Raw genomic sequence first — 72,089 nt, forward strand, 5'->3', positions numbered from 1 at the left:
TAATAATTGAGTCCCCCACTACCAGCACCTGTCTGGCCTGCCCTGCGCTCCTCCTTCCCTCCTTACTGGAGCAGACACCCCTCTGGTGGTCAGAGGCAGTGACTTGCTGCAGTACTGCTAACTCTGAACTAACATCCCCCTCATCTGCCAACCGGGCAAACTTGTTGGGGTGTGCTAGATCAGGACTAGCCTCCCTGGCGCTTTTCCCCCTACCCCGCCTTCTAACTGTAACCCAGCTAGCTGCCTGACTGTCCTGTACCTCCATCCCACTATCCTCCCCCACCTCTACCTGCGAGAGAGCTTGCTCAGTGAGCAGCAGACTCCTCTCCAAGTTGTCAATAGATCTCAGTGTTGCCAGTTGCTCCTCTAGACTCAGGATTTGTGCTTCCAAATGAGCAACCCGCACACATCTCGCACAGCAATATGCACCCTCGAAGCGCTGCTCAAGGATTGCATACATTGAGCAAGATGTACACCTGACCGCATTGCCAAACATGGAGGACATCTTGGCAATGGGGATAGCTCAAATAACTGGCAAAAACAGACAGTAAGGCGCAAAATATATATAAATATATTATATGCAATCACAAGGATTTATACTTTACCCTCCTTCTTGCTTTTTAACTCCTTTTTGCTTTTTAACTCCTTCTTTGCTTGTAACTCCTCACTTAGAGATGTCACTTAGGAGATTCGCCCCAACTCAGGATTCGCTTGTGTGTCCAAGCTAAATGCAACTGCAAAAGCCAAGCAGAACTCACAGAGAAGGATGTAACGGTAATTTCTCTTGTTGTGCCCACTGCATTGCAAATGGACGCGTGGGCCGGGGACATAGCATATCTTTAATGATTGTACCCCAATCGATCTCAGCAGTGCCTCCATCTGTAACGGGATTTTGGGTAGGCCCACCAATATCTCTGTGGTCCTTTACCCCAGTTACCTCTTTGTGCTCTGCAGGCCAATCCCGAGCCTCCGCTACCTGGGTGTTGGGATACATAACTGTGGCAGCGCCTCCACCCAACGGAGCATCCAGGGTATGGATGTGAGCTCCCGTTGGGAACATAGCCGAGTGATTAATAATAAGACACAGGGCTAACTTAAAATTAACTTTGTATTGCACAGCAAAACACAATGCATAAACGTAACAGAAAGCATGAAATATAGCAGAATGAAATATACAGAATATGCAGTATACAATATGAGGTTCACCCACCCACAACAATCACTGCTGCCCACCCTAATCTTCGCCCTAGTGGCCGCTGGGTGCCTTTAGTTGGTGCACATAACACAATTGGGGCCCATGAGTAACTTACTCCACAGTATGGGTTGAATTATATTGGAAACTTCCATATGTCAGTGGGACTGGAGATCAAAATCTTTTATTGGTGTGTGGCTCAGGGTGCCCTGTTGTGGAGCCAGGGGGGGGGAGGTTTTAGGCTTACCACTCCACCACCTGCAATCAGGGCAGGTCAGCCTTTAACCTCTTCATTGCCAACTCTGCTGCAAACAGCTCTGTATCTTGGACTGTCTGCTAGAAGATTCTGTCAGGATGCTGCAAAACTCCTTTGAGCATGGATTTCAAGCAGGCCTCTGTTCCTAAGCCTCTCTCACTCTCCTCCTCTCTCAGCAAAGCGTCCTTCACCTCTGGCATCCAACCCTGAACTACTCCCTCCAAACTCCAATGGCCGCTTTTTCACCTAATCCATGTGCTTTTCAGTTCGCCATCTGCTGGTCACTCCATAAGAACTGCAGGTGAGTAAGTGGCACAGCAGCAATAACTAAAATCCCTTGAGGGGTTACAACTTTTATTTTGTTCTGCACATTTTAGGCCTGAATGCAACTTGAGTGCTAGGAACATATTTTATCTATTATGTGACGTAGCTTAGAGGGTCTTCTGTGGAATACCGGTGTATCATATGACTGCTCCAATAGGATTCCTTAACGTATACCCTAACCAAATGTAAAGGGGTATAAATAGGCATGATTACAAGGACAAATTCTCTTTCTACACTCTTTCTATGCTCTTTCACCTTCATCTCACCAAGAATATTGAGCCTACAGTACCTTTTATTACCATTTGTTCCAGCATCCAGTACTGTATGTATTGATAATTTGTTATCAAATAAACCTGCTTAATAAGACATAGAAGCTGTGGTCTTGGTTACTGTTTGGTCACTGGAGAAGTTTAGATATTCAAGACAAAGAATATTCTAACAAGCCCCATCGCAGGCACCCGGGCGCCAGCATTGGAGCGTACAGCATTCACCATGCCACCAGAGGAACTGCTCCCACAACCATGCTGCTGCACAGAAGAAGATGATCCAGGCTCAGGATCAGCAGCCACCACTTCCACCGAAACGCTGGGACCCTCCTCGTCAGACACAGAGCTCCTGGACTGTTCCAATCGATCCCCGCCAACCGACGTCCGTCTCAGGCAGGCCCCCTCCTGGAACGCGCGGCCAGAGGATTCCGCTTCTTTGCAGACTCCGGTATGAAACCAGGCCCGTCCACAGGCCCCGACACGGAACTGGGCCTGCTTGCAGCCGAACGCCCACTCCGGACATCAAAAAGGTCCTGACTAAGCCTAGCCTGACTCGTCCTAGTCCCGCTGTCATTCACCGCAGCAGGTCTCACCGCATTGGATACAGAAGCCTCCACCAGGAGCCAGTGAGGAGCAGCACATAAACACTGAGAACAGACATGGTGAGTACCCATTGTTGTCCACACCAAAATATATATATATATATTTTTGGTTAGTCAATGCTGTCCACACCAAATTTTTCTTCTGTTTGTCCCTCACAAAGGGAGGCATGGTCACCTTTATATGACCCTACTCCACTCCCAAAGGTTGACCAGGGCATTCCCCACCAATCCAGAAAGGGGGTCCTGATTGACTGTAATCAGGGAGGGCTGCCTGAGGTCCCCAGTCATGGTGTTGTTCTTTAGCTTTTGTAGATGAGTAAAATATTAAATAGTAAAAATTAGAAAAAAGCTGTTTTCATTTTCAGTTTTGACCAATGTTGTTTTTATTGTTATTATTATTTTCTTTATAGTAAATTAGATATGATCAGAATAATGGTACCTAAAGAAAGCCCATCTTGTCCTGACAAAAACTAAATATAATTTATCTGAGAATACTAAATGAGAAGGAAGATTATTATAGCTAAACACAAACACTGCAGAAATGTTAAAAATGAAGAACAGCCTGGCCCGTAAGGGGTTAAATCAAAAGTGATGCTATGTAGAATGATTGAGTGCAGCCAAATATAGTTGAACATGTCCTTGAAGCTGGGATGATGGAAGTTTGAAAATCCTAACTGATAGGACAAAGAGTACAGCAGGAGAGAATCCTGTTTTTAACTAACAACAACATTTCTAAACAATAGTTGATGAGCATGGTCACATAGACAGTTAATTACATATACTTTAACCTATTAAGAAAACAATTGAAAGCCTTCTGTGACAGGAACGACCTGTACCCGGACTGGGTACACCTGCCAGACATTGCTTCCTTCTGCCCATAGTCAAAAGCAATACAAGACTTGGATCATCAAGTGGAAATAGCGTTGACGACAGCAGGAAATACAGCGTCTTAGGAATCTCAGTGGCACTGTAACATTTACTGTCAAGGACAGCACCGAAGCTTACCCCAATAACAAGACAGAACTCAATTGAGGTAAAACTGCTTTATTTGAACCAAATATATATACATATACATATATATATATGTGTGTGTGTGTGTGTGTGTGTGTGTGTGTAAGAAAAGGGGCAAGACAAGTATCACAGAATCTAATTACTAGGTCTATGAGCAAGTATGTGTGATTAAGGGAATGAATGAGTATATGAATGTTTGTAAATGAGTGTGTGATAGCATGGATGTGTAGGTGTGTGTAGGCATGGCATAGGGAGCCTGTAATCACACTGCTATCATGCCTAGGTTCTAGCATGTACTGGCTGCATGGGCATGATAGGAGTGTGATTGCTGTTAGCAATCATATATATGATTTTTTTTGGTCCAATTTTGGTGTGTTAACCACACTTGTATTAAAAGTAAGTAACACACCAAAACTGGACAGTAACAATATTAAAATATATATGATTAACAGCAATCACACTCCTATCATGCCAAGTCAGCCAGTACATGCTGGAATCTGGGTATGCCTGGCCACAGGGGCGTAACTAGACGCCTCAGGGCCCGGGTGCGAGAATCTGTTAAGGGCCCCCCCACCCCCTCACCCCCCCAAAAAAAACATGATTTTTACCCAACAATTTTTTTTCAACTAATTCAACAAATTCAATTTACATATTGAATCATAATCAAAGAAAAAGGGGCGCATGTACAAAGGGCATAATCCAGGGGTGTCCAAGTTTTTCTGCAGTGGGCCACTTCATCAGAATTGTATACGTGCGCGGGCCGCACTCATTTTTCACTGTGACAAAAAATATGGCCTTTAATAAAATATGCAGATTAAAATAAAGTAAATTAACAAAACCTTTACTCTTCCTCTCACTGATTTCTGGGCCTTGAAAGTTTTGCGACTACAAATTCAGGATTCCCTAGATTTATTCTAGGGATGAACTAAAATGAAAATTCTGGACCAAAACATTAAGGGTTCACTTAGCCAAAACCGAAAATGCCCCCCACCTTTAAAAATAATAAAAAAACCTCACATGTTTAATAAAAGTAGGTAACACACAATAGGACAAAATTAGCAATATGACTTGGCATGATAGGAGTGTGATTGCTGTTAGCCTAGGCAACCAGTAAATGCTGGTACCTAGGCATGATGGGACTGTGCTCGCTGTGATTGCTGTTAGCAATCACACTCCTATCATGCCAAGTCAGCCAGTACATGCTGGTACAGGGTGGCTGTAAGTGATGTGCAGACCCCATACTGCTGGCAGCATCACTACACAAGGGGGGCAGCTAGCTAGGTTTCAGCATGTACTGGCTGACTTGGCATGATAGGAGTGTGATTGCTAACAGTAGTCACAGTCCCATCATGCCTAGGTTCCAGCACTTACACATCCATCCAGTAAATGCTGGAACCTAGGCATGATGGGACTCTGATTGCTGTTAGCAATCACACTCCTATCATGCCAAGTCAGCCAATACACGCTGGTACAGGATGGCTGTAAGTGATGTGCAGACCCCATACTGCTGGCATTATCACTACACAAGGGGGGCAGCTGGCCAGGTTTCAGCATGTACTGGCTGACTTGGCATGATAGGAGTGTGATTGCTAACAGCAATCACAGTCCCATCATGCCTAGGTTCCAGCACTTACACATCCATGCTATCACACACACACACACACACACACACATTTATTCATATAATCATTAATTCACAGATTCATTCCCTCAATCACACATACTCATTCAAACACCCTCCCCACCCCCTTACCTGCACTGCAGCTCCCTCGATGCCGCTCACAGACTTCAGCAGGGGGCGCGGCCTCCCTCTGCCTTCTCTGCTAAAGCACAGAGGAAGTAGGAAGTTACGTGAACTCCGCTTCCTCCGTGCTGTCCAGAAGACCCTCCCACAAGTAAGTAGCAGGGCTTGAGGTGCGGCTCGTGTAAGATCGGTTGCCCTGGCTGCCGATCTTACGCGGGCCGCACCTCAAGGTCTCGCGGGCCGCATGTTGGACGCCCCTGCCTTATTTAAAAAAAAAAAAAAACGTAAAAAAAAAAGATTTCGGGCGGCCCCTTGGCTTGGGCCCCCCTGCCGCCGGGACCCGGTCGCAGTCGCGACCCCTGCGACCCCGGTAGATCCGCCACTGCCTGGCCATGATAAGAGTGTGATTGCTGTTAATTATATATGTACTTACTTTTAATAAAAGTGTGGCTATTTTTTTTTTTTTAAAGGTTGGGGGGTCGTTTCCAGTTTCAGCCAAGTGAATCCTGAAATTTTAGTTTCGTTCCCGAATTAATTACATTAATTGGTAGACATAGAATGATGACAGACATATAATTGAATTGAAATAGACAATGGCTAGTGACACAGAGGTAACAGGGGCTAACAAGATTAACAGCTACTGGCTGTGTATTTGGTAATTATATACACAGCAGTAGGGGGTACAAGTTAATCTTCTTACACCAGGATGCCCAGCTGGCATTAACAGAGTCTCTGAGTGGGAAATGTGGGAAAACATGTAACAGGGGAAAATTGGTAGAAAGGGGGCCCCTGTACCCACTTCCCCAAGAACAGAATCCCTTCTAATCTCAAGGCTCATTGTCAGCAGGCGAGAGGCTAGCCATCAGTCCCCTCTAAAAGCCCCAGTGATGGAAGGTTCTGTCACACCTTCTCTGGACATCATTAATGAGGCATCTGCATGGTGTTAGTGGCTGCTCAGCCCTTTGGCAGGCTAAGCAAAATCTGGCCATATACTGCGAGGGAAACTCGAGTATTTAAACCTTAGATATGTGTTTTGTGAATGGCATGTGCTGGAAAAGCATTGAATTCTTCCTTGCTTTGTGCACTTATTGGTCATTCTTATTCTAGCAGCAACTTGGGACTCTCAATTTTTATGCCTTGTATGCTTTTTAGGTTGCGCGCCTCTCTATTTTGCATATTTTTCTGCCGCTAATCAGTTTATGGTTCGTGGCACTGAGCCTTGCAGCCTGTCTTGTACTGCAAAGCAGCACATAGCTTTGAGGGTCTCCTAATGTAAGAAGGGAAGTAAGCATAATCTGTTTTATTTTATTTTTTTTGCTGATTATTGTGCATGTTATTTGGTTTGGTTAATAAACTATATGCATAATTTAATCCATTGAGTAAAAGTCTCTTCTTAGTTTCCTCAGTCTGTTAACCCATGCCTGTCCATGCAGGTGTGTGCAGTCCTGGTTGGTATAATTGGCACAGTTGTCTGGGTACTCTTTGAGAGTGTAATGGGGCAGATAATGGGGCTGATATCTGCCTCTCCAGTTGGCCATTGCTTCGGGACTTCCACAGTTCATTGACTGCTCGTGTTGCTTGGCTGGAGTTAGAAGTAGTAATTACTACTGTCAACAGCCCATTGACAATTAAACTCCCTGCAGGTGTTTTAACTCTTTACAAATTTGCAAGTCAGAAGTCAGGGGTTAATCATTTGAAATGGGACAGTACGGAAACTATTAGTGAGGAGTGTTTGTTTTCGTGCGTGCCTAGTAAAAACCACTTAAGGCAACATGTAAAACCTGTAAATGTTTCTTCCTCAATCTTGCTGGATTGCCATGTGCAGAACTGACAGCCTGAAGGACAGAAAAGAGGTAGATATTTGACCAGCTGACAGCTCTATTAACACGTTTGTCTTGCCTGTTTCAAGAGTCAGATGACTCTGGGTTGACTGCTGACGATCTGGATGTGGATGCAGAAGCACCATCAGCGAGTGCTGTGGTTCAGAGTAAGTCAATGGAGATGAATGTTGTCACAGGAGCATCTGTGGCAAGGTTGTAGGGGTCTGCTAGGTAGGCACCTTCCCTTTTGGTCGCTACAGCCACACCCCCGGATATCCAAATATGGTAGGGAGGGTAGCTCCCCTTTTGATTGGTCCCTAAGTTAAAGGGACGTGGGCCGCCCCTGTCCACATCCCCTGCACTGTGATTGGTTGATTCTAGCCCTCTCCTGATTGGTGCCAGTTAAAGTGTAAGCTTATGTATTTATGTATTGTTCACCCTGTTCTTATCAAGATGGTCTCATGGTTAAAATTAGTGTTTGGTGTACAATAAATCAGATTCTTACTTGTTCAAGCCTAAGACCGTGTCTGTGATTTGGGGACAAGGGACACTTCATCGAGGAGTGTAATTACTTGGTTACTGGAAGTCTGGAATATATTGAGGGTACCATAGGAGATCGCTGGAACTATTGACGGCAGACACCATCCATCTCTACAGGGTCCATCACAAATGTATATGTAAACAGACAGACGCGTGGCAAGCTGGGATTGAATAAGCGAATGGTCTCATTGCACCAGTGGTGAACAAACAAGTTGGCTCTGTCTGGAAGAAGAAATTGTTGGTGCTATATAAATAAAAGATAGTAGTAGTAGTAATTACTCCAGAGACTTGAGTAAAACTTTACACAAGCTCTGGTTTAAGAGTAGAAAGGGAGAACAGAAGGCAGTGGTAGAGTTTGTATGGCTTTTCCTCACTGTGCCCGGAAAAATGGATAATGCTTTGTTTGATTGGGCTAGTAAAAAGGCTATACTAGCCCAATGGATACAGCCTGACCCACCACTTCTTGACATGGCTGTGGGCCGATTACGTTGCATTTTTCGTCTGGATTGGCTGGAAGCTGCCCTGCATAGGGAGGTAAAGGCTATGCTGAGCGCCGGAAGCCTCGTTCCCCGGCCACAGGACTTAAAGGTGAGTGAACTATAAAGGGGAAAGGGTAGATACTGAGTAGGGGAAGATGGAGGGGTTAGAAAGTGATAAGGGAGGCAGAAGGGGTAGAAATTTATACTTTATCCAGAGATAAAATGCCCTCCTGCAGTTGTAGTGACTTCAGGGGACAAAATGTTCAAGGCCCTGAAATCATTAAGGTATTGTGTTATTTACTCTATAATATTATTTTGAAGGATTAGTCGTACTAAATTGTGGCTTCAGGCTTCCCATGTTGAATGATCAAGTATTATGTTTGTCCAGTAACAAAAGTATCATTCCATAGCACATTACTTTTGGCAATATATATATTCGTGTGTGCCCCCGCTATATATCGTTTCTAGAGTCACCACTGCCCTTACGAAAAATTACTGCAGTTTTTCTGAAGTAATACTGCTGTTTTTTGGACATGAAAAAACTGCAATACTGCACTTTTAGTGCAGTATTACTGCACATTTACTGCAGTTGTACTGCATTTGTACTTCACTGTACTGCAGTTTTACTGCACATTTACTGCACTTTTTTTTATATTGCAAACCTACAGTTGTACTTCAATGTACTGCAGCTTTATTGCATTTGTACTTCCGTACAAAAATAACTGCAGTACAACTGCAGTACAGTGAAGTACAAATGCAGTACAACTGCAGTAAATGTGCAGTAATACTGCAGTAAAAGTGCAGTATTGCAGTTTTTTCATGTCCAAAAAAAAAGTAATTTTTTCGTAAGGGTGGACTAGGTTGAGAAGGTTGAAGTGAGAGCGTTAGATATTGAGAATGATGCTGAGTCAGCAATGTGTATCCGTCCCCTTGTCACAAATAAAGCAAAAGGCCCTAAAGGGGCAGAAGTATCTAATGTGTTAAAGGACAACACATGATACTCACAGTGAGTTGATAACGGATTGCACAAATGTTCAGACAGAAGCATGGTGAACCTTTGTATGTTTGGATGCTGAAATCATGGGATACAGGCAAGGATGACACCTTACAACTGCTGAATTGTTAAAAATGTAATCTACTAGACATGCTATGTTAGAGCAGGAGTTAAGGGGGCTCTGTGCAGGCACTGTGATCTATTGAATGCAGTGACTCCAAAGATAACAGATAGCCTACCCATTAGCTGAAAGTTACAAAATAAAAACAAGGGTACAGAAACCTACTGCTCCACTGCAGGTGAAGCCCTCCCAAGCCCTTGTTCTGAGAGGATGTACTTCCTCCGGGGTATTGCTATGAAAAGGAACCAAACCAATGTACTGTTGTAGGATAAGCTCTATATCACCGCAAAGGCACACATTCTCCGCTGGATACTGGGTCTGAAGTGACTCTAATAAATGGTAATCCAGCTAGAATCCTACATTAATCAGAAATGAGTATATCAGTTGCCTTTAATCAGGGCCGGTCCAAGACATTGTGCTGCCTGGGGCGAAGTGTGAAGTGCTGCCCCCCCCCATATGTGTGGTGTATAGTCCCCTTTATAGTCCCCCCCCCGTTTGTGTGGTGTACAGCCCCCTCTATAATGAAATCAGCAATTGTGTTTCACAAACTGCGAAGAACCAATTTAAGTTTCCTTTTTCATAATATATTCAGATTGAAATAGAGTAAATAACACGATACCTTCACTTTTCCTCACACTGATTTCTGGAGTTTTGTCCTTTGAAGTGACTAGAAATTCAGGAAGGCGTTTTATCTCTGGATAAATAAAAATTACAAAGTTCTATTTATCCCTACAGTAAGTAAAGTGCCAGGAAACAGATAACCAAACACACACCAGGACAGGCTCTGCCACACCGACACCCAAACACACAAACCAGGACATGCTCTGCCACCGACAACCAAACACACACACCAGGACAGGCTCTGCCACACTGACACCCAGACAAACACACCAGGACAGACTCTGCCATACTGACACACACACACACACACCAGGACAGGCTCTGCCACACTGACCCCCAAACACACACACCAGGACAGGCTCAGCTACATCAGGATGGGATAAGCTACTAAGAGCATAAAAAAAATGCTTTCAACATTGCTGCTGGTTGTGTGTTTGCCACCTTTGTGTATCTGTGCCCCCAGCCAGGCCCCTTTGCGCATTTTGCCCCAACACACCCCTGTCTATTGATTTATTTGATGCCCCCAGCCAGCCCCCCACCCTTGTGTTTTGACCCCCCCCCTTTTGTACTGGTTAATTGTAATGCCCCCATACCCATGTGTATTACCCTCCCCTCCCCTTTGTGTATAGATTGTCCTAATCACCCTGTTTTTTCTGCAGTGGGCCACTTCATCAGAATTGTATACGTGCGCGGGCCGCACTCATTTTTCATTGTGAGAAAATATGGCCTTTAATAAAATATGCAGATTAAAATAAAGTAAATAACACAAAACCTTTACTTTTCCTCTCACTGATTTCTGGGCCTAGAAAGTTTTGTGACTACAAATTCAGGATTCAGGATAATTAAAAACGAAATGGTTCTATTTATTCTAGGGATCCACCAAAATGAAAATTCTGGACCAAAACATTCATGGTTCACTTAGCCAAAACTGAAAATGACCCCCATTTTTAATAAAAGTAGGTAACACACCATAATTGGACAAAATAAATTAGCAATATGACTTGGCATGATAGGACTGTGCTTGCTGTTAGCAACCACACTCCTATCATGCCAAGTCAGCCAGTACATGCTGGTACAGGGTGGCTGTAAGTGTTGTGCAGACCCCATACTGCTGGCAGCATCAATACACAAGGGGGACAGCTAGCTAGGTTTCAGAATGTACTGGCTGACTTGGCATGATAGGAGTGTGATTGCTAACAGCAATCACAGTCCCATCATGCCAAGGTTCCAGCACTTACACATCCATGCTATCACACACACGCACACTCATTCATTCAGATTAATTCCCTCAATCACGCATACTCATTCAAACACCCTCCCCACCCCCTTACCTGCACTGCAGCTCCCTCGATGCCGCTCACAGACTTCAGCAGGGGGCGCGGCCTACCTCTGCGTTCTCTGGTACTGTACAGAGGAAGCAGGACTGGAGCAGAGTCATGTGATGTCACGTGAACTCTGCTGGGTTCCGCTTCCTCTGTGCACTACAAAAGACCCTCCCACAGGTAAGTAGCAGGGCTCTTGTTGTAGCAGGGCTCGAGGTGTGGCCCGCGTAAGATCGGTTGCCCTGGCTGCCGATCTTACACGGGCAGCACCTCCCGCGGACCGCATGTTGGACGCCCCTGCTCTAGGGGCATGAATATCTCTCTCCATGACTCCATCCCTCCGTCTATCACCTCAATTATTTATTTTTTTTAAAATACTTACTTTTTCTGCTGGCTTTCTTCCATTGACGTGCTCTTCTCCCTCGAGATCTTCTCCTTGTCACGCGGTGACAAGCAACTGTTCTGCGTGAGCCCGCCCCCTTGAGCGTCACGGTGCATCTTCAAGGGGGCGGGACGAAGAGCCGAACTGATCGGCATGCAGGCAAGCCGACCGCTTTCAAATAATTAAACGGAGGCGGTTTTACAGGTGTTTTAAAACCGATAGCCGCATCGGTTGCGAAAAAAAAACGGCGCTTGGGGCGGCAAAGTGCCGCCTCTTCAAAAGTGCCGCCTGGGGCAATTGCCCCAGTCTGCTCCATGGTAGGGCCGGCCCTGCCTTTAATCATGATTTACATAGTTATATAGGCAAAAAAAAAAAAGGGCTATAAATAGAATAACATTAATATTTTAGAGCTTCTTGATCCAAGGAGAAATCCGATTGCCTCTTTGAGTCAAGAAGGAATTTTTTCCCTGATGGTAGAATTCGAAGTAGCTTAATTAGGGGTTTTTTGCCTTCTTTTGGATCAAGAATAGGAAGGTTAGGTAGAAGGGTTGAACTTGATGGACTTTGGTCTTTTTTCAACCTTATGAACTATGTAACTCTCTAACTATCAATCAAGTTCAGCCTTTCCCATATCTGTTATTTGCTGTTGATCCAAAAGAAGGCAAAAAACCCCAGTTTGTGGCTTTTTCCACTTTTGCAACAAACTATGGGGAAAAAAATCCTTCTTGACCCCAGAATGGCAGTCAGATCTCTTCTTGGATCAAGAAGCTTTTTCCCCATAATTTAAAATTATATCCCTGAATATTATATTATGTTTTTGCAAGTATTCGTCCAGTTGCTGTTTAAATATCTGTACAGACTCTGATAAAACTGCAGGCAGAGAATTTCACATCCTTATTGTCCTTACTGTAAAAAAAAACCCTTTCCTTTGTCTTAGACTAAATCTCCTTTCTTCCAGTCTAAATGTGTGACCATGTGTCCTATGCATAGTCCTGTTTATGAATAGGTTTCCACACAATGGTTTGTATTGGCCCCGAATATATTTATATAATGTTATATAATGCTATAATATGATAATATGCCCTCTGAGGTGCTGTTTTCTAAACTAAACAGATTTTAATTAATTAACCTTTCTTCATAACTAAAGTGTTCCATTCCTTATATTAATTTTGTAGCCCTCCTCTGCATCTTTTCCAGCGCTATAATATCCTTCTTTAGAATAGGGGCCCAAAATTTCACAGCATATTCAAAGTGTGGTCTTAAATTTATAAAGGGTCAAAATTATATTTGTATCCTGTAAACTGATGCCCCTTTTTATACATGACAATACCTTACAGGCCTTACCAACTGCTGACTGACATTGCACATTGTTTCCTGGTTTGTTGTCTATAACAATTCTCAAATCCTTCTCATTTGTTGTTAGCCCCTAATTCACAACAATTTAGTGTGTAAGTTGCTTGTGCATTCCTTACCTTACAAAAAAGTTTCTATTAACTCATGCATTTACAATATACTAAAGCTGTTGACTATGTAGTAGGGCTGCAACAACTAATCGATAAAATCGATAATAATCGATAATGAAAATCGTTGCCAACGAATTTCATTATCGATTTGTTGAATCAATTTTTATCGATTATAAAATGAGGGTTTTTTCAGAGCAAATGCTTAATGGGGTGTTTAGGGGCAGTTATGGTTAATAGGGTGTTTAGGGTTAATTTGAGGCAGTTGTGGTTAATGGGGTGTTTATGGTTAATTTAGGGGCTGTTGTGGTTGATGGGGTCTTTAGGGTTAATTTAGGGGTAGTTATGGTTAATGGGGTGTTTAGGGTTAATTTAATGATGAGGACTCAGAGTTAATTTAATAAAGTTAACTTAAGGTGCCGTTAGAGGTAAAGGGGGAGCAGACTAAGGGGAATCTAAATCCTGGGGGCAGTGAAGATTAACCCAGTACTTATTTATAAAAGTATGGTGTCAGTGTGCTGTGAACAGGTCTGTGACTCTGAGGGGACTATGAGATATCTGGGGGGTATAAGGCATATCTGGGGAGGATGGAGCGACATATCTGGGGGTATAAGGCATATACGGTATATAAGGCATATGTGGGGAGGGCAGCGTGGCATGTCTGGGAGGCAGTGTGGCATGTCTGGGGAGGAGGGAGTGGTGTATCAGGGGGTATAAGGCGTATCAGGCACAGTGGCATATGTGGGGGTAGAGTGGAGTGACATATGTAGGAGGCAGCGTGGCATATGTGGGAGGCAGCGTGGCATATGTGGGAGGCAGCGTGGTAAGCCTGGGCTCAAATGTGCATAAATTGGGGGGGCTGCTTGGGAAATAAAGACAAGAAATGCATTTTATCAAAGTTTTTTTTATTCTGCTGTTTGTATTTAATATCATTTGTTTATTAAATTATTTTAAATAAATGAAAAATTTACATTCATTTTTAATAATCGGCCAACTAATTGATTATGAAAATAATCGTTAGTTGCAGCCCTACTATGTAGTTTATCAAATAAATACCACAACACAAAAACTTCACATAACAGAAACTGGAATGATCCATATTTTAAAATTTTGCAGTTTTCAGATTAATCATGCGCCATTTAATTGACAAGAAAATAAAAACATTGGTATAAAATATTTACATAAATTACCTTACAAAATACCATTATGACAACTTAATAGTGATATTTTTGTCATGTTTCCTTCATCAGAAAAAAAAAGACCAGGCACTGTATTTATGGCAGAGAACACAATCTGAGGTAGAAAAGCAACCTGGTTTTACCTCTCATTAGACTCAGAACTCCAAGACTCCATTCATCTGAACGTATGCCGCCTTACAAGAAAGTGTAAGCAACCACAGGAACCTCACTTACAAATACTCCCAGTGCATAACTCCCTTCATCTAGACCCACATGCTGTCAGCAAGGATGCCTGTCAATGTGCCAATGTCAGGAAAGAGGAGTGTTTTTGAAGCATGCATAAGGTAATGGGAATGTCTACTATTTAACACATTGATTTTAAATTAAAAATGGCATAACCATGCTTTTAAGTCTAGCATATGTCATGTAATTTTCATTAATATATATTAGTGGATCATCTATAACCAATTCTGGATCAGAAATTTTAGTTGGCTCAGACTGTTGCTATAGGTACAGCACCGGTAAGAAGCCTTCAATGCATAGATTTTATTTAGTAATTAAATTATGATTTAATTATGCATCTAAAATTACAGAGAATCATATTGTCTAAGTTATTAATGTTACAAGTCTGTAATTATGGATATCCTTTAACATTATAAAGTTAGTCTTATTACGAAATGGTGTTCGTATGTAAACAATGCTTATGTTGAGGTCTGAAGACAAGCCTGCAGCATGCAATATGAGGTGAGATTATGGAACTCTCTGCCAGAGGAAGTGGTAATGGTAAACTCAATAAAAGAGTTCAAAAGGAGCCTGGATGTGTTTCTTGAAAGCAATAATATTACAAGTTATGGATATTAGATTAATAGGGACAGAACGTTGATTCAGGGATTTATTCTGATTGCCATATTTGGAGTCGGGAAGGAATTTTCCCCCTGGTATGGGGCAATTGGCATCTGCTTCATAAGGGTTTTTTTGCCTTCCTCTGGATCAACACAGTAGGGACACAATATGTATATAGGTTGAACTTGATGGACTTTGGTCTTTTTTCAACCTTATGAACTATGTTACTAATATGGTTTATGACTGCAAAATATATATTCTTGGCTTTTAAAACTTAACATTGATTATAAGGTTAAACATGTTAACTTCAATGTATAAAATATGTATACATATTTTAAGAAAGTAAGTATTAGTTATGATATGTTTGGGATTGGGTCAAAAAACTGATTATGGTACAATGTTTGAAAATGTATCTCATGACCATAGCAACCAAGGGAATGTCCATCTCATTCTGCTAGCTGCTATGCTGGTAAGACCTTTTTTCAAACTTCAGAAAAGAAATTACTTTTCATACTTTAACCCAATTATGTCCCACTAAAGTTAATTGTTTTTACAGTTGGGTGAGGCCAGTAGACAGGTAAAGCCAGCAAAGTAGGTGAATTATGGTTACTTGTAACCAGTAGACTCAATGCCTAACACAATATGCCAGGTGAATCTTCCCAAGTCATGTATCTGGATAACTGGTTTATGGACAGGAACAGCAAGTTAATACATACACAATATGAGGTAAGTGGAAATCGGCTTTTATAGTATCTTGCTATAAAGTTAACCGGTAAGTCAATTAAGTCTTTTTCTTTGTTCATACAACAAATATCTGTATGCACATGAACCATCTGATGAACACATATTTTATCCTCTACATTACATTACATTAATTCTAGTGAAAGGCCATAGATGAATTGATGAGGTATTTTGTTGGATGTCTCTATGTCATGTTTGATGTACTCGCAGTTGTATGCAATGTTTAGGGATCAGGTGTCTTAAGGATTTTCTACAACAAATTATTTTCTTAAAAGATTAAACATTGTTATAATGGGGTCTTCATTTCTTGCCAAATGACTTTCAATTAAGCTTCATGTGATATTGGCATAGCTTTCCATCAATACAAACATGTAAAACATTGACTTTACGGGATGTTTTACATCAAAAACAGCCGATTAAGGCCATTTAAGGTTAATCACTCTTCTTTTGTGTTTGTTCTTTTAAATATGACTTACAGAAGAAACTACAAAAGAGTACCAAGTAACTTGTGTACATCAAGGTTGACCAGAATATATTCTGCAGTGTACTTGCACATGCCCTGTCCTGCATCCATTGATAAACCAGAGCATTGACCAAAGTACCCATAAGCATCTGTAAGATTTGGGTGATTGTGATAAACATAGCACAGGGCCGTGGCACCTGAATCCCAGCTGCCCGCAATGTATAGTATGTATACATAAAGGCGTGGACAGTGTAATTCATGGTCATGAACCAGCCCCCACCTGCCACCATGTCTTTGTACGTGTACCAAGTGTAAAGCAGCACTGTAATATGGTGATACCAATGAAGAAAGATCAGCCTTTGCTTTCGCAGCACAATAAACAGAGTGTCACCTTTGAAAGAAAGAAAGGTTGAGTTAGACTTGAAAATTTGATGCTCTTATCAAATTGGTACATTTTTAATCATTCAGCAAACATTTTCATCAAGTAAAAATAAAAGCAAGTCACTTTCAATTTGAAGTCTGGGACAAAATGGGGAGATAACAGGATAATAAGATAATGAGAGAGACATCCAGGGAATATTTGGGACATCAGAATGGTAATAAAGAAATATGACGGTGCCTTCTGGTGGGGTGCAAAAATTAGCAGAAGTGGGAAACGTCCTCCCCTGTAGATGCATATGGCCATAACATCAGCAGGGTCTTTGTCACATTATGGAAAATGCCCCAAGAAAGGATTCCTGTGGCACATAACACTCTGTAGAGAACAAATATTGCAGAGAAACACCAGATACTTGGGGGGAAATTAAAGGATTTTCTTTAAGCTTGGAAAGTAACTATAGAATAAAATTGTCATTATTAAAAAAAAAAAAATAAAAAAAGTAAAAATAAATATTCTTAGTGAAACAAGGGTAAAGAAGTACAACAATGAAGAAGAAAAAAAAACAAACCAGACTTACCAAGCTCAGGCACTTTACTCAAGACAAAAGCATAGGCCCAGAATTTGCTAACAGGCCCATTATAAAATCCACGGTCACAGACCGATTGCTTGAAGCCACTGGTGATAAGTAAACTTCCCAAATACCAGCCAGTCCGGATGGCCCCAATAATACTGGAAATAAAAAGTGTTTGCAACGAAATAAATAAATATTTCTTGTTTAATGGCACAGGGCATTTCCCTTACGTCCTAACTGGCAGCACAAGAGGGGTATTACTGCCCCTGTGAACAATTAGGACAGGTGGAAAATTAATGATTTACACAATTAAATAAGCAATTAACCCCCTTTACCCCCCCCCCTATAAAGGGAACTCCACCCCTAACCACAGTGTGCTTTTTTCTGTCCTTTGGACATATTGGAACAGGTGGTGGTCTCTGTGTGAGACCTTGTGTTAGCTTGCTAACCTTTATTTTACTTTTTTTCAGGTGCCCTCCTGTTTGGATTGTGTATCCTATTTTTATCTGCCGCCCTGCTGTGCTGCAGGACGGCCTCATTTCACCCAGCATTATCTGTGTGTTTGTGCTGGATCTATACCTGACTGGTTTGGATGTCTCCTCCCAGCTGCTTATCTTCATGTCTGCTGATCTAGTCTGTGATGTTCTGGAGTTTCTCTATGCCTTCCCTGTACTCGTTTTTGCTGCTGAGGGGGAGGAATCCATTTCTTTTCCCTCAGCAGCAGTAGCAATCCCTTAGAAAGTTTGTTCTTACTTGGATTCCTGATTCTTTTGTGCCATCTGACGTCACTTCCGGCGTGGCTTCATGTTTTGGCTTTCTGCCAGTGTATATTAACCTGTCAATGTCCTTTAGGCTGTCTCTTGGTACAGCTATTAAGTTAGCCTTCCTAGAGTCTCCTGCCTATCTTTTGCTTTGTGTGTTATCCTTCCCTTGCATTTTCAGTCTCAGGGTAGGTATAACTAAGAAGATTTCTATGTTTAATAAAACTCTTTATATGATTTTGGTCATCTCTTTTGCAGATGTCATCCCGTACTCCAGAGGATCCTGCTCCTGAGGGGGCGCAAGTCCACTGCCAAGCACAGGCATTTTACCTGCCGCGGGTGTGATACACCTCTAGAGGATGCTTACCCTTATAGTCGCTGCTCAAGTTGCAGAGATCCCCTGAGGCAGAACCCAATATACGTGATATGATGATTTGGGTTAAATATTTTTGTTGGATCAAATCAAGAGATTTGAGGATACACTCCAGATAATGAGATCTAGGGCACAGTCCCCTCCTAGGGTGGTCCCTATGTCTGAAGACGCTTATCTCACTGTAGATGAGCTTGACTCTTCTGGGCTGGGATGTGGCAGATGAGGTTCAACACAGATAAATGTAAGGTTATGCACATGGGGAAGAAAAATCCAGGCTGGGAATATGTATTAAATGGGAAAACACCGGGGACGACTGACATGGAAAAGGACTTAGGAGTTTTAGTTAACAGTAAATTTACCTGTAGCGACCAGTGTCAGGCAGCTGCTGCTAAGGCAAATAAAATCATGGGGTGCATCAAAAGGGGCATAGATGCCCACGACAAGGAAATAATTCTACCACTGTACAAGTCACTAGTCAGACCACACATGGAATACTGTGTACAGTACTGGGCACCAGTGTACAAGAAAGATATAGTGGAGCTGGAGAGGGTTCAAAGACGGGCAACCAGAGTAATAAGGGGAATGGGAGGACTACAGTACCCAGAAAGATTATCACAATTAGGGTTATTTAGTTTGGAAAAAAAGACGGTTTAGGGGGGATTTAATAACTATGTATAAATATATAAGGGGACAGTACAGAGATCACTCCCAGGACCTATTTATACCCAGGACTGTATCTATGACAAGGGGACATCCTCTACGGTTGGAGGAAAGAAGGTTTCTACACCAGCACAGACAGGGGTTCTTTACAGTAAGAGCGGTGAGATTATGGAACTCTCTGCCAGAGGAAGTGGTAATGGTAAACTCAATAAAAGAGTTCAAAAGGAGCCTGGACGTGTTTCTTGAAAGCAATAATATTACAAGTTATGGATATTAGATTAATAGGGACAGAACGTTGATCCAGGGATTTATTCTGATTGCCATATTTGGAGTCGGGAAGGAATTTTCCCCCTGGTATGGGGCAGTTGGCATCTGCTTCATAAGGGTTTTTTTTTTTTGCCTTCCTCTGGATCAACACAGTAGGGACACAATATGTATATAGGTTGAACTTGATGGACTTTGGTCTTTTTTCAACCTTATGAACTATGTTACTATGTTATGAACTAAGAAGAAGAACCTGCTTCATCGTTCTGGTTTCCCATTGAGAAAACCCAACGGTTACTAAAGTCCATCCGGTCGGGGGACCAGGATGTTGACCCTAAGGAAGCTCCAGAAACCCCCTCTAGAGGGCAAAGGGCCTTCAAAGTGGATGAGTCTCTCATTAAGTTAATGGAGACTGAATGGAAATTCCCGGAAAAAGGTCCGGTTATCACCAAGCGGTTCAAATCTATGTTTCCGCTTAATGTAGACCAGCAGCGCCCATGGGGTCCTCCCCCTAAAGTCGATATGGCCATCGCCAAGATGTCCAAGAGGACCGTGGTACCGGCGGATGATGGATCTTCTTTACAGGATGCCATGGATAGGCGCGCAGAGTGTTCCTTGCGCCGCAATTATGTGGCTGCTTCTGCCTCAGCTTCTGTGGCTATTGCCTCTAGTGAGGTTACTAATTTTCTGCACACCAGAATGTCTCAAATTCAGTCGGATATTGATGCAGGTGTTCCAAGAGACGATATCTTGAAGCAGTTTAAAACAGCTCAACTGCCTGTGGAATTCCTTTCGGATGCTGCGCCTCAACATCTGAAGCTAGCCTCCAAATCTATGGCGCTATCTGCTGCTGCAAAGAGACCCCTATGGTTAAAACCCTGGAAAGCGGACAACGCCTCCATATTTTCGCTTTGTGGGTTGCCTTACGAACCTGGCAAGCTGTTTGGCAGTGAGCTGGACAGGATCATGGAGGGCCTTTCTGACAAGAAAGGCAAATCCCTCCCCCAGCAGGATTCTAGAGGAAGGGGCAGACAGTCCAGAGGATCCAGGTCCCAGGGACCTTCTAGATCCCATTGGCGTCAGGGGACTCAGAAGAGAGGAGCAGGTCGCTCCAGCAGGTCTTATGAGAAGAGAAAGGACATTTCTGATTCTGGCGCCAGAGAGTCCGGAGGTAACCCCTCCTCCAGTGCTTGACCCCCCGGTGGGAGGTCGTCTATCTTTTTTTCTGGAGGCTTGGGAGAGGTCCATACCAGAACCTTTTGTTTCCCTACCTCCTCTGAATTTTGTTTCTCGCGCGAGAGGCTAAGAGTCCTAGAGGCTTCTATCCACGCCTATATACAGGAGACTGGCGGATGATCATAGATCTTCGCTATTTGAACAGTATATCTTACTGCTGGGAGACGTGATGGTCTCTATAGACTTGAAGGACGCTTACCTTCATGTTCCTGTTTGCCAAGCCAACAGGAAGTATCTGCGTGTGACTGTATCCCTCTGTGGCGAAGTGAAACACCTTCAGTTTGCTGCCCTTCCCTTCGGAATCTCTTCTGCTCCTCATACCTTTACCAAGGTTGTAGTTGCTGTGGTAGCAATCTTGAGACTAGAAGGCCTAGAAATCGTCCCATATTTAGACGATTGGCTTCTGAAAGCCGCTTCCACAGAAATTCTGTATTCTCATCTTCAGCAGGCTCTGGCTTTTCTCCACCAGTTAGGGTGGATAGTAAACTACCAAAAGTCCGGGTTGGTTCCATCCACTACCAGGAGGTTTCTGGGATTCAAAATCGACTCGACCCGGATGACTCTCTCTCCATCTCTCGACAGACACAATCGGGTTGTCAGAGCCGCCAGTTCTCTAAGGACCCCTCAGTTGGTGTCCATCAGAACGCTTATGAAGATGTTAGGGCACATGTCAGCGACTGCAGATGCAGTCCCTTGGCCCCTTTGGCACCTACGCCCTCTCCAATCAGAAGTTTTGGGCATTTGGAATCGCAACCCATTAGGGTTGAACAAAATGTGCACCCTGTCTCCTCAAGTCCGTCGCTCCCTCAGTTGGTGGGAGCATCCTTGATTCAGCCAGCCTGGATTCTGTTGACCACGGACGCATCCCTTCTAGGTTGGGGAGCCCATATAGAGGACATTCCAGTACGAGGTACTTGGTCCCGTCCAGAGAGCCTTATGTCTTCGAACTTCAGAGAGCTCAGAGCAATCAAATTGGCGCTCCTTCACTTTGCTCCTCAAATCCGCGGCAAAGCGGTGAGCGTTCGTTCAGACAACATGACGGCGGTTTATTACATCAACAAACAGGGTGGCACGAGATCTCAACCTCTTCTCAAGGATCTATCATGGGCAGAGCAGAACCTCTCCCACCTTTCTGCAGTCCACATTTGGGGATCTCTCAATGTGGTAGCGGAACGTCTGAGTCGGGGTCTCAGTGTTCCAGGCGAATGGTCCCTAAACCAGGAAGCATTTCATCAAATTACTCTTCGGTGGGGAATGCCAGAAATCAACTTAATGGCTACGAGGTTTAACGCCAAGGTGAAGATCTTCTGCTCCCTTTACAGGGAGGACAATCCTTGGGCGATAGATGCTCTGTCCATCCCTTGGAGGTTCGGGCTGGCTTTCATCTTCCCTCTAATTTCCATGATACCAAGGGTATTGATGAAAATCAGACCAGACCTCGATTATTGCGATAATTCCATTCTGGCCAAAAAGGTCATGGTTCACCCAGCTCATGGGGATGAGTCAGGGTCTGTACTGGAAGCTTCCAATATCAGAGAACCCTGTGTTTCTGGGCACAGGTTCTCGCCTAGATCTGAGAATTCTCAATCTGACAGCCTGGAGATTGACAGCTCCCTATTGAAGGATAGTGGACTCTCTTCTGGGGTCTTCAGGACTTTGTCTCATTCGAGAGCGGTGTCTACTAATAGAGCTTACAACCGGATTAGACGCTCTTTTTCATTATGGTGTGCGAAGAACTAAGTGGGTTTCTCAGATCCCCCCATGTCCCAAGAACCCCTTATCAGGAGGTTCCTTAAAGGAGCCAAAAGGTTAAAACCTAAGATCCTGAGACCAGTCCCTCAATGGGACCTTACTGTCTTGCTCAGGGGGTTATGCTCCCCCCCCTTCGAGCCATTGGAAAGCGTGGACATGAAGTACCTTTCCTGGAAGGCTGCCTCCCTAGTGGCGATCACCTCTGCCAAGAGAATTGAGTTGCAAGCTCTGTGTGCCTTTGAGCCTTACACCCTATTCCTGCCTGATAGGGTTCTCCTAAGGTTCCTGCCAGCTTTTTTACCGAAGATTCCTTCGTTTCAGAACATTAATCGGGTAATTTCTCTACCTGTTTTTCAACTGGATCCTTCAACAGAAGAAGAATCTCTTCTACATACTCTTAAGTCTCCAGATCTATCTACAAGATCCGGTGTCTTCAGGAAAGATGAAAATCTCTTTCTACAGTTTTTTGGCGGGAACAAAGGATCTAAAGCTTCTAAACCATCCCTGAGCAGGTGGATTAAGGAAGCCATCAGAGAATCCTTCTCAGCTCAAGGCTTGCCTCCTCCCGCCTTTGTCCGCGCTCACTCTACCAGAGCGGTAGCTACCTCGGCTGCTGAGAGGGGCCTCATCCCTCTTCAACATATCTGTGCTGCAGCCTCCTGGAGTTCTAACTCCACTTTTATAAGCCATTATAGGCTAAATTTTAGACGTTCGGAAGACACTGACTTCGGTCTGTTCTGAACGTCGTTCAGCCGGAAGACCCTCCTGTCACGGTCAGGACTACTTGCCAAGCCGTGACTGTGTGGAGGGTGTGGGCATGAAGGGGTTAATAGCACCAGGCCTCTGGATTTACTAACTTCACCCCTTAACAAGGCATAAGTTACACCAAATTAACCCCCAAATCCTGCCTGTATCCCCCCAGGTAGTCTGCCACCACTCACGATTTTGATACCGGATTCGTGAGAAATCCGAATTAGAACCTTTATCTCTATATATATATCAACCCACCCCGGGCAACTAACATATATATATATATATCCTGTAAAACTTAATAACAATACGGTAACGTGTTATCCTCTCTTAGGGTTTGTGGATATCGATACTAGAGCCCAAAGACAGACTTGGATTATGAATATTTTAATAACAAAAAGACAAAGATTACACAGTGCCAGAATTACAAAAAAAACAAGACATACAAAATAAAAGTAAAACAGCAAACAGTTCTTAAAAACAATGGGACTTAAACACAGGACCCTCACTCACGAGTTTCTCCAATAAGTAGGCCTGTGGGAACTCCTTAAGTCCAGATGGTTTCTTACGATGTTGTTCCGATCAGAGTATATCATGGAGTTCTGCTTTGAGGTCGCTGCATTGTCCCTAAATCAGACTTTTGCAAGCAAACGCCCCTCTGACCACATGACTGATTATATGACACCATCCCCAAGAATCGGGTCCCATCTTTGATGTGCCAATAAGTTATGGTGGGGTAAAGGTGATGGAAACCCCCCCACTTAAGATAGGAATGGAATTCCTATAACTCAGGGTCCTTATCTGTTAGGCCATGAATCACCACAGGGGTCCTTTGGGAAGATGACACCTCTAGCCAGAACAGATACAGAGGGCATTCACAAAGAAACACATTAAATCAACCTCAGATTAACTCATTGAATGCTTAAACAAAGAAACTAACCACCTCTGCTGGGTTACCCTTCCATGCATCCACTACGTTATATGAGTTAATCATGACACCTCCCCCTTTAAGATGGTGGACAGAGGAGGTCAGCACACGCTGATCTACTATGTCTGCCTAAATCCTAGTCTCCCCCTGACAAGACAAACTGTCAGCACGGGACTCCATCTGAGCAACTTGCTAAACTTCCCATCTACTCTATCTGCCTGAAGAGAAGGGTTGTGATAGATTATAACAGTGAAGTCACAACCATACAAGCATGGCCGTAACTCCTGCAAAGCAAACACCATAGCTAAGCACTCTCTGCCAACCCTTGAATAAACCTCTTCCTTTGGCGATAAGTTACTCCGATGTTTTAAGGCCTCATCCATTTGTTTCTCTGCCCTGCTTAGGATAGCTAAACGCTGCCCATTCCCAAGCAAGACAGCAAACGGGTGTCCATTGTCCTGGGCATCCGGTGTGGATCCCAGGCTCTGCGCTTCACCTACACTCACAGGGCGAGGGGTTTCTTGCTGACTGGTCAATGCAGCTGTCTTTTCATCAACCCATACTATATTATCCTCTATAGCTGTTGCCCCAGCATCTTGCTGGTATGCCACTACAGGTACAGGGGAAATATTCTGCCCCTCACACTGCCCACTCGGTAAACACACAAAAGGGATAACAGGGTGTGAATTTTCCTCCCCCTCCTCCTTATCTCCAGACTTTACAGCTTTAGGGGTCTTAGGCACAGTGGATAAACTACCCCTTTCCTGCTTCTTAACCTCCAGCACTTTAAGAGTTAAATGAAGCATTTCCTCTGGAGCATGAAAGCAGGGTTTTGGCTGTTGACACACAGATACATCACATTCCATATATCTCTTGTTTTCCCTTTGAGGAAAGTCAGTAACATGAATATCCGCAGACACCCCTATATCATGTATACTTTCTCCTGCACCCAAACCTAAATACTCAGGTGCTGTAGGCACGGTTGGCCACACATCCCCAGTCCCCTTTAGTTTTTCAGGGATAATACCTTCTGGGCATACAACTTCTGAAGACACTTTGGCCGAAGTATCTCCAGCATGCCCGAATCCCTTGGCTACCTGATCACCCATAGTAACACTATGCTTTTCCGTATCAGGGGGCATTGAACCAGAAGAGCCACTACAGACTCCCTGTTCCTGAAACTCTGCCCCTCCAAAGGTCAAACCACACTTTTCCCCTAGAGCTTGCTCGCTAGGTGTGGTCCCTTGGTGCACATCCCCCTTCATCCCTTCAGGAGACAGGATCCTGGGTGCTGGTTCAGACAGGCATACCTCTACCTTCTGGGCTCCATCCCAGCTACCCACTACTCCCAAAGTTTCAGACAGTACCTTAGGTTGGACAGGGCTCTCTACCAGCCCTCCAGGTTTGCAGGTTTCCTCAACTGGTGCATACTGGCAAACAAGCCGACCCAGATCCTTGCCCAGCAAAACATTAACAGGAATATCCTCGGATATACCCACCTCCCGCAAACCCTTGCCCACACCCCAATCAAGGTACACACGTGCCACTGGCACTGCAGGGCGCACCCCACCAATTCCATGGATGGACATGGTCTTCCCAGGGATAAGATCCTCCAACTTTACCATCTCAGGCCGCACCAGAGTGCAAGCAGCCCCCGTATCCCGGAGTCCCATAGTCACACGGCCACCTACAGTTACTCTTTGTAGGTTCTCCTCTTCATTCCCCTGAAACCTGGAAACAAACAAGACAGCTGGGTGTTCCCCAACTGTTACACACTGCAAATTGTCTCCTTGTGCCTCCTTTGGTCTAGCCACAAATAAAACAGGTGCAGCTCCCCCAGCTGTACCTCCATTTACATTTGTCCATGGAGATGGTCTCTTAGAAGGGCAGGTGGCACTCAAGTGCCCAATCTGGTTACACCGATAACACCGGCGGGTATCCCCCTGGCCCGATGTGGCCCCTGCTCTGTTGGCTACGAAAGGTGTTGGTGAAAATCTCCCGGCTTGCTTAGGAGTTGGTGGCTGGTAGGCTGCTCCTTTCCAAGTAGATGGTCCTTGTGATGCTTGTACCCGCTTGGTTGTCGGAGTACGGTTGTTGGCATAATCGTTAGCCAGATCTGCCGCCTCTGCCGTGGTCTTAGGTTTTCTGTCCAGAATCCACTCTCGGGCCTCCGGACTTCGTGTCCTCAGGAACTGCTCCAAAATCATCAGATCCTCCAGGGCCTCATATGTAGTAACTTGTAGGCCTCCAGTCCATTGCCGGAAAATAGTCCGAAGCTGTCCCGCATATTCGGTGCAACTGTCCGATGTAGCTTGCTGCATCTCTCGAAACTTTTTTCTGTAGAATTCAGGGGTGAGGTTAAAACTTTTTAACAAGGCAGATTTTATGGCCTCATAGTCCTGATCAACTTCCATTGGTAAGGAAGCAAACACATCCAGGGCTTTCCCCTTCAGGGTTAAATACTTTCCCCACTCTTCCTTGGGCAGCTGGTACTGCCGGCACACTTTCTCAAATCCTCTCAAGAACACATCCAAGTCAGTGTCCTTTTCCAGCATTGGAAAGTGTTCCAGGCGAGGTCGGTTAGCATATCCATCCCCGTTAACTATGCTTTGGGGAGACGGACTATATTGCTTTAACCGTAGAAGTTCCAGCTGGTAACTCCGCTCAGCTTCTCGTTCAGCAGCTGCCCGCTCCGCAGCTCTCTCAGCAGCCTCCCTCTCTCTCTCTCTTTCCACAGCCTCGCTCTCTCTTTCCTTGTACTGCATAATCAGGTTGAACTTTAGCTGAGGATCCACACTCCCCAGATGTTTTAGTACCACTTGTAACTCAGAGTCCATTGCACTCAAGGCGTTAACTTTATCAGGAAAACATCCTTGATCCACAGGCTCTTCCAAAATCACATCTGCTCCAATGGCCTGCTCTGCACAGAGTTTATCATGTTCCAGGAGATCCAAAATCAGCTGCTCTTTGCTTTTGCCAAAGATTTGTATATTCCTTTCTTGACAAACCAGCTCCAGAGATTCTTTGGGCTGTCGTCGATATGCCTCCATAATACAGTATGGTAGAGAAAAACAAAAAGGGAGAGGAACGAACTGTTTTGCAATGTATGTCTGTAATTAGGCACTGAGTAATGTCTTTGGGAAATTACACAAAACCCATGTAATTTCTTCTAGTACTAAAATCACCAAACCGGGCAATACAAATAGCACTAAAAAACTCTAGATATCCCACCTAGCTGCCACCAAGTTTGTCACGGTCAGGACTACTTGCCAAGCCGTGACTGTGTGGAGGGTGTGGGCATGAAGGGGTTAATAGCACCAGGCCTCTGGATTTACTAACTTCACCCCTTAACAAGGCATAAGTTACACCAAATTAACCCCCAAATCCTGCCTGTATCCCCCCAGGTAGTCTGCCACCACTCACGATTTTGATACCGGATTCGTGAGAAATCCGAATTAGAACCTTTATCTCTATATATATATCAACCCACCCCGGGCAACTAACATATATATATATATATCCTGTAAAACTTAATAACAATACGGTAACGTGTTATCCTCTCTTAGGGTTTGTGGATATCGATACTAGAGCCCAAAGACAGACTTGGATTATGAATATTTTAATAACAAAAAGACAAAGATTACACAGTGCCAGAATTACAAAAAAAACAAGACATACAAAATAAAAGTAAAACAGCAAACAGTTCTTAAAAACAATGGGACTTAAACACAGGACCCTCACTCACGAGTTTCTCCAATAAGTAGGCCTGTGGGAACTCCTTAAGTCCAGATGGTTTCTTACGATGTTGTTCCGATCAGAGTATATCATGGAGTTCTGCTTTGAGGTCGCTGCATTGTCCCTAAATCAGACTTTTGCAAGCAAACGCCCCTCTGACCACATGACTGATTATATGACACCATCCCCAAGAATCGGGTCCCATCTTTGATGTGCCAATAAGTTATGGTGGGGTAAAGGTGATGGAAACCCCCCCACTTAAGATAGGAATGGAATTCCTATAACTCAGGGTCCTTATCTGTTAGGCCATGAATCACCACAGGGGTCCTTTGGGAAGATGACACCTCTAGCCAGAACAGATACAGAGGGCATTCACAAAGAAACACATTAAATCAACCTCAGATTAACTCATTGAATGCTTAAACAAAGAAACTAACCACCTCTGCTGGGTTACCCTTCCATGCATCCACTACGTTATATGAGTTAATCATGACACCTCCCTCATAGGTAATCTTCTAGATACTTCCCCTCTTGTGCTGCCAGTTAGGACATAAGGGAATCGTTAATTTCTAATGATAATTTGTTTTCCCTTAGTCCTAACGGCAGCACACTAATATCCCTCCCTCTTATATTTTTTATTATTCTTGTTATAGCACACTGTGGTTTGGGATGGAGTTCCCTTTATAGGGGGGGGGGTAAAGGGGGTTAATTGCTAATTTAATTGTGTAAATCATTAATTTTCCACCTGTCCTAATTGTTCACAGGGGCAGTAATACCCCTCTTGTGCTGCCGTTAGGACTAAGGGAAAACAAATTATCGTTAGAAATTAACGATTATTCCAATGCTTTTCTCATTTTACCTGCCTTTATACAGTATGTCAGGGAAGAACAGATTATTAAGTTAATGTTTGAATTTATAAACCATTGGGGTTCCACAAAATGTTAAGACTTTTTCCCCCTTAGGGAAAAAATGATCAATGAGCTATGATAGATAGTTTATGAATGAGTTGTTTCACACAGTGAAAACAATAGTTTATAGGCCTAACAAAAGTCAATAAATGCTGTGGAAATAGAATCATGTATGCTATATGTTTGGTGGATGTGGGCTTTATTACAGTAACAAATATTTTAGAAAATAGGCAGATCATTTAGGTTGTGTATTGTAACAGAAGCAGAAAATAAATGAGTGAAAACCACAAAAAAAAGACCTCCCCCGGGTTATCCCCCCCCCCATATTAAGAAGTTTTACAAAAGATCATCGCATTTGTTAGATCAGGTTTGATCAACTGTTTTTCCGTTACATCTACTCTTTTTCAGGGGGGCTAACCCGTAGCCAGCCCCCCCCTTAACAAAAATGTCAACAAAATGTTACCGATTATGATAGCTCCGCGTTAGATCAGGTTTGATCAGACCAAATTTTTGTTAGATTTAGCCTAATTACTGAGATTTGGATTTTTTTAATGGATTTTGGTAGTTATTCATTAGATCCGGTAAGATCAACTGTTTTTTCTTTAGATCTATCACGCAGGAGGCGGTATTCACAATACTATTTTGTGTGCGGGGGATGGGAATACATACGGCTTGGCCCCCCTCAACTGATATTTGGAAATGTTTTTATGGATTTTGGTAGATATGACTGAATAAACAGTTCTTGTACTTCTCCCTGCAGCTAGTGATTTGGGTGACTGGAGAGATGGCACTTTGGAGTGTGCCTGTATACAGCTCACGTAAAGAGAAAAGGGTGTTTGTATAGTGTATTATAACTTAACCGTTTATTTTCTGTGTGCCTACCTATTATGTTTCCTGTTGCACAATTAAATAAATACAAAAAAACATATGTGGTGTAATGAGAATTAATGCTGTAGCACCTTTTGCCAGAGATTGGTAACCATATAGTTGCATGATAAGTGCCCATATGCTCCTTGTGAATTACCCTGGGTTGGCTTCTCTTGAAAAATAAATCCTTTTGTGGGGTTTTTTGAGCTGGTGGGCTGCTATACAGTCCCAAATCAGACACAGGCTTCAGAAAATAAAAATTGAAAGTTTCAAGTTTGAAAATAGAGAACGATGATGTTCCAATTTTGTCTCCCGTAGTTTCCAAACAAACAGAAACATCACTGCATGTTGGGTTTTACATTAATATATTTTGGTCAACTTAACTAGTTTGGGGACAATTACAATATAAAAAACAGTGTCTTTTCAAATGTGTAGTTCATACTAAAATGCTGTACTATACATCTAAAAATGGTATCAAAAGAAAGTGATGTGCTTGCAAAAAACAATATATAAATTGTGTGGGTGCACAAAAAATTTAACAAGGAAAATCATGGTTGAGGAAACATAGCATAAAATGGTTGATGTTCAACCTTTTTATGCTATGTTTCCTCAACCATGATTTTCCTTGTTAAATTTTTGTAACCTGTAAGGTTTTTGGGCACGATACACCATCAGTGTATATACCGGTATAGAACAATATAAGCTTAGTACATTCTAATTCGGAAGTGAGAAATAAGCAAAAGTTATTACATTTGTCTGGACATATCTTTTTCACAGCATGCACTTACCTAAACAGAGCTAGAGTAAAGGACCAAAGGAAGAGTGGCCTACGAAGTTCAAACCTCCTCCTCTCTTTCATGACTCGCTGACCTCCAAATATCAGGGCAGCATACAGCAGGGAAAAGAAGAAAGATTTGCTCCTGTGGGTGTAGAATAAGTTTCAGCTTCAACTAATTTAGCTCATTTTGTAGAAAAAATGCATGTTTTATGTTATAGATACTATCTATAATTTAACGATAACATTTTCAATGCGAGAAATATATATGTGCGCACATGTGAGTAAAATAATGAAAGCATTCCGGAAGGCTACGGACAAGGAGACCTTGGTGGGATCAATGACAAAGATTTTGTGTAATGGTGAATCACTAGTCTATGCTGAATCACAGAACAAAATAGCAAGCCGTGCTACAGGGGCATAACTAGGTAACTACTGGGAACTAGGGTGAAAAATTGCCCCGGGCCCCCAACTTCAACAGATGGTCTGTGCCATCATTGCCCCCACTGGTCTCTGCCTTCTTTACCCCTTGCTCCACTTCCAACATGCAACATGTGATGGGAACTACCTGTACCCCGACTTCTCCTCATGGCCACTGGGCTCACGAATATTCAACCTTCAGGCAGGACTTGCGTCAAAGACAGCAGGAAACATAGCTCTTTGGGAACTCGGCGGCACTGTAGTATACAGAAGCATAGCAACACAGTGCTTTACCACCCCGACAAGGGCAGCAACGAGGCTTTCCCCAAAAACAAGACAGAACTCGTATTGAGGTAAGACAGGAACAACCTTTATTGGGGAAACAATCACCTCCAAGCATTTCAGTAGACTGGTGGTGATCGACTTACACATAAATCCAAGCAAGGGAACCAGATATTGCACTGCAATCAGTGTCCACTGTCGCCTGCTGGAAGTATGAAATGCAATCCAGGGGTCCACCGTCTATAATGGGAAATACAGTCTCCCGGCAACCCCAAGTCACGGAGGCTTCCGTGACACAACATATTGAAACACACTTAGACAAATTACACAAACTTACTCATACTCACTAACACACACACCATCTCACCCTACTTACACAATTACAGACCCGTACAAAAAAAGTCCACATGCATGCTCATACACACACACACACAAGCATTCTCAAAAACACACACATGCCCATGATCACACAGACACACACACACACATGCATGCTCAAAACACACAAACGTACATGTGCATGCTCAAACACACGCAAATGTACACATCCATGATCACACAAACACACACATCCACGATCACACAGACACACATTCATGCTCAAACACACGTCCACATCCATGACCCCCGATACGCTCCTGTCTCCCCATACCGGTTCAAAATAGTTTAGAAAGGGCCCTTCCAACCTGGTAAGAAGGGCCCTTTCTTAACTATTTTGAACCAGCACAGGGAGACAGGAGTGTAGCAGGGGTCGCAACAGGCCCCCTAGAGTCACGGGCCCGGTCGCGGCTGCAACCCCTGTAGTTACACCAGTGCAGTGCCACAACCACCTTTGGTTCCATCACTACTGCAAGCACTGCCACTGCAAGAATGTTTAACTCCCCAATGTAAAGATGGCCAGGTACTGTCAGATAGCTGGAAATCTTTGGGCCAGAAGAAAACAGGAAAAGGATATGGTCACCGACAAAGTAAATGATGAAAATTCAGTGTCTAAAAACAAACACAGCATGCCATTTGTCTTTAATTCTTTATTGACTGTGTGTAACAACTTTGTAGCATTCAAAACAATAGACCGAGCTAGACCAAAGAATAACTTAATCAGGGGACAATCCTCCAAAACTGGGCACCTTGGGCATAATTAACTAGCCTTCATAAATAATAAATACATTTAAAAAAATAAAAATAAAAAAAAACAATGAACAGAAGCATAGGCAAGGAGGATGCCCAAAAGGCCAATGTTTATCAAGCAAAGCAAGATTTTGTTCCCTAAAACCTGCACGAAAGAGAGCCAGTTAACTGAACTGTGCGTAGTATCCATACTTTGTAATGGAATCTACTTTCCTCCTAGTCCTGCTGCAATGATATATAAAGGACACTATAGGAATAATGTGCATAGATGGATACACACAGATATGCTTAACAAGCACAACCACCTACATTCATTCAGAGATATTCAACATAAATACTGAAACTGTTTATTAGTGCAGGGCAGCATGTGATTAGAGGTTTGTGGTAGTTTCACGCATTCCAGGGGTGTAACTAGAAACCACAGGGCCCCAGTGCGAAACGTTGGGGGGCCCAGGGCAATTTCAACAGCTGGTCTATGTCATCATTCCACCAAACAACTGCCCTGTGCCTTCTTTGCCCCTTGCAGCTTAAACAAATTACACACTCTTCATCTCACCCCACTTACACAATTACACATCCATGCTTGCTCGTGCACACACACACACATATACACTCACTGGCCACTTTATTAGGTACACCTGTTCAAATGCTTGTTAACACAAATAGCTAGTCAGCCAACCACATGTCAGCTACTCAATGCATTTAGGTATGTGCACGTGGTCAAGACAACTTGCTGAAGAATCCTCCGTGCCTTGTGTAACAAAACCCTCCATCACTGGGGCCACTGGAGAGGCCTGACAGCAAGCCTCCTCCCTATTGACTATGGGCCCTGGCTTTGTAAAGATTTGTGTGTCTACCCCAGAAGTATATCATCCCATCACTTGCTGAGAGGATTATCTCTGGCAGACAGTCAGAATACGCAACCAGGGAGTGATCGCCATTGTTTTCGTTTAATGTCAGACCCCCCCACCCCACGGTGCACTACTATGTGGTATAAGTCAGTCCCCCCATTGTGTACTAATATGTTGTATAAGTCAGTACACCCACCCCTTCCTCCACTACAAACATTTACCCTGGCCAAACCTTGGAACTGATTTTCAGCCAATAATAGATAGTGGAGGTTGGGACCCTATTGTATTGTTAATCCCTTTACTGGCCCTGTTGTCTCTGGGAGACAGATTAAAGGGGTGGTTTGTATCTCAATATCTTGATTTATGTTAATGTGTCCTTTGCTGGCTATATCCAGCCATGTGTGTGAAAAATAAAGTAGTCTTTATTTTGGTAATACCCTACACTGTGTCTTGGCTAGTGACAGGGAAACTGTGTGGTGTCCCAGGATAAGGGAGCACAAGTCAGCGGAGGTAGTCGGTCAGACTATCCAGCTCCGTGACACCCTGGGCTCATGGAGGGGCCAGCCTCCTTCCTACAGACTATGGGTCCAGGCCTTTGAAGGAGTTCTGTTTTTGGGGAGGTGGGTACAAGGGATCCCTTGGGACTACTACTTCCCCATGGTATGGAATGCCATGTTTCCCCAATTACCAGAGACTCTAAAAAGACTGTGGAGCTTGGACGTGGACTTGGAGTACCTGCATTCTGGGAGGGGGTTTTATGTGTGGTGTGTTACTCTCCATTGGGTGAGGACTTACAGGACAGAGAGCTCCATGCTCCGTATTTGCACCAAGATCTGATATCCAGCCGGTTATAGCCAGAAGCCAGAGAACCACCCATGTTTACCATCTTCCCCACAGACTACAATAGCGACCCCCTACTGGGCTGAGGTGGGCCGAATGAAAATACGGAGCCGTGTGCAAAGGAAGGCCTGATGGTGAACTATGTGTGGTTACCCCCTTGTATTTTTTAAATACTGGTGTTTTCAATAAAACTCTATAAAACAAAATAAAATAAAATAAAACTAAATAAACCAAAAAAATGGTTTCAACCTCAATATTGGTTATGCCCAATGCTTGGGGTGGGCTGCTATAATAACTCACTGAACTTTTCAGTAAATGCGCTGAATAAACTAAGCTACGGCAAGCCACAGTGCCAACATAGCTCTGGTGCAGCTGCATCTCCCTTCTTTCTACAACACTGATTCTGTCTGGTGCTGAAGGGGTTAATAGCTGCTGTCACGGGAGAAGGAATTGAAGTTTGGCAGGAGTACCCAGTCAGGGTACTCCTGCCAAACATCACATAAGGTTTTAAGGAAGGGTTCAGAATCCCAGTTTACAGGGGAAAAAAATGAGTTAAAAATTTAGGTATTCTAAAAATGCCTTTTTTCTGCCCTCTTTTTCAAGCTTTTGCTGATCTCTTGTTCCAAGAAAGATGTTGGTTCATTAATGTTAATTTATCATGTGTCTTTTCTGAAAGATAGCTCTTTGAATGAATAAAATAGTTATGCATCTATTGAAGATGCTTTGAAATGGGTTAGGTTTTGTGCAAAAACAAATATATGTTCCAACTTGTGTCCTACAATGACCACAAAACGCCCAGAAAACTATGCATATGGGGTATTTACATAATCAGAAGATGCAGCTAAATACATCTGGCTGGATTGTCCATTGCATGTACATATTAACCTCTAACAAATCAATAAAATAACCACAGACACAGAATTGTAAATTGGATAAAATTGGCCGTAGCTTTATTTAAAAGGGTATAAGAGGCATTAACAACACAAACCATTTAACGTAATAACCAAATAACTTCTTATAAATAATACACCAAATACAATCCGCCCCTTTTCTCAGCCAGATTGTGTAACACCAAGCCTCTATCCACCTCAACACAGAGGCGACCTTTACCCCTTATAAAACTACGACAATATACATATAACATACCTTATATTTAAAACAAAAGGGAGGGGGGGTGGGACGCTTGCTCAGCAACAGCTCCTTGGAAGATTTTTCTTGAGGTGAATTTAATCACCCTGCGAGCAGCTATTTATTTATTTTACAGTTGCCTCACACTGTAAGCACAGCTGACTGTACCAATCAGCTGTGCTTATTTTTCCCGCCGCACAGAAAGCCCAATCAAACCTAGTGCTGCAGCACAGCTGATAAACCAATCAGCTGCGCTAAATAAACTGCCTGCCCAGTAACCTAGAATTAGATTTAGCTAGCCTAGCCCACCAAAACTTTATGCCTTAACTAACCTGACCTTTTAGTGACCCTTATTATATAACTAATGTCCAGCAATGGACAATTAGCGCGCCGCTTAGGCAGCTTGCGCTTTCAATTCTCTGCCTTAACATGTCACGGTACCTGGCCTGCTTCAGCTTAGTGTTCAAAACTCTTTTTAGTTATAGATATGGCTTGTTGTTAGGGTCAGGGCCGGCCTTAGGGGTGTACAACCTGTGCTGCTGCACAGGGCCGCATGGCAACAGGGGCGCCGTTCGGGACTTAAATTATAACATCGTTTGTTTTTTTTGTAACTTTATTTAACATCCTCCATGTTAAATAAAGTAAAAAAAAAACAAAACTTTATTTAACATGGAGGATGGTAAATAAAGTTACAAAAAAAACGGTGTTTTCATTTAAGTCCCGGGCAGGGCCGCCGAGCAGTTGCTCGTGAAGTTTTCAGCAACTGCTCGGCGCCCCTCACTCTCCGTGACTCTGTCGAGGTGCCGGCGCTTCGTGAAGCGTGCACCGCGGCAGAGCAGGAAGACGGACGCCTCCCGCTCCCACCGCAGGACTCCGGCAACAAGGTAAGTAGGATAGGGGGTAGATATAGTGATAAGGGGCAGGGGGGAGATTTTTTCCCTTTCTTTTTTTTGGGATGGGGGGGCGCCAGAGGAGTAGTCTGCACAGGGCGCCAGAACACTTAAGGCCGGCTCTGGTTAGGGTCTTGCTTTATACAGAAACAAATGAAACCGTGTGCCAAAAGATATAGAATAAGTAGACACTAAAACGGAAAGATAAATACTTCCCTTAACTTTGATCGGATTTTACAGCAGCAACCCTATAAACATCCTCCATGGAATGTTGAAAATATGGAACAAGCAAGACTTCTGTCTAGGGGCGCTTGTAACTCGCGATCTTAATTGCTCAAACAAAAAGCAGATACGGAAAAAATATAGTGTAATAAAGTAAAAACACTTGGCAACTTCAGGAACAAAACTTCAATGGTTACACTCACAATGTGTATGAACCTTTTGAGCCTCTCAACTCCTTGATGTGTGTGTCAATCCATCAATCTCATGGACATAAGAAAAAAGAAATATACCATAGGATGATATCTTTCTAAATCAGTGTACACGCAATAATAGGATGCACTCACATTTAGGTAGATGTACCGCGCTTATCAGATGTAAATCTTGGAGTTGTGATCCTGTGATCCACAGAAACCACAGAATGCAACTGTGGTTTACAATATGTCAGAAGAACCATCAGACCTTTAAAAGAGCGTATCTTGGAACACTTAGGTAATATAAGGAACAAAAATATTAAACACAGTGTACCTAAACACTGCAATTCATGCCCCAGGTTCTCTGTAGAAACATTGAAAATCATGGGTATTGATTGGGTTTCCCCCTATTGGAGAGGGGTTTACAATATCGAACATCTTTCTAAAAGGGAAACAGAATGGATTTTTAAATTAAAAACCTACAAAAAGGGGGGTTTAAACTTGGAAATAGATATATTATCTTTCATTTAGTTTTTTTCTCTCCCCATGATACAACACTGAATTTGAATACATACTTTACACGAGTCCATCTTTTTCCTACTTGCTTACCTTTGCCTGACTCACTTTGGTTCTATGGTGTTTACATTTTTCATTCATAAGGCTATATCTCTATACCATTTTCCTTGTTTTTTGCCTTAGTTTTTTGTATTGCCCCTTCATATATCGATATCATCTATACACCTCTTCATCAATAGATTATTCCCCTCTGAGAATATAGATCATCTTCCCTCTAGCATGACATTGCCCTATCCTGTGAGTTAAGCCATACAGATTTGCATCAGTTGATAAAACGCCCGTTTTTATATGAATTTCCAAAAGAAAATAATACACATTACACACACCACAGGATTAACTATGGCGTTTTTTATTTATTATCTATATCTTTATCTCTTCCGGATACACGATCTCCCGTTCATGTAAAGGTTGATTGATGAAGACAAATCGAACAGTCACATAATTCCTCCATGTGCTGGAAAGGAAGAACGCAACGTATGCAGAAGACACAATGACTCACGCGATGACGCGACACCATCGAGTTCTGAATAGACGCACAGAACCAAAGTAACGCGAATGTGATGCCCGAGGGAGCATATAAGGAAGCACCCCACAGACAAACATACATACCTCCTGAGGAAGCCACGAAGCACTGGCGAAACGCGTAGAGGACTTTTTGCTTACAGCATATTTGATTTTTACCAGCTTTTAATGATTTTTTTATTTGATTACTTATATCTATTTATCTGTTTTAGTACATTCCCAGTTTCTTGTACTGATTAGATACAAATCCATATTTATTTTTAAGGGCTGAGTCCCGGAATAAATTATTTATTTATTGATTTACTCCTTTGATTTGATCATGGCACACATAATTATCTTCTGATGAATTTTGGACAAAAAATCATGAATTGCATTTTTTAAAAAACACATAACTTACAATTGATTACCATTTGATTCTCCTGAGCACCTGCACCTGCACTTTAAAAACACTTTATAAACACTGCCATTGGAACACAGAGGAATCACCGGACCAGGACTCAAAGAAATTGAGGATCTACAAGACCCAGAACTTCATCAAATACCATCACAACTCCAAGATTTACTTCTGATAAGCGCGGTACATCTACCTAAATGTGAGTGCATCCTATTATTGCGTGTACACTGATTTAGAAAGATATCATCCTATGGTATATTTCTTTTTTCTTATGTGCATGAGATTGATGGATTGACACACACATCAAGGAGTTGCTTTTGGAGGCTCAAAAGGTTCATACACATTGTGAGTGTAACAATTGAAGTTTTGTTCCTGAAGTTCCCAAGTGTTTTTACTTTATTACACTATATTTTTTCCGTATCTGCTTTTTGTTTGAGCAATTAAGATCGCGAGTTACAAGCGCTCCCTAGACAGAAGTCTTGCTTGTTCCATAGGGTCTTGCTTTAGCCAGGGATGTATTTAAAACTAGCCCCCTGGAGAGTTCAGATGGCCAAGCCATTGTCATATGACATGTTTAGTGATGTTTAGGGCTGCAACAACTAATCGATAAAATCGATAATAATCGATAATGAAAATCGTTGCCAACGAATTTCATTATTGATTAGTTGAATCGATTTTTATCGATTATTAAATGAGGGTTTTTTCAGAGCAAACGCTCTGAAAAATACCCCTCATTATATAATCCGTTTAGTCTGACTCACAGCAGCAGCTCCTACTCACCAGCCCCTCCCTGTAATCACTGTGACAACTGGCCCCGCCCCCTTCCTTCTCCCAGAAGGCCAGAACCACATGGCTGTGACACTCATCTAACTAAGTATAAAATTAATATTTGGGCTGCTGAAAGTTAGGGGAGGTGGGGGTTAATTTAGGGGCAGTTATGGTTAATGGGGTGTTTAGGGTTAATTTAGGGACAGTTATGGTTAATAGGGTGTTTAGGGTTAATTTAGGAGCAGCTGTGGTTAATGGGGTGTTTGGGGTTAATTTGAGGCAGTTTTGGTTAATGGTATGTTTAGGGTTAATTTAGGGGATGCTGTGGTTGATGGGGTCTTTAGGGTTAATTTAGGGGCAGTTATGGTTAATGGGGTGTTTAGGGTTAATTTAATGAGGACTGAGGGTTAATTTTATTAATTTATTAAAGTTAACTTAAGGTGCAGTTATGGTTATCAGTGCAATATGGATAGAGGTCAATTTCTGGATCGCTGATACATGTTATGTATGCCAGTGTTGTCACAATGTAATATTTAATTTTGGTAAAATAAATACTTTTTTTTCTCTTTACTTTTTCTTTGTGGGAAGAGTGCGAAACACTTACCTGGGAATTTCTTTTTCTTGTCACTTTTGGGTAGCATGTAGTAGGAGAAAAAGTGCCACCTATCCAGGTAGGGCAGAAAATTACCGCCTTTGCTTGATTATAAGACGACCCCCCATAATTTGAATATTAATTTAGAAAAAAGAGCCTGAATATAAGACTACCCTATAGGAAAAAATGTTTTACTAGTAAATATTACCGTATAAAATATCCCTTGTCTTATTATCTCAAATAGAGGTCTGATGACAAGACTAAGATCCAGATCCCCCACAGCGCTGCAGGGGACCTGGATCCTTCTCTCTGGCAGCCTTTGATGCTGCCGGCACTTCCTCTGGGGGCTTCTATGACGGAGCGCCGGCATCACATGACCTTTTGGAGCTCAACCATTAGAAGCCCGGGCGGAATTGTCGGCAGCAGCGGGGGTTGTCTGTGCGCATCCCGCACCCAGTGAACGTTTGCGGGATGCACACACACAAGCTCCACTGCTGCTCAGTTTTTAATCAATATGAAAAAATAGTTTACATGTGAATTAATATTTACTAATAACTTTTTTCCTATAGGGTAGTCTTATATTCAGGTTGTTTCTCCCCCCCCTAAATTAATATTTATATTTTGGGGGGGGGCATCTTATAATAAACTATTTTTTGCCATCCTGCCCACACGTTATGCACAGTGGCGACTCTAGAAACAATATATAGGGGGGGGCACACAAGATACCACAGTCAAACTGGGGGGGCATTCATAATTTCCAAAAGTAATGTGCTATGGAATTATACTTTTGTTATTGGGCTAAAATAATACTTGATCATTCAACATGGGAAGCCTGAAGCCACAATTGAGTGCGACCTTGAAATAAATATTATAACACAATAAATAACTTTTCCACTAAATGATTTCAGGGCCTTGAACGTTTTGTCCCCTGAAGTCACTACAACTTCAGGAGGGCATTTTATCTCTGGATAAATATAAATTAAATAATTCCTACTGTAAGTTAAGTGCCGGGAAACAGATGACCAAACACACACACCAACACAGGCTCTGTCACACCAACACTCAGACACACACACCAGGACAGGCTCTGCGACACAGACACCCACACACATCAAGACAGGCTCTGCCACACCCACATCCAAACACACACACACAAGGACAGGCTCTGACACACTGACACCCAAACACACACCCTAGGACAGGCTCTGCCACACTGACAACTGAACACACACACCAGGACAGGCTCTGCCACACCAACACCCAAACACACACCAGGACAGGCTCTGCCACACCAACACCTACACACACACACCCGAGGACAGGCTCTGCTACACTGATAACCAAAAACACACAAACAGCAGGACACAATCTACGTCACAGACGTCTACATCAGGATGGATTTTTCACACTGCATTGTCGTTTATACCCCCTTTAGTGTTTTTGCCCCTTGTGTATTGATGCCTCTGCTGCCCATATATATATTAATATTAGCCCCAGTTGCCGATAGCAGGTATAGATCAACACATTAACACACAAACCAAGCTTTACATGTATAGATCAACTGATATTCACTTGTGATCTCAGCACTGAAGGTATATATCAAATAAACAGAATCAGACATACAAATCCTGTATTTGCAGGTATAGATCAAATAAATACATGGAAACAGCATTGCAGGTATTAATCAACTGAATAAGACATACAAACACTGTATTTGCAGGTATACATAAATAATGTATGGAAATATATAGATATGGCTCTACAGAATAACGCAAAAACCCAGCTTTGCAGGCATAGATCAACTGGAATTCACATAAAAACACGTCATTAAAAGGTATATTTAAAACCCCCTAAATTACAGGCATAGATCACAAGTTGCGTCCACACTGCCCACACAGCAATCACACTCCTATCATACCAAGGCAACCAGTAAATGCTGGTACCTAGGCAAGATGGGACTGTGCTTGCTGTGATTGCTGTTAGCAATCACACTCCTATCATGCCAGGTCAGCCAGTACATGATGGTACAGGGTGGCTGTAAGTGATGTGTGGACCCCATACTGCTGGCAGCATCAATACACAAGGGGGCAGCTAGCTAGGTTTCAGCATGTACTGGCTGACTTGGCATGATAGGAGTGTGATTGCTAACAGCAATCAAAGTCCCATTATGCCTACAATTGCCCCCCCTTGCCCCCCTGTAGCGACGCCACTGGTTATGCACATCTGCCCACAATTATGCACATCTTGCCACTCTGTCTCCCAAATACGCATCATACCCCCTTATATGCCACTCTGCCGCCCAGATATGCCTTATACCCCCTATATGCCGGTGGACATCTGTGTGATGCGTGTAGACAACCTCCTCTTCCGCCGATGCTTCTATGACTGTGCACTGGAAGGACTCATAGGAGCCCAAGTGGAAGTGCCGGCAGCAGCGGAGATTGTATGCACGCATCGCGCAGACATTAACCGGCTGCCAGAGGGGAGGATCCAGGACCCCTTCAGCACTGTGAGGGATCCTCCCCTCTGGCAGCCGGTTAATGTCTGTGTGATGCGCGCAGACAACCTCCGCTTCTGCCGGCACTTCCGCTGTGGCTTCAATGATGGAGCACCAGAAGGTCATGTCACGTCGGGGCATGGTCATAGAAGCCCCAGCAGAAGTGCCGGCAGCAGCGGAGGTTGTCTGCACGCATTGCGCAGATGTCCACTGGCTGCCATAGAGGAGGAACCAGGTCCCCTGCAGCCCTAGGGGGATCTGGATCTTAATCTTATAGTCAGACCTTTATTTGAGCTCAGATTATAAAAGGAACTCGAATATAAGACGAGCGGCATTTTTCAGAGTACCTCATCCTTATCCCCAGTGAATAACAAAGCAAAACTTAAATACAAAATGTTACTAGGGTGGGTATTGTGTTACAGGGAGATCGTAATGTGAGAATTTTTTGTTTCCATGTCATTCCTGGTAGCATGTAGTAGGAGATACAACAAAGCAACAGGGAGGAAACAAAATAACTGACAGCAGAAATGTCAGCTAAAGAAGACAGAAATAGTTTAGCACATTCTTCCAAAACTGCTGCCTTACCAAACCAGATTATAGACATGCCAGCTGCTTCTGCCCAAGATTTAACAAAGTCCCATTAGCATGAGTACATTGGTCAGGAGAAGGTTCCTTTCCAGCCCATGTAAACTTTAGACAAAACAGTTGGGGCGCAGAACATAAAAGGGGAAATAAAAATAAAAATAATAGTGCAATATTGCAATCAGACACTAGATGAAGTGTATAGCAAATAAATCCACTCACAAACGTTCAACATGTATCCACAAATTTCAGTGTAAAATTGTGTTTAATTGCTTCATAAAATCTGGAAGACAAACAGACTAAAATGGTGTGGTATCTCAGGTATGTTGGAATAAGGAATCAGGATACACTTACAGTTATGTCTGGCACAGTATCGATTTCTCTGCGCACATAAGCATGTAAAGTCCCAAAGTCCATCAAAGTCCGAAGTAGTCCAACAAAAACGCTTGTCCTAAAGTGGCTATCTTCTACTTTCTGCCAAAAATACACAATAATTTAACTGCTCCTCCAGGGAGACCAAACATTAGCGGCATCAATTCATTAACAATTCATTCACAATACGTAGGGTCCTTCCTCCAAAAATTATGTACCTCAGGTCCCTTCATATGTAAGGGATACTAAACATTTTACAACATACGGAATGGTCCCCAGAGTATCTCTGGGCCACAATAGACGTGTCTTCCTTGTACACGGTTATTCCTCACAGTTCGGTGGGTTTACAGGCTATACATAAAGTGTTAGAACGAGACAAGAATATGGATCCTCTACAGAACCAGGTTATTTTAGAATGTATAGAATTTATTTTACAACACAATTATTTCTGGTTCGAAGATCAGTTTTATTTACAGCTTTGTGGCACCGCGATGGGGACCAGATTCGCACTCAGTTACGCCAACTTATATGTGGCGGATTGGGAAGCAGAGTCCATATGGTCCAACAACCCTTTTTTGGCAAATCTGGTCTGGCGCCGCTACATAGATGACATCCTTATTATCTCAACCTATTTATGTCCCACATGAATGCTAACCACCACAATCTCCAGTTTACCTCCTGTAGTAATAAAAATTAAATCAACTTTTTAGATCTTAGATATATACATGGAAATAAAATACACTCCAGAACCTATTTCAAACCTACAGATGGAAATGGTTTCATTGACTATTCCAGTTGTCACCACCCAAGCTGGCTGCGAAATATACCAAAAGGCCAAGTGGCCCGCATTCGCAGAAACTGCACAGATGAAAGATTTCATAGCTCAGAGTGAACAATTATTAGCTAGATTTGTAGAGAGGAGCTATCCACAAGAACTGCTAGACAGAAGTTTTAAATCCATAAAAGAGAGAGATGATCTCCTAGGTAGCAAAAAACCTCAAACCAATGAAACCTTTGATTTCGCCTTCTTAACAAAATATAACGATAAGGCATTCGTAATTAAAAAAGCTATGCAAAAATGTTGGCCTATTTTAAAGCAAGACTGTGTCCTAAAAGACCACTTACCTGAAAAACAACATTATTTACAGAAAAACTGAGAACCTTAAATCTATTCTAGCCCCCAGTACTCTACCTACGGTGCCACAAAGCTGTAAATAAAACCAGGGTCCAGGACACACCAGAGAATGCATCAGAGATCGATACTGTGCCAGACATATCCTGATTCCTTAATCCATCATACCTGAGATACCACACCATTTTAGTCTGTTTGTCTTTCAGATTTTATGAAGCGATTAAGCACAATTTTACACTGAAATTTATGGATGGGCTTGACATTATCACTTCGTTTGTGAGTGGATTTATTTGCTATACACTCCATCTAGTGTCTGATTGCAATATTGCACTTTTTATTTCCCCTTATGTTCTGCGCCCCAACTGTTTTGTATATTGATGTTCCCACACTTGGAGAAATAGTGTTATTTGGGAAGCTGCGAACAAAAGGGAAGGATTATTATTATATCACTATATTCACCCATGACCTTTGGGGTTTCTTTTCTTTATTCCATATAAACTTTAGAATCAGCAACATAATACAACTTGCAATAATGGTCATTAACTAGGGTCTTCAAAGGTAATCTGGACAATTTCTACAGGAAGTTGACCTATATAAATAAATGTCAAACATCTGCATACATCTAACCCGTAGAGTCATTCTTTGGATTTGGGACAACACTGACAAATAATCTGGTTCAGAGAGTGGAATACTTGAGACACCACAAACTGGAGGTATGGTTCTTAATGTAGAGGGCTAGGAATCTCTCTCTCTCTCCTAGCAGCAGAAAGAACTATGAGTGAAGCAGTCTTATGAGGAATCTAACAGATACTTCTTGCAGAGATTCAAAACTGTGTCAAGAGTTGCTTAAAGAACCCATTCTTAAAGATTAAATACTAGTATGGTCAATGGAAAAGGGACTAGTGTAGTATCTACTAGTGAAATCCCTTCTGAAAGACATCTGATATTTAGCTGACAGAAACATCACATATAGTACCTCCCCCGGGTTAGCCCCCCCATATTAATTTTTTTTACAAAAGATCATGGCAATATGTAAATAGGCAATATTAACAATCTTTTTCAGGGGGGGCTAACCCGTAGCCAGCCCCCCCTCAACAAAAATTTCAACAAAATGTTACTGATTATGATAGCTCTACGTTAGATCAGGTTTGATCAGACAAAATTTTTGTTAGATCTAGTCTAATTACTGAGATATTGCATATTTAATGAGGGGGGCTGGCCCCCCCTCAACTGAAATTTTGATTTTTTTAATGGATCTTGGTAGATATTCATTAGATCAGGTTAGATCAACTGTTTTTTTCGTTAGATCTACCACGCAGGAGGCGGTATTCACAATCCTATTTTGTGTGCGGGGGATGGGTATACATACGGTCTGGCCCCCCTCAACTGAAATTTGGATTTTTTTTTTAATGGATCTTGGTAGATATTCGTTAGATCAGGTTAGATCAACAGTTTTTTTCGTTAGATCTACCACGCAGGAGGCGGTATTCACAATCCTATTTTGTGTGCGGGTAAGGGTATACATAGGGTCTGGCCCCCCTCAACTGAAATTCGGATTTTTTTTTATGGATCTTGGTAGATATTGCATTAAATATGCAATATCTCAGTAATTAGACTAGATCTAACAAAAATTTTGTCTGATCAAACCTGATCTAACGTAGAGCTATCATAATCAGTAACATTTTGTTGAAATTTTTGTTGAGGGGGGGCTGGCTACGGGTTAGCCCCCCCTGAAAAAGATTGTTAATATTGCCTATTTTAGAGTAGATCTAACGAAAAAAACTGTTGATCAAACCTGATCTAACAAGGATCTAACAAATGCCATGATCTTTTGTAAAAAAATTTAATATGGGGGGGCTAACCCGGGGGAGGTCATATAGTCAATGTTGATCAGTACAGCAGGACAGTGCTTAGATGAGCATTGGTATCATCCGATTTAGATCCAGCACATGTCAAAACTTAACCACTTGCAGGGAAATGGCCATATACAGAACAGAGTTTCTGCTGAGAAAACCTGTCTTGAAATTGTCTGAGCTCTATTTAAACTTAGTTTCATGCACGACACGTGATTCTGACCTCTCCTTTGCCGTTCCCTGGCAGTACGCACAGTGATTTATGCTGAGGGCCAGGAAAGGACATGTCCCGGCGCTCGGCATCAACTGCCACTGAACAGCGATAAGGAGCACAGAAGCCAAGCTCTGGCATTAACGACATTGCGCTCAAGTAATGTTGGGATAGTTAGAGAGAGATCTGTGATCTCCCCAACCCATACTACCTAACTGTGCGAGGGACAGCCCTGAACCCCCCCTCTAACCCACTAAGCTCTAAGAGGGAAAAGAGGAACTAAGCACTGTCTTTTCTGGACAAAGGTAGAGCCCGGCAGGACAGCAGGATTCAAGACCACAGCCCTGACAGCATTCTCCGGGGTCCAGGACACACCAGAGAATGCATAGTGCACATAGCCCTACATGACCGTGCGCAGTAAGCCTTCCCAGTGACTTAAGAGATGGTGGTGCGGGAAGCTTGAGAGAGAAGGCTACCGCACATGCACAGCAGCAAATACTTCTCAAGTTCCGCTCCTGATGTCTTGATTTGCCAGGGGAAGGTGTGCCAACTGGCTCATTGGGCAGCCACCGCCTCTACATTTGACAGAACCAGACTGATTGCGCCCTTAGTGTCCAAATTCGGTGTGGGGGCAAAAAATAACCTAGTGGGAGCAATTGCCCCATGTAGTGAGGTCTATCGCAGGCAGGAGGCCTGCAGAGGTAAGCAAGCCTAGGTAGATCCAGGCAGGAGGCCAGTCGGAAAAAGGTAGGCAATAGGCCGGCAGAGGTAGGCAGGCCCAGGGCAGGAGGAGTGTGATGGAACTCTCAATCATTGGGGCCCCTGGAGAGGCCTGAGAGCCAGCCTCCTCCCTACCGACTATGGGCCCTGGCCTTGTAAAGACTTCTGTGTGTAGGCACAGGGGTCCGTTTGTACTGATTTTTCCCCTGGTACAGGTTTTTCCATATTTCCTAAATATTAGAGACTCTGAGGACTGTGGAGTGCTGATATTGATTTGGGATTGTTCCTGTACCTTGCCAACACAGATGATGTTTTGGAATTATTTATTGTATGTCAACTTTTCCCTGTGTCTCCCCATGTTTTCAGCTACCCCCAGAAGTATATTATCTTATCACTTGCTGAGGGGATTATGTCTGGCAGACAGCCAGGTTGCAACCAGGAAGTGTCAAGTTATTTCCCCATACCTCCCCCCATTGTATTCCACTATGTTGAAAATTAATTTATGTCTGTATTAAAAACCCCATGCATTAAGCTAGTGATTTGGGTGACTGGAGAGTTGGTGCTTTGGAGTGTGCCCATATACAGTTCTAGGAAACAAGAAAGCAGCTATTGACGGAGGTACCCAGTCAGGGTACCCAGTCGGGAGTTTTATAATTTTCTGTCCTACTTGGATAGGTGGAACTATCTCTCCTACTATATGCTACGTGAAAAACGTTTCTCTTGTTTTCCCTCTGATCTTCCCTGCAGTGATCACGCTGAGCAGCAAACAAGTCTCTGTGGCCTTGCATTGCTGATTGCAATGTGGGCGATTGGCCAGCAGGGGAGCAATCAGAGATCCCAGCAGGGTCTACATAGGACATGCTGGGTGTATCCTGTCCTCCTGTGGCGTTCCACTGGATGTCAGCAGTGAGGTTTACCGGAAGGAAATGCCCTATCATACAATTGGAGTACCGGCGATACATGTGAACGGTTCATAGGGTACTAAACTTTTGTTTGTTTTGGAATGACTTGTCTAGCATTAATTGACCATCTAGGTACATATTTGGTATTAAAATATATGTTATCTAGGAATTAGAAAAAAAAAATCCATACGGCCAAATATATGTTTTTCGCAAGATAATTATCTATTACTACAGGTCTCGACAAATCCCAGGCGCCAGGTCCCCATGGCGCCTAGGTGTTTGTGAGCCAAACCTATAATTGTGTCCAGATCCCCCATGGCACTGCAGGGGACTTGGATCCTCCTTTCCGGCAGCAGCGGACATCTGTGCGATGCAGACAACCCTGCTGCCGGCCGCTCCACCCACCCTCCTCACTGAACGGGGCTGTCACCGCCCACGAAGGTCCCTGAGTCGCGCTGGCCAGCTGACTCAATTCTATTTCGGATAAACGATTCAAAATAGAAGTGAGTCAGCCGGCGCCGCTCAATAACTTTTGTGGGCGGCACCAGCGCTGCTCAATGACCTTTGTGGGTGGTGCCAGCCCAGTTCCATGAGGAGGATGGGTGGAGCCACTGGCAGGGTTGTCTGCAACGCACAGATGTTTGACAGCGGGAATCCAACAGAGTGCACATCGGGGTCTTCGGTCAGGTAAGCTGAAGTAACTGGGGGCATGCTTGACAGTGGGAGGCTGGGAAAAAGATGGCTATGGGAGACTGGGGGCAGAGGCAAGCTCTGTCCCCAATTTCCTATAGGCATCTTTGTCACTAAATAGCTTCCCATAGTCTCATGTTTAGTGACAAAGATGCCTATGGGAGACCGGGGGCGAATTCTGTCCCCAGTTTCCCATAGGCATCTTTGTCACTAAACCTGGGACTATGGGTGAGCTATTTAGTGACAAAGATGCCTATGGGAAACTGGGGACAGAGTTAATTAATGGGATTCATTAATGGTAATTAAAAGTATGCACTGGTGCTTTTTAGTGTGAGTGCAGGGCAAAGTGCTGGGGCAAAGTGAGGGCTAGGGTAAAGTGTGAGTGCTAGTATGATTATTGGGGGGTGTAATTTTAGATTAACTTGAAGGGAATTGCACATTTCTAGGTGTATTAAAGTTAACTTACTTTCAAGGCTACTTCCCTAATCCCTGCACCTCTATTGTGTATTCACCGTCGTTGTATGTGCTATGAGATTAGTCTGATGCAAATGAATGAGAATTGTAAGCTTTCTCATGAATGTTCGGTTGATGAAACACAACAGGTTCTAAGGCTACGGTTCAGACAGAAAACTTTAATAAAAGTAATTGGTTACAGTATTGGTCCCAACAGGGTGCTCATTTTAAAGAACATTCAAGTTACATACAAAGAGAAATTCAGGAGGGGTGTAGGACAATCAGCAAGCGTGTTCTATTGGTTTATTGGTTGTTATGGAAACTACACAACATTTCACAAACAAAGTGTGTGTGTGTATATATATATATATATATATATATATATATATATGGTATATAGCACCCCGGCTTATTCTTTCAGTAAGATAAAAACTCGATAAACTTGATACCTAGTAAGAGCACTGTGTAAACAAAGAAGTTAATCTTACAACACTGTATCATAGTCCTATATTACTTGCTGTGGACAATTTCCAAAGATACACTATATACTCCTGTTGCTTCGCGCTATATATATATATATATTTTAACATAACAGATTAGCAACCTCAATGCCACTTCATCACATCACTTACCAGTTCTCCTGCATCCACCGGATGGCCCTCTCGTCATCAAAGCGTCTTTCGAAGTCATATTCTTGCAGAAGGACCGCAGACACATTGTGCTCCTCCATGTGTGCCAGTGGATCTTATTACTCTAATTTTATCAGTAGTAGTTAACTCACATGTGCACACCTGCTGCGCTATCGAAAGGATGACTTCAGACTAGCACAGAGAAGCCGGTTCAACCAGTCAGGTATATGCCACGCCCATTTGACACTCCTAGCCCTGCAACAGCCAAACCTGTGTGTCGAGAATTGGAGAACTTTTAGAATCACTGGCAACGTGTGTATTTGTGTGTATATATATATATATATATATATGTGCAGGGCCGGCCCGACAATGGAGCCGAGTGGGGCAACCGCTCCAGGCGGCACTTTGCCGCCCCAAGCCCTTTTTTTTTTTTTTAAAGCGAAAGAGAGAGAAAGGGGCGCCGAGTGGTTTTCGTTTACCAAGCTGTCAGTACCCGCTCGGCGCCCCTCTCTCTCTCCTCTGCGGCGAGTCTCCCTGTTCGGTCGATTTCCGGCGCTCAGCATTACAAGCCGGCACCGAGACCGAACAGGGAGACTCGCTGCAGGACTGCTGAAAGGTAAGTATAAGAAGGGGGGGGGCGGCAAGGAGGGAGGGAGAGGAAGGGTAGATAGGTGGGGGCGGCAGGGACGGAGGGAGAGGAAGGGTAGATAAGGGGGGGCGGCATTTTAAAATTCGCCCCAGGCGGCATTTTGCCTTGGGCCGGCCCTGTATATGTGTGTTTATATATATATATATATATAACACATTATATGGATTTATGTTTTAGCCTGCTGTTCTGTTACCTGGCTTAGTACCTAATTGCAAACCTATGCGATGTCTCCACCAGTAGGTTAGAAGAAGTTTATTGCCATATTTTATATTATTCAGTGGTTGTACCTGTTTAGTAATTTATATGAATACATCTCATGTACCTCGTAAATTGTGTGTTGCACCCATTGTAAATCATTAAGTAAATCTTATAGTAAAACACAGTGACCTATGTCCTGCTAATTCCTGTTTCTTAGTAACAGACATTGCATGTGTTTGTGTGGTACTAGTGGGCGGAAATTTCAAACATTTGACACTCAAAACTATTGCCTCAGGACAAATGGCTAAACTACTAATCACTTGAAGAGACACTGTGTCTAGTGTCAGTTACAACCTGTTGTTGGGATGGACATTTTAATAGAAAGACAGTCAAGCCAACCTTTGCATTCTATTATGTTTAATTAGGGATTACTCTAGCCTTGGTGCATACCTCCCAACATTTTAAAATGTGAAAGAGGACACTTTAAAAAAAAAAAAAAATCTCTTGCACTTTAAAATGTTGCGCTTGCATCGCCACTTAAAACACGCTTTATTTTTGTCAGCACAGTCAGCATATTAAAAATAACCAACACATTGAATTGAATTCCTATAAGGCTCAGCCAAACCTACGACTTCCATGATGCTGGCTGAGCGTCATGGGAAGTGCAGCAACAGAAAAGCTGCAGATGCTAGCTGTGAACTAAAATTCCTGTGACTCTCAGCCAGCCAGGTGTCTACCATAATGCTGGATGAGCATCATTGGAAGAGTAGTCCACAGCAGCAGAGATTTTTTTTAAATTAAAAAAGGCTAATGTTCGCCTCCCTCCTAGGACCCCTACACACTGCCTTTACACACACCTACCCATAAACACACATATACACGTACACATATACACATACACTGCCCTCACACAAATATACACGTACACTGCCTTCACACACATATACACCTACACTGCCTGCACACACACATACTCGCACACCTTACACGCACACATATACACGTACACTGCCCTTACATGCACACAAATACTTGTACACTGCCCTTACACACGCACATATACACTGCACTTACACACACACACATACATTGCCCTTACACACATATACATGTACACTGCCCTTTGATTTTGGAATCAAAACATTTGCTACTGCAAACATTTTTAGATGAAAAAGTTCCATTTTATTCAGTGGAACAAAACCGTGATCACATAATTCTTCACGATACTCTTGTAAGAAACTTTTATTTCTTTATTAATTGATGTAAACTATTTTTTCATATTTAATAAAAGCTATGATTGAGAAATTTTTGTTTTTTGTTTTTATTTATCATGCGACAGAGTGGCATATAGGTGGGGTATAAGGCATTTCTGGAGGCAGAGTGACATCAGTGGCGACTCTAGAAACAATATATAGGGGGGGCACACAAGATACCACAGTCAAACTGGGGGGGGGGGCATTAATAATTTCCAACATTAAATCATACCACTGAAAACACACACATATATATATATATATATATATATATTGCCAAAAGTAATGTGCTATGGAATGATACTTTTGTTATTGGACAATACAATACTTGATCATTCAACATGGGAAGCCTGAAGCCACAATTTAGTAAGACTAATCCTTGAAATCCTTTAAACAACACAATACCTTAACGTTTGCACTAAATGATTTCAGGGCCTAATATTAGATCCTGCTGCTGATATATATATATTAGCCCCTGCTGCCCAAATATATTAATATTAGCCCCAGTTGCCAATATATATATTAATATTAGTCCCTGCTGCCGATATATATATATAAATATATATATATAAATATTAGACCCTGCTGCCAATAGCAGGTATAGATCAACACATAAACACACAAACCCAGCTTTGCATGTATAGATCAATTGAAATTCACTTGTGATCTCAGCACGGAAGGTATATATCAAATAAACAGAATCAGACATACAAATCCTGTATTTGCAGGTATACAATAATAATATATGAAATTTAGCATTGCAGGTAGAGATCATATCAACACATGGAAACAGCATTGCAGGTATTAATCAACTGAACAAGACATATAAACCCTGTATTTGCAGGTATACATAAATAATGTATGGAAACATAGCATAGCAGATATGGATCTACAGAAGAACACACAAACCAAGCTTTGCAGGTACAGATCAATTGGAATTCACATAAAAACACGGCATTAAAGGTATATTTAAAACCCCCTAAATTACAGGGCTAGATCACAGGTTGCACACCCCAACCACACTGCCCACATAGAACCTGGCCAGTTGCCATCTTTGTCCCATATACACCCTGCCTGTGCCATCTTGGTCCCCAAGGCTCAAACATCCTGCTAGTGCCATCTCTGCCCTTCCACAATTATACATCTATGATACACACAATCACATTAACTCATGCTCTCCCTCATTCAGACAAATCATCCACATATTAACTCATGCTCTCCCTCATTCAGACAATTCATCCATTTTAAGAAACTACACCCCTTGGAGCTTCAAATGAGGGGCTACATGTATTTCTAGGACAAAAGTTGAGTGCACAAATAATTATGGAATATGTCGCTTTGGCTTGAAAATATGTTTTTTCTAACCATAACGACATGTTCATTTGTGTCTTGCGCACTCCAGGTTTGTACTAGAAACACATGCAGCCCCTCATTTGATGCACCAAGGGATGTCGTTTTTGTAAATGTGTACTTTTTGTGCCATAATTTAACTTCCTACATGAGCAGTAATGCCACGTCAAGGCTTCAACCCTTATTACTGATCATTCACACGCCTTTCATATCTCCATTCACTCGCAGAAGCACACACCATTCTTTCCCGTTACAATCCCAAAGAAATGATGGTAAAGGGAGAAAAAAAAAAATCACTTTTACAGCAAAAATAAGTTTTGCAGTAAAAATGCAATGCCCTCCAGGGATGATATGGTTACTCACGTACCGCACAGGCTAAATGGCTGATTTTAATAATATTTGCAGTTCATCAGGATTTCAAAAATTGCCTCCCTCTACCGTTGGCTAAATTTAAAACAAAGGGATCATGGGATTAAAAATTCCCATTTTTAAAAAGGGAATGTGACTTTTTATAGCTATATGATCACTGTGGTAACATTGGCTACCACAGTGATCATTTAGCTAGAATACTTAAACTTTTTTTTTTTTTAAAGTTAAACTACTTTATGTTTAAATAATTTAATTTGGGGGTCTCTAGGCAATTTTTATCTTTTTTTTATCTGCCTTTAGAGACCCCCAAATCATTGTTTTTACATTTTTATTTTTTTAACTTAATATTTTTTATTCTTTTTTACAATCTATATACCTTTGGAAAGGTAAGGCGATTACCTTTCCAACGGTATATGTTGGGGGTATGTAGCTGCTTAGATGCCTGAGATACAGGTATCTAAGCAGCATGCCCCCATACTTCTTTAACTGACAATTGTTAGTTGTTAATAAAGTTGCGCGGTGACGTCACCGGGCAGATCGGGTGGCCCCGGTTATGCCCTTCAGTGTGAGGGGCAGATCGCTGGGGTAGGTGGTGATGGGGTAGGAGGTCCACAGACCTCCATCAAGGTAAGATAGTGCTAGTGACGGCATGGTGCCGTTGTTAGCACCTGACTGGGACTGCTAGCGATGGCACCATGCCGTCGTTAGCAGTCAAGGGGTTAAAGTCCCATTGCGGGACTGCCCTGGGTGGTTACAAATTTGGCGGGGGGGCAAGGAATAACCTGGGGGGGGAATTGCCCCCCCTTGCCCCCCTGTAGCGATGCCACTGAGTGACATATAGGGGGTTAAAAGGCATTACTAGAGGCAGAGTGGCATATTGGGGTTAAAAGGCATTTCTACAGGCAGAATGGCATAAAGGGGGTTGAAAGGCATATCATGGGGCATTCTGCCTCCAGAAAAGCCTTATGCCCCCCATATAACACTATAACCATCTTCCTGATGTCTGAAGTGGAGTGTTCTGTGTTGCAGACCAACATTCAAAACAGCCGCTGAGCGGCTGCGAACAGGATTGAAAGCCTCTTCCGGCCGCCGGCTATAATGAAATTAATGAAGAATATCCATAAGAGAACCGCCCAAACCAAATGCCGCCGAGGTTGCAACACCTCAAACTGAATCGGCAAAAAGACCCACCTACACCGGCCAAACAAAGGATCCATTTGATCCATCTAGCCACCGTAGAGCCCGAAATCGGCCAAAAAGGAGAAACATAAGAAACGAACAAAGGACCCGGCAACGGCGAACACAAGCCCGCCGTGGCCGAGAGGTAACAATAACAGCGCGCAACACACAATCTAGGACGCTCAGGAAAGTAGAGGTAAGACACAGAAGAGGACAAAGAAAGATAAACCATCATGCCGTCAGGCAAAAAGGTAAATGATTCAGCCATGACACCACGAAAATGAGAAAGAGGGAGAAATCCCAGAAAAACGAATGCCTCAAATCTCTCGCATAACGCGGCAGATGGCTGGATCTTTTCCGATACTTACACTAGAAACAGGGACGTGAGCAGCAGAAATGGCCGAGCGGGCCACATTAACTTACATAATGAAAAAAGATGAAGCACCGGTGTTGTAAAGGGATCAATGAGTCAGTCCATGCACCAGCTATACCAGGATCCCCACACCTGAAGATAGGATCTTCTAGTGCCCGGAGTCCAGGGCAGGTCTTGAGCCTCATGTAACAGACTGCTATATTTTGCTGTTTGCTTTAAGTTTGTAATTTTGAACTTTGCCCTTTTTCCATGTCATGTAAGGAGGAGGGGCTAGAGTGGCAAGAAGAAGAGGACAGGGGTGAAGCCATGTTCTCTGGCTCTGCAGAAAGAAAGTGTATTCCTACTGTTTTTTTTCCTGATTATCCACTTCTGCTGGGACATTGAAATAAAAGCAAGGGAGGTCTAATGCACTGCAACTACAAGAGTTAGAAGACTGTCATTTTATGTTCAGCTCCCTGCAGACATCTGGAACTTTCTGCAGTTTTCACAGCCTGTCAGCAAAAGGAAGAGAAAGGATTGCTATCCTGCTCCTGCCCTCCATTTTGCTGGACTTCTGGATATTTCTGGTAAGGTGCACTCACAGCCTTGTCAAGGACCAGGGGAATCTGCACCTAGCCAGTTTTCCTTGTTTGTTAGAAGTGGAGGTATCTACAGTTACAGGTGCCATTCAAAGGTACTATCTTCAGAGATTACTTCAGACTTTTTCCTCATTGTATCTGGGTAGCGCTACCAACATCTAAGGGCCCCAACGTTGTGCACATAAATTACCTGCAGGTACCCATGAGTTTATAACTGTTTAAACATAGTTTTTTTCATGTTATTAAGGGAAGTTTATTGGCTGCATTCCTGCTGCTAAAGACTCTTGTGACTGTATTATTCCTATACCAGGGACTTCTTATCATTGCACATTAGCCAGGAACTGCATGTTTATTTCTGCTGTTATATGTGTATCTCTTTAACCACAATACAGCCTGTATTTCCATGTCTGTACTTATTTCATGTCTTTGAGGTTTTATTAAGTGGAGGGTACTCATCTACTCAGTGGGGTGGGTTTCCTATAAATAGAAGTTGTACTGAGTGGAGGCACTGTGTTAGAAGAAGATGTCCCGTTCTCCCAACTATGGCGGAGGCTCAGGATCCCTGTCAGCGTCAGAAGAAGGTGTAACTTCTGCCAACTATCGTTTGTCGCCAGGAGTAGGGCAGAAAGGGGTTACAGATGGAGGCACTGCTGAGATGAGTCGGGACTGCAAAATTGTAAAAAAAAAAAATCCAATGTCTCAGCCCCAAATAAGTCAGGGACTGGGCCAGGAAGAAATCAATCCCCCCTAACCAAGTTGTAGCTGTGTGTAACATGCCTCTCAACCTGGAGAGAAAATGTTTTGATGATGCCATTCGACAGATACAAGGGTTGGAGAAAGGAAGGATGGGAAGTCGGGACTTGCTGTTGCTCTTGTAAAGGGTCATAGGCCGCTTAATAAAGAAGATTGTCCTAAGTATTGACTGTTGCCAAAGACTCAGCTCCCCGGAAGTCCTTTGATTTTTGCTCAAGATGAGTCAGAAGATGAAAGTGACCCCAATGATGGGGACAGTGATCACATCTTTTGTATTCCGCCTAGGAGAGTAATTATGACTGACACTGAAACAGAAGACAGTGATGAACATGCACAACAGTGTTTGGAACTGCCCAGAAGGAGCAGGACCCATAGGAGGCTTCCTAATGTTCCCACAAGTCAGAAGACAGAGAGCCTCTCCCTAACTGAAGTCTTAACCCAGTTATCTAAAAGTGTGGTCCAAGCATCTAATGAGCATAACTACAAAAGACTCAAAACTTTCTCTGGAATTATGCCGGTGCCAGCTGGGGAAGAAGGATTTGTCCTGTGGAAGAGTAATGTAACCCAAGCACTAAAGGAGTGGACTTGTACTGAAGAGTCCAAGCGACTGAGGTTGATCGAAGGCCTGAGATCTTCTGCATTAAAATTAATAAAGTATCACCTACTACGCTTCCCGAATTCCCCTGCTGATGATCTTTTAAAGGTGTTAGACCATACTTATGGTGAGGAGAGTGAAGAGGAGAAGCTCCGTTTACAATATGCTGCCACAGTTCAACAGGAGAAGGAAACCCTCACTTCCTATCTCATACGATTAGAATTAATGCTAGGGAAGTTGTTTGAGAAGGCTGTTATCACATCTGATCAGTTTGATGAATACAGGAGGAGGCAAATCCTAAGAGGAACTTTACCAAATGATCCTATAGCTACAGCTTTGGTCAGCCTTCTACGCGCTAAGGGATTGTTGGATTATGCTGAAACAATGAAAGAAGCCAAAATAATACATAAACAATTTGACCCTATCCTAAAACATCAGGAAGGCATAGCGAAATCATCATCACATGAAACCCAGAAAACACCTAAGACAAAATTACCAACAGGTGTATTAAACAAGGAAGAAACCATAGTTCAAAGCTCTAAAAAGAGTTCTCAAATCTCTCCTCAGCCAGAATTTAAATGTTTTAGCTGTGGGCAAGTGGGACATATCTCGACCAAATGTCCCTTGAAGGATTCTCTTTTTGCAGAGGGTTGGAAGGAAGAAGTTCTCTGGTAACCATTTGGCTGAGAATCCTAGAGTAGGGCCAAAACCCCTTGTATCTCTTGTGATTGAAGGCATCCCTTCTTTTGCCCTCCTCGACACTGGATCTCAAGTAACAATAGTCTTCCAGTCCTTTTATGAGGAGCATCTAAATTTACCAATATTTACCAATAGGACCAATATTACCAGCTAATGATGTGAAATTGTGGGGGCTGGGTTCTCAAGCTTACCCCGTCAAGGGCGTAATTAAAGTACAGATTGTGATCCCTCAATTGGACACTGGGAAAGAATGCCCTATGATAGTGGAAGCTTTGGTGTGCCCAAATCGAAGTCGTCCTGGGGTTCCCATCATATTGGGGACTAATACTCAGATGGTGAGAGATGTGTTTCGAGTTTACTTGAAGGAAATGGGAAATTCCTGCTTAAACAAATTGAATGAACTAGAACCAACTCTGAGGCAAGAGTGTCACCGACTAGCCCTTGAAGCCGGAACAGGTCAGTTTCATTATTGGGGACCAACGCCTGTTGACCTTCAACCAGGGGAAATGAAATCCATTACTGCTGTTGCAGTTTTACGGGAAGGAATGCTATCTGGGGAGTGTTAGTTTTGTCTAGAGTCTCTTCCTGAAGATGATTCAACTAAAGGCTGGACTATCATGCCCGAGGTAAAAGACTGGAGAAGAAAAAAAATTGATGTGTTTGCAGTAACCATTCACAATCGGTCACCAACTGGTGTACGCATAGAACATTGCCAGAAGCTGGGAGTTATCCATCTTTTGGAAGAAGTAAGGCCCATTTCATCTCTGACAGTTGGATTGAGCCAAGATTCTCTTCCAGAGTTGAAATTTGATTTAGAAGGTACCAGTCTACCTGCAGAATGGAAAGATAGACTACAAAGGGCCCTTCAGGCTAGGGAAGAAGTTTTCTCTAAAGGGCATATGGATGTAGGATGTGCCATGAGTGCCCAGCACGCCATTCGGCTAAATGATTCTACCCCATTTAGAGAGAGATCTCGAAGGATAGCTCCTCGAGACATTGAGGATGTAAGAGATATCCTTCATGAGATGGAGGAAGCAGGAATCATCCAAGAATCAAGAAGCCCATATGCATCACCTATAGTAGTGGTCAGAAAGAAAAATGGGTCAGTACGTCTTTGTATCGATTACCGTACACTGAACAAAAGAACTATTCCTGATCAATATACCTTGCCAAGAATAGAAGATCTTTTGAATGCCTTGAATGGCAGCCGGTGGTTCAGTGTCTTAGACTTACGCTCTGGATACTATCAGGTCCTTTTATTTGGCCTTTAGGATTCTTCCAATTTACTTGCATGCCTCAAGGCGTTACCGGAGCTCCTGCAACTTTTCAGCGATTGATGGAGAGAACTCTAGGAGATATGAGCCCTAGGGAATGTCTAGTTTATCTGGACGATATAATTGTGTTTGGAAGAACCCCTGAAGAGCATGAGAAACGACTATTAAAAGTATTGGATCGTCTACAAAGAGAAGGCCTGAAGTTGTCTCTTGATAAGTGTAAATTTGCCCAGACTTCTGTGACATATGTTGGGCACATTGTATCAGCAGATGGTGTTGCCACAGACCCAGCCAAAGTAGAAGCTGTTGTCAACTGGCCTAGACCCAACAACATTGAAGAGTTGCGTTCCTTCTTGGAATTTTGTGGCTACTACCGCCGTTTTGTAGAAGGCTATTCAAAGATAGCCCGAAGCCTCCATGACCTCCTGAAAGGGGACTCTAGGAAGGGAGCGAAAAGGACTGCTCACTCCAAGGAACCTATCGGGGTGAAATGGACTCTGGATTGTGAAGAGGTTTTCCAACTGCTCAAGAGAAAGATGACTGAAGCACCTGTATTAGCTTATGCTGATCCCAATATGTCATATATTCTCCATGTAGATGCAATAACCCTCTCACCTACATCTTAACCACAGCTAAGTTGGATGCCACAGGACACCGGTGGCTAGCAGCCCTATCTAACTATGATTTCTCTTTAAAATACAAGCCAGGTCCTAAAAATGTGGGAGCAGATGCTCTATCTAGGAGGCCTGGATTACCTGTTACCAAAGAAGATGAGGAGAGGGTTGAGATTCCAGGCCCAGGAGTCAGAGCCCTATGTCAGACCTCTATTGTGGAAGATGGATGGGTCAATTTTTCTGAGTTAAGATGTATTGATTCTCTTAGTTACACACCCAAGGCAATTCCTGAAGCCATGTGCCTTCCAATTACTATCCCTGAATGGTCTGTTATCAGCTTAGATGAGAAAAAAAGAAGCTCAAGCTTAAGACCCAGTAATCGGCCATCTCATAAAAGCTGTGGAAAAGCAGGATTTCAAGTATGTGAAGAAATTGCCTGTCGAACTACAAACCCATTTTAAAAGGGAGTGGAGTCGATTCTGTATTGAGAATGGAATCCTATTCAGAGTCATACAATACCATGATCACCCTGGTCGAAAACAGTTGGTTCTTCCCCAAAAGTTCAGAGGAATGGTGCTCAGATCCCTACATGACCTCCATGGCCATTTAGGAATTGATAAGACTTTCGGCCTAATCCAGGATCGATTCTACTGGCCTTACATGAGAGAGTCTGTGGAGATGTATTGCCGAAAGTGCAGAAGATGCATCCAGCGGAAGACTTTACGTACTCGTGCTGCCCCCATGGGTCACCTAACAAGTTCTGGCCCTATGGACTTAGTATGTATGGACTTCCTATGCATCGAACCTGACTCTACTGGTAAGAGCAACGTGTTAGTGATTACAGATCATTTTACTCGATATGCTCAAGCTTACCCCACCAAGGATCAGAAGGCAGCCACAGTCGCTAAAGTGTTATGGCAGAAATTCTTTATCCATTATGGTTTTCCTAAACGATTGCATTCAGACCAAGGTCGAGATTTTGAAAGCCGAATAATTAAAGAAACGCTGAGATTGTTACAGATTGAGAAAAGTAGAACGATTCCATATCACCCTGAAGGAGATGCTCTTCCAGAGAGATTCAATCGAACTCTATTGGACATGCTAGGCACTCTCAAGGATGTGGAGAAGAGGAATTGGAGTCAACATGTAGAAACTCTCGTCCACGCTTATAATTGTACCAGACATGAATCCACTGGGTTTTCTCCTTACTTTCTGATGTTTGGCCGGGACAAACTTCTCATAATCAATATGTTAGGAATCTGAAAGAGAGTTTACAGAGGGCCTATGAGTTGGCTGAGCGAGGTACCGACAAGATTAATGAAAATAACAAGCGGAGATATGACTTCAAAGTACGTTACAAAGACATCCAACCTGGAGATAAAGTACTCTTGAGAAACCTGGGAGTTCCAGGGAAGCATAAATTAGCAGATCGCTGGAGAGATTATAGAGGTTATTTCCAAAGTTCCCGGGATTCCTGTGTATCGAATCAAAGGGCCTGAGGGTAGGATCAAAGCTTGGCATAGAAATCACCTATTACCTATTGCCTTCTCTGATGAAAAATCTAGTTCTGAGGAAGACACTGGTGAAGCCAATACAAATTCTAGCATACAGCCTCTTTCAGAAACTGACTCAGACAAACCTGGGGAAGGTCCCAGTGGGACATCGCAAACTACTGATAAAAAAGAAGCTACTGCTTCCAGCCCTGAAAGAGATTGGTGGACAGTGCCAGAAACACAGTCGGTGCCTCCTACCTCTACTCCCTCTCCTTCTTCCTCCTCATCCGGATTGAATGCTGAGAGTCCCAGCTTTGTTCCCCATCCACCAGTTAGGGACTCTAACTCTATGGAAGGATCTGGGCAACCACAGAGCAACCTGGGGAGATGCAGAAGAAATAGGAGAACCCCAAGATTCTTGACCTATGATACCATTGGGCAACCCACCTATTCTCAGGACCCCCACACTTGCACTAAATTAATCAATGTATTGCATGTTTTGACTGAAATGTTGAATGATAGAACTTCCTTGTATTAGATTTTGTTGTACCATCTTGTAAAACCGTTATAAGTATGATAGATTGCTCTTGCCAGTGGAAGGCAAGAATTTTACAGAGGGGAGGATGTAACAGACTGCTAAGAAGAGGACAGGGGTGAAGCCATGTTCTCTGGCTCTGCAGAAAGAAAGTGTATTCCTACTGTTTTTTTTCCTGATTATCCACTTCTGCTGGGACATTGAAATAAAAGCAAGGGAGGTCTAATGCACTGCAAGTACAAGAGTTAGAAGACTGTCATTTGATGTTCAGCTCCCTGCAGACATCTGGAACTTTTCTGCAGTTTTCACAGCCTGTCAGCAAAAGGAAGAGAAAGGATTGCTATCCTGCTCCTGCCCTCCATTTTGCTGGACTTCTGGATATTTCTGGTAAGGTGCACTCACAGCCTTGTCAAGGACCAGGGGCATCTGCACCTAGCCAGTTTTCCTTGTTTGTTAGAAGTCGAGATATCTACAGTTACAGGTGCCATTCAAAGGTACTATCTTCAGAGATTACTTCAGACTTTTTCCTCATTGTATCTGGGTAGCGCTACCAACATCTAAGGGCCCCAACGTTGTGCACATAAATTACCTGCAGGTACCCATGAGTTTATAACTGTTTAAACATAGTTTTTTTCATGTTATTAAGGGAAGTTTATTGGCTGCATTCCTGCTGCCAAAGACTCTTGTGACTGTATTATTCCTATACCAGTGACTTCTTATCATTGCACATTAGCCAGGAACTGGATGTTTATTTCTGCTGTTATATGTGTATCTCTTCAACCACAATACAGCCTGTATTTCCATGTCTGTACTTATTTCATGTCTTTGAGGTTTTATTAAGTGGAGGGTACTCATCTACTCAGTGGGGTGGGTTTCCTATAAATAGAAGTTGCACTGAGTGGAGGCACTGTGTTAGAAGAAGATGTCCCGTTCTCCCAACTATGGCGGAGGCTCAGGATCCCTGTCAGCGTCAGAAGAAGATGTAACTTCTGCCAACTATCGTTTGTCAAAAAAGGAATAGAACCAAGTCTAGAAAATAGGAGAAAATATTAAATAAATAAATAAAGGATAACTTCCCTTTCTTTTCACTGTGCTGGATACACAGCTGCAACCCTTAGAAACACTCTCCAGGTGTCGTTGTAGTAAAATCAGAAATCCACTAGCGCTCGTGTATCTCAACAAAACAAAAAACAAATGATAGTGTAGATGTAGAGATATATTTTACAATCAATATATCCCAAATTTTGCACTCACACTCTGTCTGAGTCGATCAAGGCAGTAGCTCAACCGTCCGCCTGGAGGGTTACGGATGCGGCATATATAAAACAAAAAACATAAACAAGCCAATAGTGTAATATTGCTTTGAGGTGGGAACCGCAAGAATGTAGTTGCACTTACGCTTAGGTAGAATGATTTGTGCCCGTAGTATCAAGATGTTCCTCCTTGTAGTTGGATTCCAATGGCAGAAAAAGTTCTTCACAAATGAAGATACTGCACACCGAAAATCAAGTAAAATAATATTTTATTATCTAATTTATTCAGGGTCTTCTCACCATATATAGTTGGAGAAGACCTCTATATAAATAGCAGAAAAAACGGCTGTATGAAAATGTTAAAAAAAAAAGTGCAGTATGAGGCTTTTACAAAAGCCTTTTCGAGAATTGTTTTAAAAGATTCAAAAAGCTTTTAAAAAAGCTATTAAAAGATAGTCCAAAGTCTGAGTGAAAGAAAAGGTAGTCCTAGGTTTCAAACTCTACGCGTTTCGCCTGGTTTGGCTTCATCAGGAGTGTTCGGAAGTGTTTTGCCGGTGTCTTTTTAAAGTTTCGCGCCGCCCTCCCGTTCAGTCTGTCTGTGCGTCTGACGAATCGGTCCATCAGTGCGTCTGACGGATCGGCGTATCGGCGTCTGACGTAACGGCTTCTAGTGAGGAGATGCCCTACTTCCGGGTTTCGATCGGCATAATTCTCTCCGATACAGCATAGTCAGATAAACAGAAGAAAAATGTAAGTATGCAGGATAATCCATATACATAAATTGGTTGAGAAGGTAATGAAATAATATAATAAACTATATGTATTTAAAAAAGATAAGAAATAAAGAATCGAAAAAGTAAATGAATTTGTAATGAACTGTATATATAAAGAATGATCAAATACTAAATGAAAAATCATAAATACAGAGTTGTATAGATACCTGAATTGAAGAAACTTCCGTATTGTGTCTGTGTAATAGTATGAGTATATAATGTACGTAGAATTTTGTATGTGTATATATATGTGAACCGTACTGTGTGTATATGTGTGTGAACAGGGGAAATGAATACATGAATTCTAATATATGCATGTAAAAATATGGAGATACTGAGTAAAAATGAATATAAATAATAAATTAAAAATATAAAATGTAAATATCTGGAGTAAAGAAGATTCTATATTATGACTGTATACTAGTCTAAGTATTTAATATACATAAAATCTTTTATAAGTATATATATGTGAACTAGGGAATTAAATGAATGAACTGTATTATGAACTGTATTATGTGTATATGTGTGTGATCAAGGAAAATAAATGTATGAACTGTATTGTAAAAATGTTGAATGAAAATAAAAAATATATATAAGATAAAATAAACAAAATGGTGTTTTGTAAGTGTATGCAAAAATACAAATCAATAAATAAAAGATAGTATTCAGTAAGTGTGTGGTAGTCATTATTTTACATCTAACATTCTATGTGTGTGTATATAGGGGGGGGGGAATAAATAATTAAATGTGAGCTAAGATGTCCAATTCCATATTTAATCCTCCGTTCTTAAATGTCTTCAGTTTAAAAATCCATTCTGTTTCCTTTTTTGATAGATTTTCTATAGTGTCCCCACCCCTCCAATTCTTGGATACCCATTCTATGCCAATTATTTTTAAGGTTTGGACCGAAAACAGAGGACATGTATTACAGTGTCTAGGGACCGAGTGTTTCTGGTTTTTATTCCTGATATTGCCTAAATGCTCGAGGATCCTCTCTTTCATAGGTCTGATCGTTCTTCCCACATACTGTAAACCACAATTACATTGTGTAACCCCTTTCTGCCCTACTCCTGGCGACAAACGGTAGTTGGCAGAAGTTACATCTTCTTCTGACGCTGACAGGGATCCTGAGCCTCCGCCATAGTTGGGAGAACGGGACATCTTCTTCTAACACAGTGCCTCCACTCAGTGCAACTTCTATTTATAGGAAACCCACCCCACTGAGTAGATGAGTACCCTCCACTTAATAAAACCTCAAAGACATGAAATAAGTACAGACATGGAAATACAGGCTGTATTGTGGTTAAAGAGATACACATATAACAGCAGAAATAAACATGCAGTTCCTGGCTAATGTGCAATGATAATAAGTCCCTGGTATAGGAATAATACAGTCACAAGAGTCTTTAGCAGCAGGAATGCAGCCAATAAACTTCCCTTAATAACATGGAAAAAAAACTATGTTTAAACAGTTATAAACTCATGGGTACCTGCAGGTAATTTATGTGCACAACGTTGGGGCCCTTAGATGTTGGGAAAAAAACAGTAGGAATACACTTTCTTTCTGCAGAGCCAGAGAACATGGCTTCACCCCTGTCCTCTTCTTCTTGCCACTCCAGCCCCTCCCTCCTCCTTACATGACATGTTAAAAGGGCAAAGTTCAAAATCACCAACTTAAAGCAAACACCAAAATATAGCAGTCTGTTACAATTGTAATAGGTATACCACATTCTTTGTGGAGCAGCTGATAAAATGTTTGATAGTATATATACGACCAGTGTTATTACATGTGAAATGGTCAGTTTTTTGGGGCAGAAATGTGCATGTATGTAGGTAGCGTGTATCGTGCATTGTAAACCCAATACCAGTTTAACCCACCAAATAACGACACGGAGACCGAAATTGGATAAAGCAGGCCACAGCACAATTTTATTATAAAACCATAAAACACTGTGTTGGCCCAAAACACCATAAACCAATAAGAATAATATACAATAACACATTACCGTAACATATTCAAAACATAACCAACACAGGAACCGAATTAACCCCGTCCTTGCCGGCCTCTCACACTGCACAATCCAGACCACAGGTACTCACCTCCCCCCTCGTCCAAACAAAATTGACAGCTACCTTTCGCTGTCCCACCACCAATGCTAACCACCAGCCGTCCAACAAGTTCGGTGGGCACGTCCAATAAAACACCAGAGGTTAGGGGAGGATTGAGCCTTCCATTACACCAGCACCCAAACTCCATCACTTACCAAAACCAGACCGGCAAGGACACACAAACCGCCAGCTGTGACAAAAGAAAGAAAGTTAGTACACAAGAAATAGGGAGGGAGGGTGGGAAGCAGGTAAGACTGTTGGCCGTGTCTGTAAAAAAGGACAGTGACCGGGGTGACCCAGAGGGCATCTTATATCACCTAGGGTCTCCCACCCCTCAATTAACATACCCCAATCAAAACACGGACATGCCCTGAGCATGCACTAACCCACACACATACATGCTCCCTGTCCATTTAGCTACGCTGATTCCCAGGGGCCTTGTATGTAGGTAGTGCATTGTAAACCAACCCGGGTAGCCTCCGTGGCTGCACCAATCCAAAAGGAATAACCCCCAGAAGACCCGGCAGGAACACCCAAGACCGACAGCGACTTCCGAAAAACGCTGACAAACTGGAAATGGGATAAAAACGACCCGTCCTGATGCACCAACAGCGGACCCCCCACCTCCGGGCGAACCAAGAGAAACTCGTGAACTGACGACACCGGGCAAATAGGTGAGCCCGCAATGGCACCCAAACGAACACAAGACCCCCTACCCAGGACATCCGTTTTTGAGCGCCGAATGCGAAAGCTCAGACCACCAACCCCCAAATCCACATCCTCCGCCAAAACACCGCCAGGCACACGCTTACTAGGGCTAACCAACTCCCCTATCCGCATAGCCCCGAAAAAGGCTAAGCTAAAAGCCGCCCTGAACAACCGAACCTCGAAGTCCGAAACAGAAACAGAACCCAACACCCCACACAACCGAACCAGCAACTCAGCCGAAACCGGCCTCCGAGTATCCCTTGCAACAACCCCCTTTCGCCATCCCCTCAAGGCCTGGCGAACAAGGAAATCCTTGGTAAAATCGGAGATGCCCATCAACTTACACAAAAAACTAAGACCCGGCAGGCGAGCAGAAGCCACAGACGGGGACACCCCGGTCGAGTCCCACTGACACAGGAGGGAAAGCAAGCCACGAACCCGAGCAGCGTGAGTCGGGAAACCCCCACAGCCGTCCTCAAAGGCCGCCCACTCGTCCCACACTTTACCATACCTACCCCAGGTGGACCTGGAAACCGAATTTCGAGTCCACTCCGTCACTCGTCCAACCCAAGGGACCACAGGTCCACTGGACACGGGACCCCGTCTTCGTCCGCGAACGGTGCCGTAGCTCGAAACTCCGCCCACTGAAAGCGAGAAAGAGCATCAGCCGTCACGTTTTTGACACCGGGTATATGCACTGCCCTACAGGTCACATTCAGACCCAAACACCGCAACACCAGCCGACGCAAAAGGCGAACCACCGGAGGAGAGGAAGCGGTCAAAGTATTGATAGCCTGAACAACCCCCAAGTTGTCGCAATGAAACAGAGCCCGCTGATCACGGAGAACATCACCCCATACCTCCACCGCCACCAAAATAGGAAAAAGCTCCAGGAACGCCAAGTTCCGGGTGAGCCCCGATTTCCTCCAGGAGACCGGCCATTCCTCAGCACACCAGTGCACACCCAGGATAGCCCCGAAACCCACCGACCCAGCCGCATCCGTGTAAAGATGCAACTGGGAATTAGAAACCTGGGGTGCCTGCCAATACGACCGACCATTGTAGATATCCAAAAAGGACCCCCAGACAGCCAAGTCGTCCCGCAGCGGACGAGTGAGCCGAATAAAATGGCGGGGCCGGACAACACCCGCCGTCGCCGCAGCCAGCCGCCGGCTAAAAACCCGACCCATCGGCAAAATGCGACAAGCGAAGTTCAACTTCCCCAACAGCGATTGCAACTGACAAAGCTGAACCTTCCTCATCCCCCGCACCCTGGCAACAAACCCCTTCAAGTCAACCAGCTTATCAACAGGCAAGCGGCACTCCATCGCCACAGAATCGATCTCGATTCCAAGGAAACTCAGACAGGTCGAGGGACCCTCCATCTTGTCGGCCGCAAGAGGAACTCCAAAACGACACATCACGGCCTGCACAGTGTGAAGGAAACAAAGACAATCCCCCGAATCCCCCGCCCCGATACACAAGAAATCGTCCAGATAATGCAGGATAGAAGCCAAACCCGCCTCCTCCCGAACAACCCACTCCAAAAACGTGCTAAAACATTCGAAATAGGAGCAAGATATAGAACAACCCATCGGGAGGCACATATCAACGTAAAAACAACCCTCAAACTGACAACCCAACAAATGATGGCAGGCCGGGTGAACCGGGAGAAGGCGAAACGCCGCCTCAATATCCGTCTTCGCCAACAGGGCGCCACGATCCGCCGACCGCACCATGTCAACCGCCTTATCAAACGACGCGTAAACAACCCGAACCATGTCAGCCGAAATGCCATCATTAACCGAACTACCACGGGGGTACGATAAGTGATGAATCAAACAAAACTTACCAGGATCCTTCTTAGGAACCACCCCGAGCGGGGACACCCGCAAATTTGCCAAAGGCTGCACGGCGAAAGGGCCCGCCATGCGCCCTAACTCAACCTCCTTACGCAACTTGTCCCTAACAACATCAGGAAATTCCGCAACAGAGCGCAAATTCCGAAAATTAACCGAACCAGGGGCATCCACAAAACCCCTCCGAAAACCCCCGATACCGATACTTCTCTTTTTCCTTCTCCTTTTCCTTATCCTTCTCCTCCGCCGCAGGGGGAGGTGCCTCCTCCGGCGGCAGAAGGGAGAAAATCTCCAAAAACTCCCCTTTCCAGATCTTTTCTTTAACCTCCTGTTTCAAATGCAGCCCAAGGGGGCCCGACCAACACATGTAGGCCGCCCCACGAGCCACGACCGGCACCCCTAAAGCTGCATCCACAACTGGCGCCGAGCCAATCACTGCAGCAGCCCCGCCAGCCGGTGGGGCCACCGCCACCGGAACCCCGGGGGCCACCGGGCCAGACGTCCCGGCACCAGCAGGCACAGAAAAGGAAACCGAACCTAAAGACCCCGTGCCACCCCCAGGTTGCTCCCACACGGACCTAACCTGACTATCCAGCCCCGACCCCGACGGACCAGCACCCCTGTCGCGCTCCCACGCATCCAAAAAACCCCGCAGACCTGAAAGAAAAGCACCCATAGAAGAGCCCGAGCGACCCTCCACCCCGGCTCCCAAGAGGCCCACAGAATGAGAAGGCAACTCACCACCAAGCGACCGGCAGACCTCCTGCGGCGCCGTAGCTGAAGCCGTATTGCTAGAAGGTCCCTGAAGTCCCGGTCCCAGCAGCGGCGAAGCATCCTGCAGCAGCACACCAGACACAGCCTGTGTAGAGGAAGGGGGTGAGAGCACAGGTCCTGAAACAGTACCTGCAGTACCAGAAACCACCACCAGGGGGCCGAAACTTGGCAAGCCACCAGCAGGCGCCGTAATGAAAGGGGGGAGGGGGGTAGCGAAAGCCTCCTCATCAGAGGAGTCGTACTGCAGCCGGGAAGACCCCACCATCCCCCCACCCTGAGGAGGTAAGCGGGCCGAGGGCCCTGGAGAGAGGTCCAGGTCATCCCCGGAGGACCCCCCTGCCTCCTCCGAGACATCCCCCCCAGCAGGTCCCCCAGCCGACCCCCGTGCAGCCCCGCCGGGCCTACTCACCCCCCCCACGGCTTGCCTGACCCCTGATGGGGCTGCCGCGGCCGTGGCGAAGTGCCGCATCCCGCGGCACCCGTGCAGGCGCTGGGGCCTCCGTTGCCGGCCCCGGCAAGGGAGCAGCAGGCCTCGCGAGCCGTGAGGCAGCCTCGCGAGGACGCACGCCGCCATCGCGGGGATGACGGCGGCGAAGACGGCCGGCAGCCCGCCCCGAGGAGACGCCTCCCGGGGGCGCGCGGCCCGGGATCCGGACTCCTGCTCCGGTACCGAGCCCCCCCCACCCGACACGGGGCTCAGCCGAGCAGGAGGGTGGGCGCGCCGGCGACCCGAAACGCGCCCGTGACACGGTGCCTCCGCGGCCCCACCAGACCCGGCAGGCACCACAGGCACCGCAGCCTGGGGAAGTAGGTGAGCAAACTGCTCACGCAGCGCCCTACCACCGTCCTGGTCCGCACCAGCCCTGAGAGCAGCGAGGATCGCCTCCACGTCCATACTCCAGGCCGTCACACCGAAGCTCAAGCAGGTAAGACTGTTGGCGGTGTCTGTAAAAAAGGACAGTGACCGGGGTCACCCAGAGGGCACCTTATATCACCTAGGGTTTCCCACCCCTCAATTAACATACCCCAATCAAAACACGGACATGCCCTGAGCATGCACTAACCCACACACATACATGCTCCCTGTCCATTTAGCTACGCTGATTCCCAGGGGCCTCATCTTACAGTTGCCACATTTGTGGAAACCATTGGGTCTGGTACCCAAAAATGTTTGGGAATCCAAATTGGTGTTTTGTCTGGGTAAGACACTTGGGGCCAAGATGGTTTTTAAAGAGCCTGTCTTTTTAAAAATTATCTGAGGTTTTGTTGGCAAGATTTTTCCCAAAACTTCATCATTCTGTAGAATGTGCCAATGTTTATTGAGAATCCCCTTTATTCTATGAGCCTGTGTGTTATATTTAGTGAAGAAGGAAAAACTAAAGTCCTTCTCTTTGTTTGTTTCTGAGGATTTCTTTTTCTGTGTAAGTAATTGTTGTCTGTCCATGTTTTCTACTTGCTGGTAGCTGTTTATTAGTTTCTCCATTGGGTATTGTTTTTCTACAAATTTCTTTGTTATTTCATCTGCTTTTTCTTCCCAATCTTCATTTTTTTAGCAATTACGTTTGACCCTCATGAGTTGCCCTTTGGGTATGTTATCAAGCCATTGAGGATGATGACAGCTGGTGTAGTGTATGTACCCATTTTTATCAGTAGGTTTCGTATAATTCCTGGACATAATATTGTTATTCTCAATAAATAACTCAACGTCCAGAAATTCGATGTGGGTAGTCTGAATATTGGACGTGAACTTAAGGTTCACCTGGTTGTTATTTATATATTGTATGAAGGTGTGTAAGTTATCTTCCGTTCCTTTCCAAATAATGAGGATGTCGTCTATATATCTCCTCCAGAGCACCAGGTCTGCACCATGGGGATTGTTGTTCCATATAGATTGAAATTCCCACTCAGACACAAAGAGATTTGCGTAGCTGGGTGCAAACCTGGTGCCCATAGCTGTACCACATAATTGTAAATAGAACTGTTCCTCAAACCAGAAGTAATTATGTTTAAGGATGTATTCAATACATTCTAAGATGAAAGATTTTTGTTCCGCCTTCATATTTGGATCACGGGATAAAGTTACATTTATTGCCTCTATACCCTGTCCGTGATCAATGACCGTATATAATGAGGACTCGTCGCCCAGAACCATCCTGGAGCCCATTCTATATCCTTCAAAATATTTAATAAATGTGTAGTGTCTTTTAAATATGCCGGGATCTTAGATACATATTTCTGTAAAAAATGGTCTACGTACTCTGACGTATTACAGGTTAATGAATCAAGGCCGCTAATAATTGGTCTACCTGGAGGTTCGCTAAGGTTTTTGTGTATCTTTGGGAGAAAGTAAAATACCGGTATTTTTGGGTGTTCTTTCTTAAGGTAATCATATTCCTTCTTGTTTAGAATGCCCGAATCATGCATTCTATGACCTATGAATCTATGCGGACAGAGCAATCAACTCTAAACAGTTGATGTGGAAACCTTTCTTCTTTTCTGTCCAGAGGCCACCCGTGGCTGAGACTTCGCAGGTCGCTTCCCAACCCAGGAGGCTGGCATCTGATTCCAGGTAGAAATCTGGAGCGTGCCCAAAAATGGCCAGACCATATCACCCCTCTGTCACGGAGCTGGATAGTCCGACCGACTACCTCCGCTGACTTGTGCTCCCTTAGCCTGGGACAACACACTTTCCCCGGTTCCCCAGTCACTAGCCGAGACTCAGTGTAGGGTAAAACCAAACGAAAACTGATTTATTTTGGACACACAGGGCTGGATATATCCAGCAAAACACACAATAACATAAAACAAGATATTGGGATACAAACCGCCCCCTTAATCTGCCTCCCAGAGACAACAGGGGGAGTAATGGGATTAACAATACAATGGGGGGGACTGATTTATACAACATAATAATGCACCATGGGGTGGGGGGGTCTGATATTAAATTAAAACAATGGCAGTCACTCCCTGGTGGCAGATCCTGGCTGTCTGCTGGAGATAATCCTCTCAAACAGCGATGAGATGATACTGCTGGGGGTAGCCACAGAAGTCTTTACAAACCCAGGGCCCATAGTCAATAGGGAGGAGGCTGGCAGTCAGGCCTCTCCAGTGGCCCCAGTGATGGAGGGTTCCGTCACAATTCTCCCCCTTCCGAATTGGACTGACACAGGACCCCAAACCAGTTGACTCCATAGTCAGTCAGTTCATTTGGCCCATCAATGCCCTCCCAAAATTGGTGCTCCTGCTGCTGCTGGGGAAATGGGCCGGCTGCGCCATCTCCTGGGTGCCACTGGGGAGTGATGCCGCCTGCATCCCCTCCCTGGTGCTCCTGCTGCCATTGAGGAGGGAGGTCAGGTTCCTCCGGTCCTGGAATTAGGTTCTGCCGCTGGGGAGATGGACCAGCTGTTCCACCTCCCTGCTTCTGCTGGGGAGGCGGGTCGGCTGCTGCATCTCCCTGAATTCCTGCAGCTATGGTATGTGCTGGGCAGAGGCCAGCGATGCTCTGCCCGGTTGCCAGAGCTTCAGCTGGGGTTAGGGA

At 43.7% G+C, this 72,089-nt stretch overlaps 1 protein-coding gene across 1 annotated transcript; it reads right to left on the minus strand.

Moving 5' to 3' along the window:
- Positions 1-16,328: 16,328 nt before the first annotated feature.
- LOC149280585 (very long chain fatty acid elongase 6-like) lies at positions 16,329-49,264 on the minus strand. Its single transcript, XM_089500347.1, has 4 exons — positions 49,167-49,264; positions 30,332-30,463; positions 17,316-17,467; positions 16,329-16,750 (listed from the first exon to the last, which is right to left on the minus strand). The coding sequence occupies exons 1-4, from the start codon at positions 49,262-49,264 to the stop codon at positions 16,329-16,331; spliced, it is 804 nt and encodes a 267-aa protein (XP_089356473.1).
- Between the last annotated feature and the right edge of the window lie 22,825 nt (positions 49,265-72,089).

The sequence above is a fragment of the Sceloporus occidentalis genome, unplaced genomic scaffold (assembly GCF_023333645.1).
Source record: "Sceloporus occidentalis isolate IW3139 unplaced genomic scaffold, rSceOcc1.0.p SCAF_152, whole genome shotgun sequence".
In the NCBI taxonomy this organism is placed as follows: Eukaryota; Metazoa; Chordata; class Lepidosauria; order Squamata; family Phrynosomatidae; genus Sceloporus; species Sceloporus occidentalis.

Excerpts from the sequence above, each read along its gene's own strand:
- LOC149280585 (XM_089500347.1), bottom strand. The coding sequence starts at position 49,264 with ATGGAGGAGCACAATGTGTCTGCGGTCCTTCTGCAAGAATATGACTTC. Across the intron at positions 30,464-49,166 it reads CGGTGGATGCAGGAGAACTG|GAGCAAATCTTTCTTCTTTT; the intron begins GTAAGTGATGTG and ends CTACACCCACAG. Across the intron at positions 16,751-17,315 it reads GAGTAAAGTGCCTGAGCTTG|GTGACACTCTGTTTATTGTG; the intron begins GTAAGTCTGGTT and ends TTTCTTTCAAAG.